Source organism: Bufo gargarizans, chromosome 1 (genome assembly GCF_014858855.1).
Source record: "Bufo gargarizans isolate SCDJY-AF-19 chromosome 1, ASM1485885v1, whole genome shotgun sequence".
In the NCBI taxonomy this organism is placed as follows: Eukaryota; Metazoa; Chordata; class Amphibia; order Anura; family Bufonidae; genus Bufo; species Bufo gargarizans.
The window spans coordinates 554,939,602-555,011,690 of NC_058080.1; positions in this window are offsets into that span (position 1 = coordinate 554,939,602).

Here is a 72,089-nt window from a genome sequence, read left to right on the forward strand (position 1 = left end):
TTTCACACATAGCCCCGACCACAAATAGGGCAATCGTACTCCCTGTGCGGGGGCAAATCCTGAACTCCACTCTCAGAGAAGACATCCGAAAACTCGGAGAGAAAAGGTGGTACAGTCTTAGTAGAAACCTCAGAAACAGATGTCGTGAGGCAGTTCTCTCTGCAAAAGTCACTCCAACCATTTATTTGCCTCGCTTGCCAATCAATGGTGGGGTTATGTTTAGTGAGCCAGGGTAGCCCCAACACAAGAGGAGTACGTAATCCGCTAAGGACGAAACATGACACATCCTCAACATGAGCATCACTCACAATTAAACGAATATTGTGAACTATGCCCTTTAATGATTTCTGAGAAAGTGGAGCGGAATCCGTAGCAAAAACAGGAATATCCTTTCCCAAAGTGCATACCTGGAAACAATGAGTTATCGCAAAATGATTATCAATGAGATTGACAGCTGCTCCACTATCTACAAAAATCTCACAAAAAATGTTCTTGCTCTCTAGCGCCACCCTGGCAGGCAGGACAAAACGGGAACTACAAGCAAACGGTAAACCTTAAATTTCCGCCTCAACCCTGCCAATAGTAACAGATGGAACTTTTTAAAAAGATTTTTTCCTTTTTGTTTCTTTATTACTCCCAGAAGACTGCCTGAATCTCCTAGAGGGACAAACATTTGCCAAATGATTTATACCTCCACAACAAAAACAAACATTTCCATGTGGGCTGAATCTTCTATTGTCAGAGGCAATCAACCCCAGCTGCATGGGCTCCTGCTCAGAAGGGGCTGACAGCGACTGAGACCCCTGCACACAGAATGAGACCGCTGCACTGTCCTGGGACTGAGTATGACAGGAAGGAGAGATCTCTCCTCTCTCTCTAAGACGCCTGTCAATACGAACGGCCTGAGACATAGCAGCGTCCAAGGAGATAGGCCTCTCATGAAAGGCAAATGCATCTTTCAATCCCTCTGAAAGACCATGGCAAAATTGACTTCGGAGTGCAGCATCATTTCAACCAGTATCAGCTGCCCACCTCCGAAATTCTGAGCAGTATATCTCTGCGGATTGTTTACCCTGGCATAACAGACGTAGTCTAGACTCAGCCAAAGCAACACGATCCGGATCATCATATATCTGACCCAGGGCTAAAAAGAATTCATCCACTGAATGGAGGGGCCGTGCCCCCGCCGGCAGCGAAAAGGCCCACGACTGAGCGGCACCCCTGAGCAGCGATATAATGATCCCCACCCTCCGTTCCTCATCACCAGAGGAATCGGGAAGAAGGCGAAAATGGAGTTTGCAAGCCTCTCTGAAACGCACAAAATTCTCACTACCCCCAGAGAACGTATCCGGGAGCGAGATCTTAGGCTCAGAGCAAACTCCATGAGCATAAGCTGAACCGGTCACTAGAAACTGAGAAAGAGTCTTACGGAGATCAGCTACCTCCAATGAAAGACCCTGAAAGCGCTCAGTCAAAAGTGAAACCTGATCCATGCTTGAGACGGTTTTGGCGGTTTATAATGTCACGGAAGGTGTACAGGAAACAAGACAATGCAAAATGAATATATGACTCACTGGATCCAAAACTAAGGAACAAAAGGGAGACCCCTGCATAAGACCTGGCACTCTCCCTGACTCTGCTCAGCCTATGCGAACACCCCAATGGTGGATGATCGCATATCCACGTACCTCGACTATATAACACCTGAACACCCTACAATAGTGAGGGGACACGACCACCGGCTCCCTACACTAGACACGGAGGGAGTCAGGGTCACCTGGGATCCAGCAAACATAAAATCACAAATGAATGTACAACACTTATCTTGTAGAAGACTGAGAAATAGGATTAGCATGCACACACACTCCAGGAAGTTGTATAAACCGCACACTAATGCATTATGGGGAGGAATTTAAAGGGATGCAATCAGTCCAACTACAAGACAGCTGAGAGAGACTAACGAGATAAGGAACTGAAAACCAAAACAAAGAAAAGCTCAAGGAGGAGGTTCTGAAAGGCATCTGTCAGAGCTTCTCAGATGTCTGGTTGTGACATTCCCATATTATTAGATTAAGGACTCACAAAAGAATGAGGACCCTTGACGTGGACTTGCGAGCTAAGTTTTTTTTTTTAAGAACATTAAAAACTATTTTAATGTTTTTGAAAAAACTAATACCTCGTTGAAAAGAGTCTGTTATTCACCAGAGCCACTGCCTTACAAGATAGTGAAGAACACAAAACGATTTCATGACCCCGCAATTCACTATCCAAAATATCTCTCCTCTTCAAACTTCAAGACAGCATTCAGGGGCTCAGTAATAATATATTGACAGTGGCCACTCAACTACAAGGAGAATGGCGTATACGAAATTAATAAAGCATTTATGTTGTCTGCCTTCTTAATTTTGTCACTTTCGTTTTTTTTAAATAGCGTTTTTATGTAGTGGGACCAGAACAGATCAGACAATGGTGACATGTTTTTGACTGAGATTGTGTAACATTGTTTAGTTTTTTAGGTGCAAGAGCAATACTTTTTATACATGCGGTATTAATAACTGAATGTTTGGTACTCTGACGAATGGCGGACTGACAGGGGTGGTCCAACGGGTTTGGACCCCCCTAGAACCATTCATAGATTTATTTATTTTTATCTCTCAGGGCTGCACTGCTGATCACCACAGGCCGTTCTAATTGCGGGCGGCGGTGGGAAGGCAGTAAGAGATGTGCACTTCCATTGTGGAAGCGCTCATCTTCATATTCATCTGTATCACTGTCCTCAGGACAGTCATACAGATGGCTGTGCTGCGGTGGGGCAGGGGAGCGAGAGGTGTCTCCCTTCCCCGTTCTTGTGATAGGCTGCAGGCACTATTGCCTGAAGCCTATCAGAGGCTGGTTTAGGCGGTGCGATGATGTCATTAGAGTCTCTGACCCAAAAACGTACTTCATCACAGAAGTTTGGTTTTTGGTTATAGTTTGTGCAGATTGTAATAATTTCCACTATTATATGTTTATTGCATTCTTAAGACTGAATAATAAGTGAAAAGTCCATAGAGGGATTCAAAATCAATAGTTAATTAAAATCAACTCATCCACATGATTGCCCATTTGGTCTCATATTTTTTAATCTTATTTGAGGACCTGGCAAAGGTACTGCTTAATGAATATAGACGTATCTTCTATATTCATGCTGCCGGATTTGCGCTGATGTAATCTCGCTAACCACTTTATGACAGTGATTACTTTAGCGAAGATCTTTTGCCAACTCCTCTAACAAGAAGAAAGTAGAGTAGTCTGACTGTGCATTCAAGTGGAAGAGTTTAATAAAAATTATCTTAAATTATTAATCCCTCTAATCAATTTTTTTATAGTAATCTGTATTAAGAATTATATTATTTTCTATTATAACCATGTTATAATTGTAAATAATAAAGTATAAGAAGTCCCCGGTCTCTCATCCCTTCTCTCTTTAGCAACCATCCATTAAAATCACATTGCTTCCACACTTACTTGCGGATACAATGCGATTATCGCCTCTTTCACACTCGCCACAACGTCACCAAAGGTCCTTTTTCTCCCAGGTCCTCAAAGAGGAAGAAAGAAGATGAGCCGGGCTGCGCAAAAAAGTGGATGAAGTGATTTTAATTTAAAAAAAAAATCTTTTTTAACCCCTCCATCGCTAATTTACTTAAGAATGCTATTATTTTCCCTTATAACCATGTTATAATGGAAAATAATAAAGATCGGGTCCCCATCCCGATCGTCTCCTAGCACTTGCTTGTGGATGCTTGCGATTTTCACGCAGTTCCATTCACATCTATGGGGCCTGGGTTGCGTGAAAAACGCAGAATATAGAACATGCTGCGATTTTTACGCAACGCACAAGTGATGCATGAAATTCAACACTCATTTACACAGCCCTATTGAAGTGAATGGGTCCGGATTCATTGCGGATGTAATGCATTCACCTCATGCATTTCACCCATGTGGAATTTTCGCCCATGTGAAAGGGATAAAGGCATAATGCCCCTATAGGTGTGAATCACTGATGTAAACGCCTAACCAAAAATGCAGTGTATAAGGTCTGTACTACATCTGTAATGACTGACCTCTGACAGCTGTGGTGAAAATAAATTTCCCAAAATTACATTTTGTATACTGTTTACGCTGGGTTCAGACCTGAGCGTTCTGAAAGGAGCGCTCTGTTTGCGCGATTGTACCGGCGTTTGCAATCGCGCATACAGAGACAAGCGAACGCTATTGTCGCGCGTTCCCGAAAGTCTATGTACGGGAACGCGCGACAAGACGCCCCAAAGAAGCTCATGTACTTCTTGGGGCGTCGGGCGTTTTACGCCCAGGTGAGAACCATTCCCATAGGGAATCATTGGTTTCTCCTTGTTGAGCGTTTTACAGCGCGTAGGAACGCGATGTAAAACGTTCAGGTGTGAACCCAGCCTTACAGAACTCCCCAAAAATGAAATTAGTATGCTGGGAGTCATAGTATCACCACAGATGGAGTGCCAGATCTCGCATACCCCTGCACTATCTATTATTTCAATTTTTTTATATTTTTTAATTTAAGAAAAAAAAGACAAAGAAACACTATATGTGTTTGAGTAACAATTTTTTTTAGTTAACATAATATCATTAAAACTTCATAAGTCATACAGATCTCTGCTAAAAGAATAAGCCTCTGTTGAGGAGGTAGAGGCCTCAGGGTAGACCCTTGTAGCCCTTGTAGGTTGAAATATTGCAGGCTATAACTGCTGCTGCGGTTAGGTCAGAGTAGCAGCAGGGACATGAAGCGGTTTGCGAGCATCATTTAAATAATTGTATACATCCATTGGCATACAGGCATATAGCTGTTATTGACGCAACACACATTTGTTGCCGTGTCTTTGGAACCCTTTGTAAAAAGGGCCCCATACCCAACATAATTGAGTCCTCTTGACACTCAGGCCTGTTTTGGGATAAATACTCAAGGACATGGCAGTCTACCATGTCTTGAGTATTTGATCCCGAAACAGGCTGAGGAGGAGTTGATCTGCTCCTTTTACTGTCTGTCGCCAATATTCGGTGGAGTTGTCTGAATCTGTGGCGGAGGTGTAGTCGGCAATGGAGGAGTTTGTGCTGGGGAGGATCGATCTTGAGGGGACATACACAAAAAGCTTTCCGCTGACTGGTGACTGTCAGCTGTGTCTTTAACAAGACTGTCAACAGTTCTTAAAAAAAAAAAAAGATTACATTTAATTATTATGATATTTGTATTTTTTTTTATTAAACATTCAATATTAAAATTTGAAATACTTACGGCCTTTTTTCAAATATAGGTTTTAGGAACTGTAATTGCTTTGTATATAAATACGTTTTTTTTGTTTTGCCACCAATGTCCTCACTTTGCCCTTTCCGGACGTTCTCCTCGCGTCTGAATTGATCACTGGTTAGAATGCCATCTTGTCTTAAGGTTTTTAACCGTGAAATCAAATTGAAATCAAATTAATTAATCTAGAAAATAAAATAAAAATTCCTTAAATAGGGCGTACCTATACATCCTATGTATTTCCGATTGGAACTGGGTGCCTGCTCAAATCATTGAGCAGGCACCCGGGGACAATGCGCGGGAGGGTCCCGTGACCCCCCGTGTCGGTGATCGCGGCTTTTACAGGTTGCGGCGGGGGCGTCGGTGCCATCGGGTCACTGCTGCTGTGACGGGGACCCGATAGAAGGGAAGGCTACTCACACAGCCAATGCATTTCAATACAGAAGTACTGGAATGCATTGTAAAGGGGATCAGACCCCAAAAGTTGAAATCCCAAAGTGGGACAAAAAATAAATTGAAAAAAAAAAGTTGAAAAAAATAAATTTGTCCCCCCAAAAATTAAAAGTTTCAAGTAAAAAAAAAAAACTAAGATGTCATTTCCCCCAAATAAAGTAAAAAAAAAAAAAAATAGGAAAAAAAAGTCCGTATTGACCGACTTTCTAAACATATCACATGAACTAAGCCCTCAGATGAACACCGTAAAAAATAAAAAACAGGAACTGTGGTAAATAAACCATTTTTTTGTCACCTTACATCACAAAAAGTACAACAGTAAGCGATCAAAAAGGCGTATTCCCACCAATATAGTACCAATCTAACCGTCACCTCATACCGCAAAAAATGAGCCCCTACCTGAGACAATCGTCCAAAAAATAAAAAAAACTATGGCTCAGAATATGGAGACACTAAAACATCATTTTATTGTTTTAAAAAGCTGTTATTGTGTAAAACTTAAGTAAATTAAAAAAAGTATTCATATTAGGAACCACTGCGTCTGTAATAACCTGATCTATAAAAATATCACATGATCTAACCCCTCAGGTGTTTAAAAAGCCATTTTTTGTCACCTTACATCACAAAAAGTGCAATAGCAAGCAATCAAAAAGTCATACACACCCCAAAATAGTGCCAAAAAAAGTCATCTCATCCCGCAAAAATCATACCCTACCCAAGATAATTGCCCAAAAACTGAAAAAACTATGGCTCTCAGACTATGGAAACACTAAAACATGATTTTTTTTTTGTTTCAAAAATGAAATCATTGTGTAAAACTTACATAAATAAAAAAATAGTATACATATTAGGTATCACCGCGTCTGTGACAACCTGCTCTATAAAAATACCACATGATCTAACCTGTCCGATGAATGTTGTAAATAAAAAAAATAAAATAGTGCCAAACCCTATCCCATAGTTTATAAAATGGGGGCACCTTTTTGGAGTTTCTACTCTGGGGGGGGGGGGGGGGGGGGCTACTGCCGTGTGCCCGTATAGTAGTTTACAACCACATATGGGGTGTTTCTGTAAACTACAGAATCAGGGCCATAAATATTGAGTTTTGTTTGGCTCTTAACCCTTGCTTTGTGACTGGAAAAAAAATATTAAAATGGAAAATCTGCCCAAAAAGTTAAATTTTGAAATTGTATCTCTATTTCCATTAATTCTTGTGGAACACCACAAAGGGACTTCAGACCTGAACTGGTCCTTCAAAAGTGGCTAAGCCTTGTAACAACCCCAAAAAATAAGATATTATTACCAAAATGATCCAAACATGAAGTAGACATATGGGGAATGTAAAGTAATAACTATTTTTGGAGGTATTACTATGTATTATACAAGTAGAGCTATAAATTTGGTATTTTTTTATAAATACAAATGAAATTTTTTTGTTCCATTTTACCAGTGTCATGAAGTACAATATGTGACGAATAAACAATCTCAGAATGGCCTGGATCACTATATAAAGCGACACTGGTCAGATTTGCAAAGAATGGCCTGGTCCTTAAGGTGAAAATAAGCCCGGTCCCTAAGGGGTTACATTTATATTCCTCCTTTCTATCTAATGCTCCGTCACATTCACTGACCTGCGATCCCTGTGATAATAATTCATGAATCATCCGCCGGAAGTAGAAGCACTGTGCGCAATGAGCTGCTACATGAATTATTATCACAGGGATCGCAGGTCAGTGAATGTTACGAGCATTAGATTGCATAGAAAGGGGGAATATAAATGTAATTTTAACTCCTAAGACTCCTGTGCCCAGCCTTCTGTTTCCCAAGAAAGCACGAGTCAGAAGCACAGCCCGTCTTTTCTAATGGACGGATGGCCCTCTTTTGAAGAGTGCTGCTAAGGGTCATTTCAGTCCCAGTTTTCTACCAAAAATAAACATTTTGGCTAAAAAAGTCTATTGCAAAATTGTTACCTATCACTTGCCCTACACTTTAGCAAAACAAAATAAAAATATGACAGTTATCCTTTAAAATATAAGTGCAGGGTGCTCTGAGAAGTTTGCAAACTTCTCAGAGCATGCTGCACAAGCACATAGTAAATTCATGTACACTAGATTACAATAACATCCTGCTCGTGCACTTAGAATATAAGTGCAGGATACTCTGAGAAGTTTGCAAACTTCTCAGAGCATGCTGCACATGTTAGACAACTTTAACCCAATTTAAAAATAATAGTCTTGAAATATTAAAGTTTACATCTGTAAAGAATAAATCAAGGCAACTGGACTTACTGTAGATTTCTTACTGTCCAGTTGCCTTGATTTATTCTTTACAGATATACCATGACCTGGATAAATGAGAACCTTCACAGACATATTAAAGGTTACGTTTACTTACCAATCCTTTTATGAACTTTGCTATCTCCCTTGGCCCACTGGTTTGGCATAAGACTTTCCGCTATGTCGCACCACGACCTATCCATCCTTGTGGACACAGTTGTGGTACAATTCTGAGCGAGTGTTCCATAACCAGGGCCGTCTTTACTATTGATTGGACCCTGGGCAAAAATTTACTTGGGCCCCCTGGATCCCACTTTCCCACACCTTAGCAGGCAATCACAGCCTTCACCACAACACACACACAAAAAATCCACACATCTGGTAGAGTACAGTGAATGACTGTAAATACTTCCAGTTCTGAAGACTCCAGCAGCTCAGGATCAGTGCTCTGGGCAGCTGGGCTCAGGCTGGAAGTGGGCACCGCTCTGCAGGAAGGAGACCAGGGCTCGGCTCACCCTAGTGTTACAGTGCACCCCAGCACCCCACAGTATGCAGTATAGCACCCTATAGTATACAGCACCACACAGTATGCAGTATAGCACCCCACACTATACAGTACCCCACAGTATATAGTAGAGCAGTATAGCAGCCCACAGTATACAGCACCCCACAGTATACAGCACCCCAAACTATACACGATACAGTATCCCACAGTATATAGTAGAGCAGTATAGCAGCCCACAGTATACAGCACCCCACAGTATACAACACAACACCTCACTGTATGCAGCACCCCAAACTATACACTATACAGGCCCCCCCACACACACACAGTATACAGGCCCCCCCACACACACACAGTATACAGGCCCCCCCACACACACACAGTATACAGGCCCCCCCACACACACACAGTATACAGGCCCCCCCACACACACACAGTATACAGGCCCCCCCACACACACACAGTATACAGGCCCCCCCCACACACACACAGTATACAGGCCCCCCCCACACACACACAGTATACAGGCCCCCCCCCACACACACAGTATACAGGCCCCCCCCCCACACACACAGTATACAGGCCCCCCCCCACACACACAGTATACAGGCCCCCCCCCACACACACAGTATACAGGCCCCCCCCCACACACACAGTATACAGGCCCCCCCCCACACACACAGTATACAGGCCCCCCCCCACACACACAGTATACAGGCCCCCCCCCACACACACAGTATACAGGCCCCCCCCCACACACACAGTATACAGGCCCCCCCCCCACACACACAGTATACAGGCCCCCCCCCACACACACAGTATACAGGCCCCCCCCCACACACACAGTATACAGGCCCCCCCCCACACACACAGTATACAGGCCCCCCCCACACACACAGTATACAGGCCCCCCCCACACACACAGTATACAGGCCCCCCCCCACACAGTATACAGGCCCCCCCCCACACAGTATACAGGCCCCCCCCCACACAGTATACAGGCCCCCCCCACACAGTATACAGGCCCCCCCCACACAGTATACAGGCCCCCCCCACACAGTATACAGGCCCCCCCCACACAGTATACAGGCCCCCCACACACAGTATACAGGCCCCCCCACACACAGTATACAGGCCCCCCCCACACACAGTATACAGGCCCCCCCCACACACAGTATACAGGCCCCCCCCCACACAGTATACAGGCCCCCCACACAGTATACAGGCCCCCCACACACAGTATACAGGCCCCCCACACAGTATACAGGCCCCCCACAGTATACAGTCCCACAGAATATACAGCCCCCCAGAGTATACAGGCCCCCACACAATATACAGCACCCCACTATACAGTAGTTTACAGTATATTAACATAACAGCCCTGTCACCTTTTTCTGATGTAATCTTCACACAAAAAAGCTCCACAGTTAACTTCTGAAACACTCCTGCTAGGACCTGTGATGACCTCATAGCCATGTGACCAGTAATTGCTAGGTTACTGGTCACATGGTGATGATGTCATCTAAGGTCCTAGATCACAACGTTAAAGTACACAGACAGCTTGACACCCGGGGCAGTAGCTAGCAGGGCTCAAGAGGCAGCTGCCTTGGGCCCCCCAGGAGCAACTGGGCCCGGGGCAGCTGCCCCTTTTGCCCCTTAGTAAAGACGGCCCTGCCCAGAACTCCACTCTCTCCTGGACCAGAACAATCATTTTCTCCACAGAGAAGCCATTTCAAGGTAATCAGAATTTCACTGCCAACTCCAAAGATTGATTTTCTCTGTCTGATTCAGTTCAGACATATCTGTCTGATAATGTATCAATTTTAATTTGGGGCTGGGTTAATAAATATGCGGACATCGATCAGCATTAATGCGGATTACATATGGAAACATTTCCATTGTAATCAGCATATTTGCGGACCCATAGACTTGTATGGGTCCACGGGACGTTTTCTGTGGACAAGTATAGGACATTAAAGTTTATTTTTGCGGAGCCGGGATACGGAATAATGGATACGGACAGCACACGGTATGCTTTCCGCATCTTTTGAGGGCCCATAGAAATTAATGGGTCTGCATACCTTCCACAAAATTGCAGAACGGGTGCAGATCCGTTCATACCGTCGTGTGAATGGGCCCTAAATATACACACATAAGTTAAGATTCACTTTAGTTAAGCTTCATTTAGTACAATATACCACCCTCCCTAAGTTATAGTAAAGGGGTATTCTGGTTATATAAAGTTATTCCCTATCTACAGGATAAGGGTGTAAGGTACCTGTAAAAGGTAGTGTCCGAAGTGGAAATAGTGTGCTTGAGATCCAGGCAAAGCGTCGTCAGGCGAATAGTTCAGAATCAAAATCCGGAGAAGAGTCAGGCAGGCTAAGGTCATTCACGATCTGGCGGCAAGGTACAAAATCAGCAGGCTGTAGAATAGTCGGGATATCAGGCAGGAGTTCAATACAAGGAAGATCACTGAAGTCAAAACACCCAGGGAAGAAATCCAAATAAACAGGCACTGAGTGATGACCTCACTTCCTATTTAAAGGCTGTCCAGATTGAGAATTGTCCACAGCTGGCAGCAGGTGGAGCTAGAGAGTATGATGTAGTGTTGAACACAGTAAGGACATTCCCTAAGTCTAGATCTCTTCTGTAGCACAACAGGTAAGGCTATGGTTTAAGAGACCAGGAAGATCCCGGTTCGAATACAACCCGGGTCATGACAAAGGGATAATTATTATTGTTGGGCGACCTACCACCGGGACCTCTACAAATCACAATAAGGCCTATTGCACACAAACGTGTGCTCTCAGTGGCTGTTGTGGGGGATTAGCTCTTTTCCAGGGGTTGCAAACACACGCTTCTTCACAGACACCAGGATTTAGGGGCCAAACTGTGCTTTATTGTGGCACACGGCATAAAGAAAAACACACAAAGCCAAAATAAAATACCTTGCCCGTCAGGGTCCTATCTAAACACATAGGTTTCCCTGACTCACCTAAAGCGTAACACAGTTCACACGCGTGATGAGATGCAGCTTTCCCAGACCAACCTCCAGCAGCCTCCAGGCTGCTCCCACAACAATGTCTCCTTGGGGATAGTGGTCTCTGAGCCCTCCTGGCTCAGACCACACAGAGCCACTCCAGCCTTCTGTGTGCAAGTCCCCACCCCCTCTCACTCTGAGGATTCCTTTATCCCCAGGTGATTACTGCACCTGGTCTTTCTTCAGACCTGGTGATTCTGGGGGAAGACACAGCAAATCCTGCCATATATCTCACCTAACAACCATGAGGCATGTCACTGCCTCACATACCTCCCCCCTTTGTTCAAGCCCGTAGGGGTGAACACTAGCATCAAATCCAGATGCTCGTGAACGGGCATTAACCTGGCCTACAGTCTTCCCCTTATTCTGCCAGACCCAGGACAACAGCGCTTGGTTTGTCACCCTCATGAGTTTATTACAATGCTGACAAGGCCTCTGGGTATTTCTTGTCCATCTCATGAGCAGGTACTGTCTTTTTGGCTTCTGCACAGGCTCCTCACGTCCTTTCTTGGACTGCGGCAACTCTTGACTGAACTGGTCCCAGTCATGGTCATGTCCCAACCCTTTCTCTTTTGCCTTGCGGGGCTCCTTCAGCAGAGCAGGTTTCTTATGTCTTGCTCCTTTTCCACGCATCTGGACTCCTTTACCATTATTCTCAGCAGGTGTTTCTTCGGGTTTGGAGCCAGCTTCAGAGTCTTCTCCGTCTTCAGTGGCTTTTCCCACTTCAGCAGTCGCTCTTCCCGCCCTCACCTTGGTCTCTGGGACATCCAGGGTTTTCTCCCATTTCAAGAGCTCGGCCTTAGCTTCCTTGGCCTCTGTCTCTTTGGCCTTTACTTTATTAGCCTTCTCACCATTCAGGGACATGGTGTAATGACCGGCAACACGCACAGGGAGGAAAACAGGGAAAGCCCTGCCCAAGGGAGAGGGAAAGGTGGTGACCCCTAACTCACCTTGCAGCTGGCACCTGCCTGCCCTGACGTCCCTAGACGGGTTCCTCACCTGTGCGGCGATCACGTGCCTAAACCCTGGCTTTCCCTGAAATGAGCCCTAGATAATGAACGGGCCGGTGGGATCGCTAGTCCTCACCACTGCACTAAGAGGGAAACACCAGGGAGAGGACAGACAAACACAGACAAACACAAACACCCAGGTGGACGGAAACAATTGTCCACAAAGGTCCAACAGGGATCCGGAGGGTAGCGTTCTAAGGCAACACTCAGAGAACGCAGCAACACAGCTCCAGTGGGTCAGAATAGATGTCCAGGCAGGAAGCTCTATATCTGGCAACCAGAGAAGTGTGAGAGGGGAATATAAGGAGGATTGGGAGTGCTGGACAAGGAACAGCTGAGAGAAGGAGCTACGGATCCCTGAGTGAGCCAAAAGGGTTTGTAAAGCAAACCCAGAAAGCTACAATAAGGAAACTTCCCTATCTGACATAGAGCGTGCAGCCAACCGCTGCGACCTCCTGACCCCGGGTACAACGGAGTCAGGTGTGGCTCTTGACACCCTCGTGACAGTACCCCCCTCTCTACGAGGGGCCTCCGGACACTCAGGACCAGGTCTCTCAGGATGAGAGGCATGAAAAATCCGGACTAGCCTGTCAGCGTTTACCTCAGACGCAGGAACCCACATTCTTTCCTCGGGACCGTAACCTCTCCAGTGCACCAGATATTGGAGAGAGCGGCGGACCCGACGAGAATTAACAATTTTGGATATCTGAAATTCCAAACTACCATCCACGACAACAGGAGGGGGTGGCAGCGGTGACGGTTCTAGAGGTGGAACATATTTTTTGAGTAACGACTTATGAAAGACATTATGGATTTTAAAAGTCTGAGGTAACTCCAGGCGAAAAGCCACGGGGTTGATGATGGCTACAATCTTGTAAGGACCAATAAACCTAGGACCCAGTTTCCAAGAGGGAACCTTCAACTTGATATTCCTAGTAGACAACCACACATAGTCATTCACTCCTAGGTCCGGACCTGGCGACCGTCTCTTATCAGCCATGCATTTGTATTTACCTCCCATATTTTTCAAGTTAGCTTGCACCTTCTGCCATACTGATGAAAGAGATGACGAAAACCGTTCCTCTTCGGGAACCCCAGAAGACCCCCCCTCTTTGAAAGTACAGAATTGGGGATGAAAACCATATGCACCAAGAAAAGGTGACTTGCCAGTGGATTCCTGACGGCGATTATTTATGGCAAACTCAGCTAACGGTAAATATGACGACCACAACTCTTGGTTTTCAGACACAAAACATCTTAGATATGTCTCCAGGTTTTGGTTGGTACGCTCAGTCTGTCCATTCGACTGAGGATGGAAAGCTGAGGAAAAGGACAAGTGAACCCCCAAACGGGAACAAAAAGCTTTCCAAAATTTAGAAATAAACTGGGTTCCCCGATCCGAAACAACATCGGAGGGGACCCCGTGAAGCTTCACGATCTCACTGACGAATACCTGAGCAAGAGTTTTAGCATTAGGTAGTGCGGGTAACGCAATAAAGTGTGCCATTTTGCTAAACCTGTCCACTACTACCAAAATCACTGTTTTACCCGCAGACAAAGGTAAGTCAGTGATAAAATCCATAGACAGATGTGTCCATGGTCTATTGGGAATGACGAGTGGTAATAGAGACCCTGCAGGACGTGTATGTGAAACTTTTGCGCGCGCACAGGTAGAACAAGAAGACACAAAATCCAATACATCCTGACGCAACCTTGGCCACCAAAAACGACGAGACAATAGCTCTAAGGTTGCTTTACTACCCGGGTGCCCAGCAAGTGCCGAATTATGATGTTCCTTTAATAATTCGAGACGTAGGTTCAACGGTACAAACAATTTCTCTGAGGGGCAAGAGACCGGGGCGTCCCCCTGGGCCTCTAACACCTTCCCCTCCAAAGCAGAGTGTACCGCAGAGACAACCACTCCTCTTTGTAGAATGGGTACCGGATCACTCACATTACCCCCTCCAGGGAAACAACGAGATAGTGCATCAGCCTTGGTATTCTTTACCCCAGGACGATAGGTAATCACAAAGTTAAACCTGGTAAAAAATAGCGACCACCTAGCCTGTCTAGGGGTGAGACGCTTAGCTGATTCGAGGTACAGCAGATTTTTGTGGTCCGTAAACACAGTGACGGGGTGGACTGCTCCCTCTAAAAAGTGACGCCACTCCTCAAACGCAAGTTTAATAGCTAACAGTTCCCTATTGCCAATATCGTAGTTCTGTTCTGTTGCAGATAGTTTTTTAGAAAAGAAAGCACAAGGACGCCATTTGCCAGGAGACGGACCCTGAGACAGCACAGCCCCCACTCCCACCTCTGATGCATCGACTTCAACAATAAAAGGCTGAGAGACATCAGGTTGGACTAGTACAGGTGCTGAGGTAAACCTCTCTTTTAGAGAGGAAAAAGCAACTTTAGCGGCGTCAGACCATTTAGAAAAATCAGTCCCCTTCCTAGTCATGTCAGTAAGGGGTTTTACGATCACCGAATAATTTTTAATGAATTTCCTATAGAAATTCGCTGAAGCCCAAGAACCGTTGTAGTGCTTTGAGGTTCTCAGGAAGATCCCAATCCAAAATTGCCTGGACCTTCCTAGGATCCATACGGAAACCTGACGCAGATAAATAATAACCTAGGAATTGTATCTCCTGAACGGCAAAAACACATTTTTCAATTTTAGCATATAATTCATTCGTCCGTAGGACCTGTAGTACTTGTCTGACATGCTCCTCATGTGTTTTCAGATCAGACGAATAAATTAAGATATCATCTAGGTATATTACCACAAACCTGCCGATTAGATGACTAAAAATGTCATTAACGAAATGTTGAAAGACGGCAGGAGCATTGGTCAGGCCGAAAGGCATAACTAGATTTTCATAATGCCCCTCAGGGGTGTTAAAAGCTGTTTTCCACTCATCCCCCTCTTTAATACGAATCAGATTGTAGGCCCCCCTAAGATCGAGTTTGGAGAACCACCTAGCACCCGCAATCTGGTTAAACAGGTCAGGAATGAGAGGAAGAGGGTATGGGTCTCGGATGGTTATCCGATTTAATTCACGAAAATCTAGGCAAGGACGCAGGCCCCCATCTTTCTTTTTAACAAAGAAAAACCCTGCAGCCACGGGTGAAGAAGAGGGTCTGATGTGTCCCTTAGCCAAACTCTCGGAGATATAATCCTTCATGGCTTGTCTCTCTGGACCTGAAAGATTATATAACCTGGTCTTGGGTAATTTTGCGCCGGGAATAAGGTTAACCGGGCAATCATAATGACGATGAGGTGGTAACTTCTGACAACCCTTTTCAGAAAAAACGTCCTCAAAGTCCGAAACAAATGTAGGTAGGGTAGTTATGGAGGCGAACTAAGCAATTGCTATTTAAGCAATTTTCTCTGCACGGCTCACTCCACTCCAATATCTCCCTGGCCTGCCAATCCACCACTGGATTGTGCGCTACCAACCAGGGAAGGCCCAGCACCACCGGAGTGGGAAGCCCCTCCAGAACATAACATGAGAGCATCTCGTTATGGTGGTCCCCTACCCGAAGGTGTAAATTATGAACGATGTGGGTGAGGTTTCTCTGAGACAGAGGAGCAGAATCTATAGCAAATATGGGAATAGGTCTCTGTAACGTACAGAGAGACAAACCCATAGTGCGGGCAAAATGGGCATCTATCAAATTTACCCCTGCTCCACTGTCTAGAAAGAAAGAAACAGTCTCTGTCTTATCACCAAAAACAATAACCGCTGGCAACACAAATTGCGATGTACGTATGGAGGAAACGTATACCCCCCGGCTGACATCCTCCACACAGCCTGGGGTTAGTAGTTTTCCGACGTTTTTTTTGTTTCTGAGGAAAGAAGGACAGACGTTAATGAAATGACCCCTCTCCCCACAAAAAAAAAGAACCCCCACGCCTACGGCGAACCTCAGGAGGACGGACCTGACGAGTAGTTCCTCCTAGCTGCATAGGCTCGTCTAAGTCCGTACGGACTAACTGCTGCTTGGGAGGGGTTACCAATGGCTCCGGTTTTTTCAACCTGTCCCTAAGGCGTCTATCTATACGGATAGAAAGGGACATAACTGCATCAAGGGAAAAGGGGGTCTCATACAATGCAAGCGCATCCTTAACCCTTTCGGATAACCCAGAGCAGAACTGACTCCTGAGAGCCGGGTCGTTCCATTGGGTATCCGTAGCCCACCTACGGAAGTCAGAGCAATACTCCTCTACCGGCCGCTCTCCTTGTAGGAGTCTCCGTAATTTTGATTCAGCCAGTGCGACTCGGTCAGGGTCGTCATATATGAGACCCAAGGCCCCGAAAAACTCATCCACTGACCGAAGAGCCTGGGAATCAGTAGGTAAAGAGAACGCCCAGGACTGCGGGTCCCCCTGCAGCAGGGAAATAACAACACCCACCCGCTGTTCTTCATTACCAGAGGAGTAAGGACGCAGTTTAAAGTATAGTTTACAGGCCTCACGGAACGTCAAAAACTTGTCCCTTCCCCCAGAAAATCTGTCAGGGAGAGGGACCTTGGGTTCCGCAACAACCTGGTTACCAGTAGCAACCGCTGGGCTTGCGGTCTGTTGTAATTGCTGCTGTTGCTGGAGGACCGACGCCTTCAATCCTGCCACCTCCAAAGACAGGCCATGAAATTGTTCGGACAGAGCAGCAATTGGATCCATACTGGATTCAAAGTAGGTAAAAAAAAATTTTTTTTTTTTTACCTACACAAAAATAAGGGCCAGATATAATGTAATGACCGGCAACACGCACAGGGAGGAAAACAGGGAAAGCCCTGCCCAAGGGAGAGGGAAAGGTGGTGACCCCTAACTCACCTTGCAGCTGGCACCTGCCTGCCCTGACGTCCCTAGACGGGTTCCTCACCCGTGCGGCGATCACGTGCCTAAACCCTGGCTTTCCCTGAAATGAGCCCTAGATAATGAACGGGCCGGTGGGATCGCTAGTCCTCACCACTGCACTAAGAGGGAAACACCAGGGAGAGGACAGACAAACACAGACAAACACAAACACCCAGGTGGACGGAAACAATTGTCCACAAAGGTCCAACAGGGATCCGGAGGGTAGCGTTCTAAGGCAACACTCAGAGAACGCAGCAACACAGCTCCAGTGGGTCAGAATAGATGTCCAGGCAGGAAGCTCTATATCTGGCAACCAGAGAAGTGTGAGAGGGGAATATAAGGAGGATTGGGAGTGCTGGACAAGGAACAGCTGAGAGAAGGAGCTACGGATCCCTGAGTGAGCCAAAAGGGTTTGTAAAGCAAACCCAGAAAGCTACAATAAGGAAACTTCCCTATCTGACAACCGCTGCGACCTCCTGACCCCGGGTACAACGGAGTCAGGCGTGGCTCTTGACACCCTCGTGACACATGGCATCATATCCTTGCTTTCTTAATTCCTCCTTCCCTTTCGCATCAAGGTTGGAGGCACTGGGGTCTTCAGCATTCTTCTTGTCTTCTGGCGTTTTCTCCAGAGGCTCACCCAGGACACTGGTCTCCTTTTGGGGAGGAGTCAGGAGAGACAGCCCATCGTAATAGCCCGGATCTGCATACTGGTCGTCCATCTCCTCATATTTCTTCCCCAGCAGGCAGCTGGCTACTTGGAAGGCCTTGTAGGCGGAGGGGACGTCTTTTGCGACTTGGTCCTGGTTACACACTGTCATGAGACTCTTGGCCTCTGCATCGACATCAGCCCCATCAACTGGTTCAGCCGATACCTTTTTCACCTTCTCTGCCTGGCACCACCATCTCCAGACCCACTCTTACCAGGCTCTGACTTCTTGGCACCTTCCAGAGGATCTTCCTCTTCCGGTTTCTCACTTTCTTCCACCTGCTGTGCAGGAGCACGCTTAGGCTTCTCCACCTCATAGATGGCATCTTTTGAGCTCATGAGAGCTTCCATCTCTGCTCTGAGTTGCTTGTTCAGCCTCTCTAATTCATTTTGCTCCTCAAGCACTTCTTCAAGGGCTCTAGCCAAGGAGAGGGTCTTGGACTCTTTCTCCCAAGCATCAGCCTCCGCTCGGTCACGTTCTTCGGCATATCGAGCCGATATGCATTTCTCTTCAACCAAGAGCTGGTCAAACTTATTTTGTTTCTTCTCCAATCTAGATACAGTTTGTCTCTGGTGGTCCAGGTCCACCATGCGATCACATAACTCTTGATCAAGTTGAGCCATCCTGGCTTCCAAATGTCTTTTCTCCTCCAAGAGAGCAGATTTTTCTGAGGCGCTGTTTAGAACCTCATCAGCCAGCTCATCTCTTTCCTGCTCTGCATGAAGTCTGGATCGCTCAGAAGCTGCAAGTTCCTCTTGAAGTTGGAGAATTTCCGCTTCTATTAGTGACTCTAGTTCCTTCAGTTCATTCATCTCTTTCTGTGACTCCTCTGGAGATTCCTGCAGTTGCTCTGCGAGAACCGCTAGCCCCATCTCTAGTGTATCTAGGGACTGTTCAGAGCGAGTGAAAACATCTTCAAGTTTGTAGCTGTACTGTCCTGTCAGGTCATCTACAACTGTCAGGATATGAGCTTCAGACACTAGGCTGTCACCCGACTGAACTCTCGTCTGGTCAGATATAACTGTCATCTGGTCGCTAGACTCGCTACTAGTAACCACTTTAGTTTTGCTGGGTCTTGACATGGTAGCCTCACTCTCGGAATTGCTAACTGTCACGGCACATAGGCCACTTATACTGCTCGTGTCATTATTAACCCTGGCCTCTAGGGGCACCCCTGAGTCAATCCCCACCTGGGACATTTTATTAATCATAGAAACCTGTGGAGACTGCACATCCACCTCTGGTCTGTGTGGTACACCCTCTAGCCCCGCCACATTGTCTACAATGGGGTCTCCTAGCGGTGTTTCTTCAACCTTTATCAACACTTTTATATCAGACACATGTTTACCAACAGGGGGAGCTTTTTCCCCAATCACAGCCTGCAAAGGAAAAGGCATGTCATTATTATCACATATATCACATGACTTCACATTTACATTATGCATTTTGGCAAACATGGTATCATCACTGTTTTCAATGGTCCTTTCCCTTACACGTTCACTTAAAGGTACAGGTACAAGTTCTGCAGGAGTTTTTGCACTCTCTGCAGAAGTGCCCGCATTCTCCACCAATTGTGGGGGATTAGCTCTTTTCCAGGGGTTGCAAACATCCTGACACCAGGATTTAGGGGCCAAACTGTGCTTTATTGTGGCACACGGCATAAAGAAAAACACACAAAGCCAAAATAAAATACCTTGCCCGTCAGGGCCCTATCTAAACACATAGGTTTCCCTGACTCACCTAAAGCGTAACACAGTTCACACGCGTGATGAGATGCGGCTTTCCCAGACCAACCTCCAGCAGCCGACAGGCTGCTCCCACAACAATGTCTCCTTGGGGATAGTGGTCTCTGAGCCCTCCTGGCTCAGACCACACAGAGCCACTCCAGCCTTCTGTGTGCAAGTCCCCACCCCCTCTCACTCTGAGGATTCCTTTATCCCCAGGTGATTACTGCACCTGGTCTTTCTTCAGACCTGGTGATTCTGGGGGAAGACACAGCAAATCCTGCCATATATCTCTCCTAACAACCATGAGGCATGTCACTGCCTCACACCGTATTGCGAACCGCATTTGCGGATCCGCAATACACGGGCACCATTCACTTCAATGGGTCTGCAAATCCGGAGATGTGGAATGGTGCAGAACGGAAGCACGGGAAGGAACCCTACGGAAGCACTACGGAGTGCTTCCATGGAGATTTGTCCCGTACTTCCGTTCTGCCAAAAGATAGAACTAGTCCTATCTTTTTGCGGAACGGCCAGATTGCAGACCCATTAAAGTGAATGGGTCCGCGATCCACTGCAGCTGCCCCACGGTGGGTGTTCGTGCATTGCAGCCTGCAAAGGCCACGGGATGCACACCATGTAGCCCATGAAGCCCGTCAAAATGAACAGAACGCCAGTTGGGCATGCGCGCGGCCACTCCATTTATTTCTATAGGATTTCTGTAGATAGTCGAATACAGCGCTCAGCTATCTGTGGAACAGGGAAGTTTCCCGGTGGGTCCATGCCTCAGGAGGCCACCAGAGCCCTCCTCACTTCTCTGGCCAGGTACATAATGATCTGATGCGCTCAATGTAACCAATGTAATGTAATTTTCAACTTCTTTGTGGCTACTTAGTGGTTGAAAATTAGTTTTACGACATAGATCAAAATCACAGACACATACTACCATGGCCCACTGCCTCTTCAGGTTGGCCTTCTTGGTTTCTACACATCAGTGGGCTGAACCACTTAAAGGGTTGTCTCACTGGTTATATATCCCACTTCCCCTCATTCTTTACATGCATGTCACAACAATGTACCACCAGGCATTCCCATGAGCTCGCCCACCTCACACGTCAGAAAGAGGACACGCGATTGACTAAGTGAAAAGGAATACTCCCTTGCGCTGATAAGTGCACGCACAGTCCCTCTCTCTATGTGTGGTGGACATGCGTTCCTGTTTCTCCCCACCTCAATAGGTACACAATAAGTGCTGTCCAGCAAAATATTGTATAGACACTATTGGAATACACATTTCTTATGCAAATCTATATGTGTTTATCCTATATATATATATATTGGATGGTTTCTCTATATGTTTAATTAGAGGGGTGTCTTTGCATATCTAATGAAATGGGTGTTTTCACTGTATGGGCCCACCCCCTTATGGGGGATATTTAAGTAACACTCTTTGCACATTCACATCGCTTGAAATGTCGCCTTGTTTTGATGCCTGTTGGTGAATAAAAACCACTATACTTCATCTGGAGTAGTGCTGCAGTTATTTTAAGTACTCGTTTTCCTGCCCGATCAGCACACTGTACATGTAAGGCACATGTCAGAAACCTATTTCCTGCAGTGCCATAAATGTGAGGTACGTGTCGGGAAGAGATGGGGTTGTCCCATCTGGGACATTTATGTCATATTGATAGGATATGCCATAAATGTCCAATAAGTGCAGGTCTCACCTGTGGGGCCAAATATAATTTCAAGAATGGGGCTGTACCACGAATAGAGAGCACACAGCACATGTGCAACGTCCTCTCCATTCGCTGTTATGGAATTTCCAAAATTAGTCCATAGGTGCCTGGAAAGTACTTTGACCTCCATCTTTCTCGGACACGTCACAAGGGTATCTCAATGCCCACTCTTCTCCAGCTGGACTTCCATGTGCCTTCCAACTACTTATGGACTATATGGACTACTTGATTACTGAACAAGTGATTATTGCTTGATACCATCGCCGATTGTATACTAAACGTTGACGGTGGATCGTGTATTTATTCTGCTGCAGGATATATATAAAGTATTCTGTGCCCAGGATCTTATTTACTATTGTTTGGACATCATTGAGGGATGAAAGATTTTTTATTTAATAGGACTATGGTCGTTGGATGTATTGGCCTTATTTTATTTTTACTATTGCTATGCTACAGACTTCCGTTCAACCATCACTGTTCTTCTCAGTCTGCAGCTTTTCAATTTTGGGAGTGAAACATACTTACTGTACCACATCCACAGGATATGTGCAATGGAGTAGAAAGTCATCTAAAAGTCGTATGTATTCTACAATGGCACTATTAAAAAGTTCAGCTTGTCCTGCAAAAACTAGGTCTCAGACAGCTTCACCAAAAGAAAAAACAGTTATGGCTCTTAGTATATAAATCACTTACAAAAAGTTAGGAATATTTGGCTTTTGGTGAAATTTATGGAAAACGTAAATAGTTCACTCTACAGTGATATATCTTGAAAGTAGGGCATTTAACTAGAATCATACAATGGTGATTTCCTCATCTCAAACAATTAATTGAAACAATACCCTACAACAGTGGTGGGTATAACCCCCGCAAAAAATGTCAATATCTCACTAATTTGTCATATGACCTTGAGCATCAATTACAGCTTCACAACGAAGTCTCATGCTGTTCACAAGTTGACTTATTGTCTGCTGAGGCATGGCATTCTACTCTTCTTGAAGGGTGGCGCTCAGGTCATTGAGGTTCTGGGGTACATTCTTTTCATGCATGTCACAACAACGTACCACCAGGCATTCCCATGAGCTCGCCCACCTCACACATCAGAAACAGGACACGCGATTGAGTAAGTGAATAGGAATACTGATAAGCGCAGGCACAGTCCCTCTGACACGACGCTGCACGTGGCACCAGACCCCTCTCTATGTGTGGTGGACATGAGTTCCTGTTTCTCCCCACCTCAATAGGTCACAATAAGTGCTGTCCAGCAAAATATTGTATAGACACTATTGGAATACGCATTTGCTATGCAAATGTATATGCGTTTATCCTATATACAGTATATTGGATGGTTTCTCTATATGTTTAGAGGGGTGTCTTTGCATATCTAATGAAATGGGTGTTTTCACTGTATGGGCAAAGCCCTTTATGAGGGCTATTTAAGTAACACTCTTTGCACATTCACATTGCTTGAAAAAGCCTCAGGAGTTTAAATTCACAAGTTGACTTATTGTCTGCTGAGGCATGGCATCCCACTCTTCTTGAAGGGTGGCGCTCAGGTCATTGAGGTTTTGGGGTACAGAGTTACGAGCCTCTACACGGTGATCCCATAGGTTTTGAATGGGATTCAGGTCTGGAGAAAGTGCAGGGCACTCCATTTGAGGTACCCCAGTCTCCAGCAGCCGTTCCCTAATGATGCAACTTCGATGAGCTGGCACATTGTCGTCTATGAAGATGAAATTAGGCCTGTGTTGTTCATGCAGAGGCATAATGAATGTATTAATTATGTTATTCAAGTAGTATGGGTTTGTCAATGTACCATTTAAAGTGTACCGCAGTTATGTATTGACTAGCTACACCTGCCCACACTGTAACACCACCACCACCAAAGGCTCGTCTGGTGACAACAGTGGCTGATACATAGTGCTCTCCTTGATGTCTCCAACATCATTGGTGGCCATAATTTCTCCTCAGCGCGAATTGGCTTTTATCAGTGAACAGCACTGAGGCCCACTGGTCCATCATCCAGCATAGATGCTCCCTGGACCATGCAATATGTCACCTGTGCCTGGTGGTGTGATCAAGTCGTCTAGCATGCAGACCATGGTGATGTAAATAGTTTCAAATGGTCTGATGTGACACTTGGGTGCCTCTCACTTCCCTTAAATGTGCTTGGAGTTGTGTGGCATTCATCATCCGGTTCCTCCGGACATTGTTCACCATTAAGTGGTCATCAGTGTGGGATCTGCTTGAGTGCTAGTTCCCCTTTGTCGTCTGATCCATGTCCTGTGTTTGTTTGAGTCCCAGTCCTATTGTTTGTGGTTCTTTGCAGGTAGTGGCCAAGTGTAACGGGACCTTCCTGGAGGTGCGACAAGTAAGCCCTCAGCCAAGTTCATCCCCAACACCAGGGTCTCTGTGAAGAACGTGGCTCGCTGGTTCTCCACCCTCTGGGTTTGGCCTCCTGCCTTGCCGGAGCACTTGGTTCTGTGGTAGTGCTACCACTATAAAGAAAAAAAGGGGGTCAGTCAGCACATCCCAATGCGCAGGGGCACGTTGCTATGGCTAAAAACACAACATAGAACAAAACATACACTGCAACAGCTCTCTGCAAACCAAATAAAGTACAAACATGCATTATAATTGCTAATGCTAGGCTTATAAATTAGAGATGCTTGGCAAATAATTTTGTACAAAATTATTGAATTATTTGAGCCCGTCTGCCACACGTCAAGGCAATCTCTGTAAGACGGGAACCTAACACTAAATTCTACCTGTTATGTGCCATGACGGCTACCATACAACTCAGGGAGTGTAGGTTCCGCATGCATGCTGGGCCCACTTTAATTTTAACAGATGATACAATTATTATAAGGTTATAGGTTATAAGCATAGCATTAGCAATTATAATGCATTTTTGTACTTTATTTGGTTTGCAGAGAGCTGTTGCATTGTATGTTTTGTTCTATGCTACCACTATACCCTTACCTGCTGTCCCTGTTACTGTCATGTTCATTTATTACATGTATAATAAAGTACTCTGTTGGTCCCTGGTCTGTTTCTGCCTGTGCCCTGTTTGCAGAACGTCCTAGAGGTCCGCCCGGGCTCCCAGAACGTGACACTAACTTGTTACACAAAAGTAAAATTTACTTTTACTAAACGATTAGTAGTTTCTAGATAGCAAATTGTGAAAAATAGCGGCCTACTTTCGATGTATGATGTTATGTAAATGTCATTTGATTCTGTATACTGCAATGTCTGTACATTGCCGCTCAGTCTGAGCCTGGGTGTGAAATTGCACCTGATTGCTAGATACTCACCCTTTGGAACTGGTAATGAGAGGTTTCCTGGATTTTACCCACAATCTACATGGAAATGCATATACCCTAGACATGACAGCACCTCCCACAACAGGGATACTGGAGCTTTTCAACTAGAATACCAGAGGAAATAAAATATATCATAAACTAGAACTCATCCCTTGTATAACTCACATATATTATTAATCACTGTAATAATTGCATTCAGTATAATGTGGGCATCACAAGGAGCCTAAACATCCCAAACCTGACAGCCAGCATTCCCACATAATGAGCACCTGACATTCTGGGAATCTAGCTAGGGAGCCCAATCAAGACTATCACTGGCACTGGTGTATGGCCAGGAAGGGATTTAAATATAGCACCAAGTCCCTGGATTAGCACCTAATAGGCGCTCCATTATTTAGAAACACTAGCATGCCGGAGTAGAGCAGCCGAGCAATCAGCCCACTGCCAGCCCACACCCACTGCAAGGAGAAACAGAGCATTGCATCCTGTTGCTAGGGATGCTGTTGCGTCACCAGGGGGCGTGACATAGAAGCGCATGTCGGGCCTTCGATATCTATTAGAAATGACAAGAATACATGTTTTATTGATATTTCATGTTTGCCAGCTGAGTGAGAGAGGTGGAGCATGCACAGGTAATGAAGGCCTTCCCAGAAGGTTGGGCCAAGAATGGGAGGCAGACTCCTCTTAACTCCACCCTATGCCAAATGTGGATAAAAAAGAGGGATTTTGAACCTTTTGTTGACACAATTTGGGGATCTGATCGACATTGGTGTCGTGTTCCACGATTTTATACCAGAAACCAAACTCTCTTTTTATCCTTTAACTTTTATAACTATTTCTGCATATCTCTCTGTCTGTTATTCATTTTCATTTTTTGTACCTTAAAGGGGTTGTCTCACCTTGTCGTTACTCCTTTGGTACATGCTTGGTTGCTAAGGGCAACTAAGCCAGTTCTACTTTACAACAGTTTGATGAATCTCCCCCAAAGTATACATGAGATTTGTCTAGTCTCATACACATAGAGGGTAATTTATTATGCTGAAATACGCCTATATTAGATGTATTTCAGGCACAGATGGCGGCTCAACAGTTAGTTGCGCCACAGTCTGCAACTTTTCCCTGCTCATGCCGGGTCTAAAAAAGTGGGCTTGGAATGGGCAGGGAAGGGGATGGGCAACAGGTCTCATTTATTGTTACCTCATCAACAGAGTGTTGATTCCCACAGACCACGGACCTGAGAAGGCAGTCGTGGAGTGATGAAAAAGTTTAAAGTTCGATAACCCCTTTAAAGTCACATCGGTAGAATCACATGCCGTTTTACTGTAATTTGCTTTGGTTTTGCAATGTGATAATTGGCTGTGCAATTTTGAAGGTGAAACGTAAAATAAATGCTCTTCACCTTTTTAAAAGCATGTGGCTGATTCCTGCCTCACCAAACTATGACAAGACCACATGTTCTTTTTAATTCTTTAATTTAATTATTTTTAATTTAGTTCTACATACACATCAACTGCTAAGTGTGATTATACCTTTAGATGACACGGTGCAGCTGTGCAGTACAGTATAAATTGTCGAGGGGACACACCTGGGACCTGTACCTAATTTGAGAATGAGGCCATGTCTTGAAGCTGCAGGGAATGGAGAGATGTCCATGTATTTGTAGCTCTGTCCATTCACTTCTATCACTTCAAATTATTAGAGAGAGACATGCATATGCATCCATCTCTCCATTCACTGTGGCCACAAGATGTGACCTTGTTCTTGAAAATGGTGTGGGTCTCAGTGGTGGGACCTGCACCTATTAGGTCCCTTTCACACGGGCGAGATTTCCGCGTGGGTGCAATGTGTGAGTTGAACGCATTGCACCCGCACTGAATCCGGACCCATTAATTTCTATGGGGCTGTGCACATGAGCGGTGATTTTCACGCATAACTTGTGCGTTGCGTGAAAATCGCAGCATGCTCCTCTTTGTGCATTTTTCACGTAACACAGGCCCCATAGAAATGAATAGGGTTGCGTGAAAATCGCAAGCAAGTGCGGATGCGGTGCGATTTTCACGCACGGTTGCTAGGAGACGATCGGGATGGGTACACGGTCATTATTATTTTCCCTTCTAACATGGTTATAAGGGAAAATAATAGCATTCTGAATACAGAATGCATAGTAAAATAGGGCTGGAGGGGATTAAAAAAAAATATATATTTTAACTCACCTTAATCCACTTGTTCGCGCAGCCGGCATCTCTTCTATCTTCTTTCTTCAGGACCTGGGTAAAGGACCTGTGGTGATGTCACTACGCTCATCACATGATCCATCACCATGGTGATCGATCATGTGAATGACCATGTGATGAGCGTATGTCACGAATGGTGTTGCAGAAAACTAGAAGACACAAATGAAGATCCGACTGATTTGATCCAAAACTAAAGAACAAGGCGGTAAGCCCTGTAACAGCCCTAGCACTCTCCCTTACTGCTCAGCCTATGCAAAAATCTCTATGGTAGATAATTGCATACCCTCGTTCCTCGACTGTATGACACCTGAACACCCTATAATAGTGAGGGGACACGACCACCAGCTCCCTACACTAAATACGGAGGGAGTCAGGGTCACCTAGGATCAAGACCACAGGAAAGCAGAAATAAAGGAACAGACTTATCTTGTGGATGCAGCAGTAGCAGCTTCTAGCATCAGCACAGTCCAGGAAGTTGTATAAACCGCAAGGTGAGGCAGTATGGGGAGGAGATATATAGGGAGGCAATCACTGCTAATAGATGACAGCTGGGAGAGGGAGGAGAGATGTCAAAACAAAAGCAAAACAAAAGAAGATCATGCAGGAAGTACTGAAGAACGTCTATCAGAACTTCTCAAAGATCTGGTGGTGACAGTACCCCTCCCTCTACGAGTAGATTCCGGACACTCAGAGCCCACCTTCTCAGGATGGCACCTATGGAATGCCCTGAGAACACGAGTGGCCTTAATGTCCGCCACTGGAACCCACATCCTCTCCTCAGGACCATAACCCTCCCAATGAACGAGGTACTGAAGAGAACCGCGGACAATACGAGAGTCCACAATCCTAGAGACCTGAAATTCAAGATTACCATCAACCACAATCGGAGGAGGAGGCAAAGAGGAGGGTACAGTGCGTTGGACATAAGGTTTTAATAGGGACTTGTGAAAAACATTATGGATCTTTCAAGTCTGAGGAAGATCAAGGCGGTAGGCAACGGGATTGATGACGGAGAAGATTTTGTAAGGCCCAATAAACTTAGGACCCAACTTCCAGGAGGGAACCTTCAATTTGATATTCTTAGTAGACAACCATACCAGATCACCAACATTCGGGTCCGGACCAGGCACACGTCTCTTATCCGCCACACGCTTATATCTCTCACTCATGCTCTTTAGATTATCCTGAATCTTTTGCCAAATAGATGACAAAGACGAGGAGAATCTCTCCTCATCAGGTAAACCAGAAGCCCCCTCTCCAGAGAATGTCCCAAACTGCGGATGAAACCCATATGCACCAAAAAATGGTGACTTATCAGAGGACTCCTGACAACGGTTATTTAAAGCAAACTCAGCAAGGGAGAGAAAAGAACACCAATCCTCCTGATTCTCCGCCACAAAACAACGTAGCCATTCGACTGCGGGTGGAAAGCAGAAGAGAATGACAACCGAACCCCCAAGCGAGAACAGAAGGCTTTCCAGAATCTGGAAACAAACTGTGTGCCCCTATCAGAGACTATGTCTGAAGGGATACTATGCAGTTTGACAATGTGATCAATAAATGCCTGCGCCAGCGTCTTAGCATTGGGCAAACCAGGAAAAGGAACAAAGTGCGCCATTTTGCTAAAACGGTCCACCACCACCAGAATCACAGTCTTCCTCGAGGAACGAGGCAGGTCCGTGATGAAATCCATGGACAGATGTGTCCAAGGACGGGAAGGAATGGGTAACGAAAGGAGAGGACCCGATGGCCGTGAATGAGGGACTTTGGCACGAGCGCAGGTCTCGCAGGCTGCCACAAAACCCTCAACCGACTTACGAAGAGCCAGCCACCAGAATCTCCGAGCAATGAGATCCACTGTGGCTCTACCCCCCGGGTGCCCAGCAAGGACAGTATCGTGGTGCTCCTTAAAAACCTTGTGTCGCAAAGCGAGAGGCACAAACAACCTCCCAGGAGGACAAAGATCAGGAGCCTCTGCCTGGGCTGCCTGAACCTCTGCCTCCAATTCAGGATAAAGAGCAGACACAACCACCCCTTCAGCCAAAATGGGACCTGGGTCTTCAAAGTTCCCCCCTCCCGGAAAACAACGTGACAAGGCATCCGCCTTCACATTCTTAACCCCAGGGCGGAAAGTGACAACAAAATTAAACCTTGAAAAGAACAAAGACCATCTGGCCTGTCTCGGGTTCAGACGCTTGGCTGACTCCAATTAGGCCAGATTCTTATGGTCGGTAAACACGGTAATAGGGTGTCTGGCTCCCTCTAGCCAATGGCGCCATTCCTCAAAAGCTAACTTGATGGCCAACAATTCCCTATCTCCCACATCGTAATTTCTCTCTGCGGAGGAGAGTTTTTTCGAGAAAAAGGCACACGGTCGCCATTTGGCAGGAGAGGGACCCTGAGACAAGACCGCACCCACACCCACCTCAGAAGCGTCAACCTCAACTATGTAGGGTAGAGAGACATCAGGTTGTTACAAGATGGGAGCGGAAGCAAAACTCTCCTTGAACCCAGAAAAGGCCTTACACGCCTCTACCGACCAGGAGGAAAAATCTACCCCCTTTCTAGTCATATCAGTGAATGGTTTAACAACAGAGAAATAATTCAAAATGAGCTTCCTGTAATAATTGGCAAAACCCAAAAAGCACATCAGTGCCTTCTGATCCTCAGAAAGCTCCCACTCAAGCACAGCGCGGACCTTCTCGGGGTCCATGCGAAAACCAGAAGCAGAGAGAAGAAACCCCAGAAATAGAATTTCTGGAACCGCAAACACACATTTTTCCAGTTTAGCGTACAATTTATTCTCCCGCAGAATGAGCAAGACCTGATGTAGGTGGTCCTGATGAGTTTTGAAATCAGGAGAAATAATCTAAATGTCATCTAGATACACTAGTACAAATTTCCCCATTAAATGATAAAAAATGCTGTTCACAAAATGCTGGAAGACGGCTGGAGCATTCATCAAACCAAAAGGCATAACCAAATTCTCAAAATGGCCCTCAGGGGTATTTAAGGCCGTCTTCCATTCGTCTCCTTCTCTGATCCTGACCAGGTTATATGCCCCTCTTAAATCCAACTTGGAAAAAACTTTAGCCCCAACAATCTGGTTAAACAGGTCCGGGATCAGAGGAAGCGGATAAGGGTCACGAATTGTGATACTGTTCAGCTCCCTGAAATCCAGACATGGTCTTAAAGAACCATCTTTTTTCTTAACAAAGAAAAAACCAGCGGCAACAGGTGACTTCGAGGGTCGTATGTGTCCCTTTCTCAGGCTCTCAGAGATATAAGCACGCATAGCGACCCTTTCAGGTTGGGAGAGATTGTATAAACGAGATTTAAGCAGCTTGGCATCTTGGATGAGATTAATAGAGCAATTGTACTCCCTGTGAGGGGGCAGCTCCTGAACACCACTCGCAGAAAACACATCCGAAAATTCTGAGAGAAAAGATGGTACAGTCTTAGTAGAAACCTCTGAAACAGATGTTGAGAGGCAATTCTCTCTGAAAAAGTCACTCCAACCATTTATTTGCCTCGCTTGCCAATCAATGGTGGGGTTATGTTTAGTGAGCCAGGGTAGTCCCAATACTAGAGGAGTAGGTAACCCGCTTAGGACAAAACATGACACATCGTCAACATGAGTATCACTCACAATCAAATGGATATTGTGAACTATGCCTTTTAACGATTTTTGAGAAAGTGGAGCGGAATCAATAGCAAAAACAGGTATGTCCTTTCCCAAAGTGCATACCTGGAAACCATGATTATCAATTAGATTGACAGCTGCTCCACTATCTACAAAAATCTCACAAAGAATGTTCTTGCTCTCTAGCGCCACCCTGGCAGGTAGGACAAAATGGGAACTACAAGCAAAGGGAAAACCTTCAATTTCCGCATCAACCTTGCCAATAGAAACAGATGGAACGTTTTTAGAGGACTTTTTTCTTTTTGTTACTTTATTACTCTAAAAAAACTGCCTTAATCTCCTAGAGGGACAAACATTTGCCAAATGATTTATACCTCCACAACAGAAACAATCCTTCTTATGAGAGCTGAATCCTCTGTTGTTAGAGGCAAGCAAACCCAGCTGCATGGGCTCCTGCTCAGAGGGGAATGAGAGAGACTGAGACCCCTGTGCACTGAATGAGACCGCCGCACTGTCCTTGGACTGAGTATGACAGGAAGGAGTGATCTCTCCTCTCTCTCTAAGACGCCTGTCAATATGAACGGCCCGAGACATGGCACACTCCAAGGAGGTAGGTCTCTCATGAAAGAAATGCATCTTTCAATCCCTCTGAAAGACCATGGCAAAATTGACTTCGGAGTGCAGCATCATTCCAACCAGTATCAGCTGCCCATCTCCGAAATTCTGAACAGTATATCTCTGCAGACTGTTTACCCTGGCATAAAAGACGTAGTCTAGATTCAGCCAAAGCAATACAATCCGGATCATCATATATCTGACCCAGGGCTAAAAAAAATTAATCCACTGAATGGAGGGGCCGTGCCCCCACTGGCGGCGAAAAGGCCCAAGACTGAGCGTTATCCCTGAGCAGCGAGATGATGATCCCCACCCTCTGCTCCTCTCACCAGAGGAATGGGGAAGTAGGCGAAAATGGAGTTTTCAAGCCTTTCAAAAACGAACTAAATTCTCACTACCCCCGGAGAACGTATCCGGGAGCGAGATCTTAGGCTCAGAACAAACTCCTTGAATGCAAGCTGAACCTGTCACCTGAAACTGATCTACAGTTTTACGGAGATCTGCTACCTCCAATGAAAGACCCTGCATGCGTTCAGTCAAAAGTGAAACCGGATCCATGCTTAAGACGGTTTAGGCGGTTTATAATGTCACGAATGGTGTTGCAGGAAACTAGAAGACACAAATGAAGATCCGACTGACTTGATCTAAAACTAAGGAACAAGAGGGTAAGCCCTGTAACATCCCTAGCACTCTCCCTTACTGCTCAGCCTATGCAAAAATTTCTATGGTAGATAATTGCATACCCTCGTTCCTCGACTGTATGACACCTGAACACCCTATAATAGTGAGGGGACACGACCACCAGCTCCCTACACTAAATACGGAGGGAGTCAGGGTCACCTAGGATCAAGACCACAGGAAAGCAGAAATAAAGGAACAGACTTATCTTGTGGATGCAGCAGTAGCAGCTTCTAGCATCAGCACAGTCCAGGAAGTTGTATAAACCGCAAGGTGAGGCAGTATGGGGAGGAGATATATAGGGAGGCAATCACTGCTAATAGATGACAGCTGGGAGAGGGAGGAGAGATGTCAAAACAAAAGCAAAACAAAAGAAGATCATGCAGGAAGTACTGAAGAACGTCTATCAGAACTTCTCAAAGATCTGGTGGTGACAGTACCCCTCCCTCTCACAAAAAATGGAAAAACAACATTCCATTTAGCCAGTTTAAGCGCATACGCAGAAATTGTACTAAGGATGAAGATTTCAGAAACCAAAGCCAAGTCATCAAAAGAAGATTCCAAAAGAAAGGGTACCCTAGGGAAATTATAGATGCAGCATTTCAGCGAGCTGAGGGATACACCCAAACAGAATGTCTTACTTCATGCACAACCAAACCAGGTGACTCAAAAACTACAGAAAAGTTTAAATCCGCCTTCATTACGACATATAATACCAATCATAATACCTTGCGGAATACCCTCACTAAACACTGGCATATCTTACAGGCGGATCCTTTTCTAAAGAAACATATCCAACAAAAACCACAACTAACATTCAGGAGGGCCCAAACGCTTAAAAATATTATTGCTCCAAGCCGACTACGGGACTGCAAAAAGAATACAATAAATACCATCACTTTCTTTCCCCAACTGCTCGGAAGTTATAAATGTGGACACTGCCGCTGCAAATGCTGCTTGAACATTTCCTCTCGAATTTCAAAATTCTCAAGCAACTCTACAGGAGAGCAATTTGAGATAAAAACTTTCTTAAATTGCTCCTCAAGCTATGTCATCTATCTATTAGAATGCCCATGCGGACTACAATACGTAGGCCGCACCACCCAAGCACTGAGAGAAAGGATCAACAACCACCGCTGGAATATATCAAATGGTTACACCAAACATGGTGTATCCAGGCATTTCCTTCAGGTCCACAACAAAGACCCAACAAACCTTTCCATAACTCCGATTGAACAAATTCCGGTTACCTACTCAAACAGATTTCAGAAATTGAGACGGAAAGAAATGTTTTGGATTTTTAAAATGCAAACCATAGAACCCTATGGTTTAAACGAATCACTAGAGAGCAACTGCTTCTGACCAGTCCTCTCCCAACTAACAGCTCTGGGCCATGCACTTTTCCTCACTAGCCCACTGTCCCATCAGCTATCACTTCAACCATTTCACACTTTCCACAGTCCCTACTATCGCAACACGTCCCACATCACCAATTTCCCAGCTGTCACCTGCCACCCACCCAGTATATTTGGTCGGCATACCTTTTACATAGGTATTTGTCCCTTCAGTACACAGCCCTCCCGCCACCAGCCTACCCCTAATCACCCATATTGACCCACATACCCGTACACCTGCTCCATCCCACCGTTAGAACCCCTTACCAGTCCCTCTATTTCCCCCCAAATAATTTTTCAAGCCACCCCTACACCAGTTATCCATATATCAGGCCAACAATGTTCCCCCAATTCAATTGTGCTCACACCATCAGTATTTATATATATATATTCATCTAATACTTATTTCCCATATCATCCAGTCCACTACTGCCCAAATCCTCAACCATATCACCCCACTAGCCTTTTAGCCTCCAATACACCCCACACCACTCCCTTCCATTCATTTACTCCATTTAGTCATCACCCCTCTTGGAATCTCCCCTATTAGCGATCCCGTCCCTGCGGCTCAGTAAGCCAGCATCTCATACAGCGCTCGGCGCATGCGCTGTTCACAATGACAGCTCCGGTCCGACGGACCGAATAGCTGTCAATCTCAGACTCCGCCCCCTCTCTCCTGCTCTTCTGAGCACTCCTTCTAGCAGGCGTGCAAGGCCGCGCTCCAAGCCCCAGTACGGACCTTACAGGTAAGATCAGCAGCCATGTGCTCCACATCTCCCCATGCCTCCCTTGCTAATCCCAATCATTTTGGGCCCACTTCCCAGTTGTGTCACCTCTTTCAGCATTGTCTGCATCCAACAGCAGTTTATATTATATTATATTAATTGAACATCCATCGCTGCATGTTTCTCATCCATTCAGGCCCCTATATTACGATCAATTTATCTATTTATTTAATGTTCATTTCCTTTCTGTTTGAATCAATGTGGGACTAGTAATCCCAGACTCATTTGGTTGCCCTATGCATGCTTATTATTGTTATTACGTACATGTAGTTTATGATGACCATCGATATCCAGCCTACTATATAATATATTATATATTTATGTATATTTAATTCCAACAGTGGCTCCAGTCCTATATGTAACTATACATGCGGCCACGCATGCGCAAGCATACGTGTTTGCATGCATCCCCCCTTATGCAGTTTATTCTATAATAGATTACATTATGGTCAATTTATTTTACCATTAATTCTTTACCCGTCCTTATTTGTGATATCTTCCATGTGTGCACATTTTTAATCCCTCCCAACGACATAATCTAGTACTTTCGCCCTTTGTTTTATTTCATTTTATTTTATTTGATTTGCATATGTGCGCAGATTTCTACGTGCACATTCACTTCTAAATTCATTTTAACACGATTACGTGCACACATTCTTTTCATTTTATAATATTTTAAATCATTCGACAAAAAATGTTTTTATTCTGTACCGAAAAAAACCTTTAAACCTGTGATCTCCTAGACTTGAAAAAGGAGTGTACCAACTGCGAAACGCGTTGTCTACCACCAATAAAAGACCCCTTTATCTATCCACTGAGGTCGTGATTTTGCGCCAGAAGGTATCAATTGGTGCACTACACCAGTGCACCAACAATCTTTTTCCTTTTGCAACACATATCACTCCTCTGGAGCTTTGGCTACTCCACTTACGAGGACTGAGAAGATACCGGCTGCACCGACCCCCTGTCCTCGCGAGTGTTGTGCCTACGTACGCACAACACCAGAAGGTGAGCATAACTTTCGATGTTTTGATTACATATATCTTTAACTGAATCTACTACCCTATGAGCGCCTCCCATCTTTTTTTCGCCACTATCGCTGTGTGTGATGTTGTATGTTATGTTGGGACCTTCCTATGTGTTTTGGTGCAGCTTACGGTTCTGGATTCCTGTTTGCGCAGGGATCCAGTCAGCAAGGCTGTGACAGGTTGGTGGAACTATAGTTCGCCTGTCATTCCCGTAAGGCTGTATGAGTTCCCCTTTTCCCATCAGCTTGGCCATGGAGACTCCTGCTCCTCCGTGCCTAGGAGGAGTAGGTCGTCTTACCCAGCTCCTAGCTCAGGGATCTGCGGAGGGTAAGTCAGGGCTCCGAGGTTCCTGCGCATGGGTCCTCCTACCTTAATGGTTGGCCCATGCAGGTAGGAGTGTAGTGTCCCACTAGGTATGGGTGGGCACTACACAAGGGTCAATTGGTGTGCGCATTACTCTTACTCACAAGGAACAGAAATGTCATATTTTATTCTGCATTTAATGTATGTTTTACTGTGTTGTTAGATGCAATGTACCCCTGTCTAATGCAGCAGCAGGCCTAGTTGGGTGTAGTTAGACATCCCAGACACTAGAGGGAGATAGGGAGCCCCTAGTATAAATGTCCAGGCCCAGACAGGGAGAGGGAGTGCAGAGTCAGGAGTCTGAGAAGACAGAGGCCAGTAAGCCTGCTCCTGACATGCAGCTGGATAGCCCTGGCTGCTAGTGATGTCCAGGAGGCTGTTGAGAAGCTCCAGCCTGCCTGAAGAACAAGAGAGCCTAAGTTAGCTCTGAAGAAATACCCCAGTTGCAGGATTCAACCTCCTGGGAGAAACCGACAGTTATCCACCTGATAGGAGGAGGCGTCCCAGGGTAAGCCAAGTGCCCCTGATAGGCAGAGGAACCTAGGAACCATTGCAAGCAGTATAATACCTGAGGAAGGAAGTAACCAAGGATATAAGCCACCCTTTTAGGCATCCGGGCCTTGGGAATTATCAAGCCAGAGTAGGAGTTCTAGAAAGGACAGTGTAAAAGTGCAACCTGCTGCTGAGTGCTTGTGGAATTTACCCTCAGTGTAACTTGCATGTCTATTGCCTGCCATACTTGTGAATAAGCCCCTTTTTGTGGAACTGTAATACTGAAGACTATACTACTCCCTGCTGTACAAAGTTGGATTGTCCAGTAAAGTTTACGTTTGGTTCACTGCATACTTGTGTACCTTCATCATTCCAACCACCCACCGGCGTGCCACCGTCCAAAGGCACTGGCGTCACGAATACCACAGGGACCTTGCCCCAGGCACACAAAATACCTGTAACATCCAGGGCACCTCAACTACCATCCGGCCTGGTCCCTATCTACAGAGCGTGCCCCAGAGGAACTGTGTCCACCTCTCCTTCACTGCCACGCGCCTGCCCAGGGCTCTTCAAATATAGTGAGTACCCTCGATTGCCCATAACTGTGACCTCACTTCGTCATACCCTGCAGGTCTGGCGTGTTGCAGGAGTTAGGGTCAGGTTAGGGATGCTTGAGGAGGTGACCTGCTCCCTATCCTGTTCTCCTGGCCGAGCAGCTATGACATTATCTGGCATCACACGGCTGAGGGTTTCCCCCATCCTCAGCCGTGACACTGGGAGAGGGAGGAGAGATGTCAAAACGAAAGCAAAACAAAAGAAGATCATGCAGGAAGTACTGAAGAACGTCTATCAGAACTTCTTAAAGATCTGGTGGTGACAGCGTAGTGACATCACAAAAGGTCCTTTTCCTCACAGAAGAAGACAGAAGAGATGCCGGCTGCGCGAACAAGTGGATTAAGGTAAGTTAAAATATATATATATATATATTTTTTTTTTTAACCCCTCCAGCCCTATTTTACTATGCATTCTGTATTCAGAATGCTATTATTTTCCCTTATAACCATGTTATAAGGGAAAATAATACAATCTACACAACCTTGAACACAAACCTTAACTTCTGTGAAGAAGTTCGGGTCTGGGTACCACAGTCGTTTTTTTATCACGCGCGTGCAAATCACATTGCACCCGCGCGATAAAAACTCAACAACGGAATGCAATCGCAGTCAAAACTGACTGCAATTGCATACCTACTCGCGCGGGTTTGCCGCAATCCACCGGGACGCATCCGGACAGGGGCCTTAGACATTTATAGCATATTGGATAGATATGCAATGGATGTCCAGATAGGAATACTCCTTTAATGCATACCAATAAACCAAGACCCATAGACAGATCGTTCACTTGATGGATACCACCGGCATCTGACAGACATAATTGACTTAGGGAGCCAATCAAGTTCCACTGTGTCCCGTAGACAGGACTATTTTTTTCCGTCATGTCTAGAGAACCGTTATGTGTCTTCATAGTGTGGGGATTCGCTTTGGTAGGCAGGGTAAGCGGACGCAGTACAGAGGCAAAAAACAAGGTTTAAATCAAAGTTCAGTGTTTATTCACACATAGCCAGAAAACAAGCCAAAAGAAAGTGTTCAGTCTTGGTGTCTGTTCACACCACACAAAGTTCACAGTGCAAAAAGACGTCACCTGGTCAGCAGATGATTTTCACCCAGAGTCCGCAGCAGTCTTTAGTGGCCTGTTTCCCCAGCCTATGGCTCACACAAACAGATCCCTCAGTGTCTCAAACCACAGACTCCTCAGCTCCTCTGTCATGGAGGATAATCCACACCACCTGAACATGCTGGCTGGGTTTTTATATTCCAGCCAAAACCCGGCCTGGAACCGTGGGGAACAGCCACCCACCCTGCTCTTTGGCTGCTCCCAATAAGAACCGGCCCGGATTGACTTTACAGCCATTCTGACAGCTGAAGTGTCAGACTGCACTACAGAACTGACACTTCAGGAAGAAAAACCGGGTCTTACCTCACCGAGGCCAGGAACCTCGGTGACACGTATCTTCCGTCAATGACGGCTCCTTGTTCCTTCTTACAATAGATATGTATTAGGACGGAGCAAAAGGCTTACACTTTGCATTCCATCCTAAAACTCCATCATATTCTGTTATTACTCTGTTATAATGGAACTTATAGTGGAATGCCATAACGCCATTGCAAAACCGCCCTTATATGTACATAGGAGGCAGCATTTATGGAGTATGCTTATGTTTTATAATATTATACCATTTGTCTAATAAAGGTAAATAAGAAATAGAGCAAACTTATGATTTCAGTGAATTCTTCAGTCAGTGCACCTTAGGACAAGAGAGTTAAATTAATTAACATCCTAATAGCAATGTTAAAATTGGAAAAACACTCCCAAAAAGTCACTTTTTTATTGTAGATTTTTAATATGTGGCTGCAGTAAATCTTGTTGGCACACATCTCTATTTTCCCCTTTTGTCATATTAAAAAATTTTCTTTCAATTTTTATTTTTATTTTGCAAGATTAGTTTTAGGTTCTTTAGGAACCATTTTTGGGCATATATAGTTTATGAAATCAATTTACGGCGTTCACTGAGTGTTAAAAATAACATTATTATGTGGGTCACTACAGTGATGATAATGTCATATTTCTATATATTTTTACTATTTTCCTTTCCTCCTGCAGCCTGTCAGGTCTTCAACTGCTCCCTCGTTCTCCTCCAGAAAGGGAGGGGTGCTTTAGATACTCATATCTCTGGTTTGATACCAGCTAGAGATATGGGCTTTATATTGTTTGAATGACAATAATGACAGCAATAACATCAGCACATAGGATGATATCACTATTAGAAATCAGGATGCAGTGAATACAGCTGAAAGTGAAAGTAAAAGCTGGTTTTACCCGCAATGATTCCTAATAGTGATATCTCCTGTTTAGCTTGGACTAATGCTAACATTAGTCAGCTCAGGCAGAACAGTAAGGTGGTTAAAGGCTGTATGAACAGGTTACAAACATTGCAAATATTTGTGCACACAACATATTTCTGATACTCTCACCACATTTTAAAATTAAATAATCTGTATTTATATCATACCAACATATTCTAAGCAATTTACAAATCAGAGGGTACATGTACAGAAAAAACAAGACATCGCACAATAGGGCTGGTTAAAGAGGCTGCAGCACTCCAGTAAGCACTGTGGCCTCCTCACAGTGCAGTGGCTGGGTTTGGGGTAGCCCCAACGCTATGCTGGGTCCTCCAGACACCGTCGAGGTGTCACCACGTGTTGCCTCTCTCCAGAAGTATGGTAAGACTGGAGGAATTCAGGTACAGCACTGTGCACTAGATGATTTTTAATGTTCGGCGCTTTTTTAAAAATAAAGTTTCCGATTTCCTTCCCTATGACCGGATCATTTTTTAACACTGTCCAATTTTATCTAATAGCATTCTTTATTAATCTTTTTTATACCCGTCCCTCATCTCCCTTCTTTCTCCTTCTTCTACCTCTCAACTACAGGCAGATATTTCCTCTTTTCTATATCATTCTCCATAAATCTTTCTTGAATCACCAAGCTCTGTTCCTTAAATGTAGCATCATCAGTGCAGTTACGGCGAATCCTCCCGATCTGGCCCCTGGGAATATTTTTAAGCCAAGGGCCATATTGGAAACTGCTGGTATCAATATAGTCATTTACATCAGTTTAAAAAAAATATATGTTTTGGTCTTAAATTTGCCCTCCTCCACAAAAATCGTAAGATCCAGAAAATTCACCTCCCTGTCACTGATGCTATTAGTAAAATTCTAATTCCAGTTGTTATCATTAAGCTGAGCAATAAACTGTTCAAAGCCTTGTCTTTCTCCTTCCCACACTAAAATCTATGAATCTCCGCCATAAATTTAGTTTGCCAAATTGCGTTTTTTTACCTAAAAGGGGGTTAATCCTCTCTCTCTCCCAGGGTGTCATAAAGATATTAGCAACACTGGGGGCAAATTTCACCCCCATCCCGACTCTCTGTAAATATTACTTGTCCTTGAACCAAAAGTAGTTATGTACCAAACAAAACTCCCTACATTCTACAATTAACGATTTGATATATATGCAAATTACCCTGAGATGAGTCCTGTACGTGAGATGAGTCAGGGACAGGACTCATCTCAGGGTAATTAGCATATGTATCAAATCTTTTTTTTTTACTCAATAAAAGCACACAGAGCTATGGGGACTGAGTATTGCGGATATGCTAGCGGCCATCTAGCAACCCATGTCCTGAGCTCTCTCCACAAAATCCCGGTGACAGGTTCCCTTTAAGTCTCCTTGTTTCTGGGACATTGTTACATCACCATTTAATTCTTCCCTTATAGCTCCTAAACCCAGGTGCTTTGGAATAATTGTCTACAGCGAAGTCACATCGACTGTCAACAACCATATATTTTCTCCACATAGACCTAGATTTTTGATAAGATCAATCACACTCCCTGTATCTTTTAGATACGATAGGGCTTTAATGACATATTTCTGTAGGAATTGGTCTATGTACTCCGTCAGCCTACTCGTTTGCGTTCAAGTCATCGGGAGGTTGAGCGAAGTGCCGGCGCATGCGCACTTCGCTCAATGAAGCTGAACGGAGAAGTCCGCATGGGCGCATCAGGCACAGGCCTGTGCGCACGTGCAGGATCTTAGAGAAGAAGGAGGGGGGAGTGAGGGAGAGCCGGAGGCGTTGCAAAGAATTCTCAGGCGGCGCTGATGACAGCAAAGGAGGAGCTGGGCACATCGCTGATGAAAGCAAAGGAGGAGCTGGGCACATCGCTGATGACAGCAAAGGAGGAGCTGGGCACTAACGGCGGCGGCGGGCGGCATCTTGGAGACATGAGCATCCTCCTGGGCACCCTAATCTGATGAATGACAGGTTAGATAAAACGTTTTTTACACTAAATGAGCCTACAGATTTAGCTTATAAGACCACATTAGGAATCACAAGGGCTCCATGCACATAACCATATTTTTGAATGTGGGGGTCAAAAACTGGTGACAGAATCCCTTTAATAGAACAGGTTTTGTAGGCATCTATGTGGAATCAACTGACGACCGTGTAAAAAGAGTGCACTTCTTCTTGCTGCTAAAATCGACCTGTAAGGCGGAGTTCATACTTGAGTTATTTGGTCAGTTTTGGCCCTGTGACTGCCCAAATAAGTGAAGTGTGCAGTGATTCTAAGAGCGACGCCTGTCATTTGAATGTCATACTGAGTCACAGTATTATTTCACAACCAAAGCAGACTCCCTATGTGTGTTACTGCAAGGCACAGTGTTCTACACCACTATAAAGGCTCTCTGAAGCCAGGAAATAGCCTTTTTTTTTTAACAAAATTTGACACAAATATATTTGGATCGAATCGAATTTATGAAAAATTTGCTTATCTCTAGCTATAATGCTTTATGGATGGACAAAAGGGCTACAATTAACTGTATAAGCCAAGTTCAAATAAAGGTTGGCACTACACACACTCCTCCACTAAGATCCCAGTGAAACATCTATGCCATGCTTTACAATTTAAGGGTTCATTTATAAATAAAATAATACATAGAAATAAATAAGCCAATAATTAAAATAAGAGGAATTATAGCACTGCTTGCAAGACCTTGCAATCTATGAGGAGATGGGATGATGCAAGCTAAAAAGTTCTTGTTAAGTATAATGGTCAAGTACAATAGGGGAGTATATACAAAACTGCATCAGCCAGTTATCATCCAATATTTGTACTGCTTTTGAGTGTATGGAGTGTTGTGAAAACAGTTGGATGATTGATCCGGTTCGGAAGAAAGATGCTGGAGGGGGTTAATGGAGAAGAGTTAGATTAGGGGACGTGATAGGCCACCCTAAAAATATGTGTTTTTAGGGAACACCTAAAACTTTGGATGTTGTAAATTAACCTAATTGCTTGGGGTAGGGCATTCCAGAGAACTGATGCAGCTCAGGAGAAGTCTTGAAGATGGGAGTGAGAAGTTTGGATTATGGTGGATGTTAGTCATAAGAATTTTCAGAATGAGGAGAATGGGTATGCTGTTAGGCAGAAATGAGGGAGGTGTGTGTGCGGGTGGGGCAGCACTGTGAAGAGCTTTGTGGGTGAGAATGAACAGTTTAAATTGAATCCTATATTCTATGGGCAACCATTGAATTGACTGGCCCAGGCTGGAAGCATCAAAGTAGCAGTTAGACATAGAGATGCTCCTGACTGCTGTATTTTGTAACAACCCAATATTTCTGGCAAGCTATAACACCAACTCTTTCAAGTCAAAATCAATATTATAGTCACGTTGCTTAAAATTAGGCTCTCCAAGTTCACATTTTTTGTTTTGACACAAAAGCACAGTTATAATGTGGATTTGGATTAGTGCCCAGTACCTTTATAGCAAACTCTTTACAGTTCAGAAATGGCATATAAGGGTGTTGTAAAGTAAGAACTCTCAACTGGGTTTTTACAGCATGGATCCACGTGGATCCAGGTGCTGGATGGCATGCAGAGCTTCCTGGAAACATGGAGCAAAATCTTGTAAGTTTTCACTCACCTTTGGTTTTCGACCAAGGAAAGGTGCCCCGGAAGAAGCTGATTGTGAAACTCAAATCGGACTGTTACTCCAGCTGCCGTTTGTGCGTTTTTTATTCTATGGATTTGCACTTTGAACCCATTTGTTTGTGAGAATAATTAATTCCTTCTTGGTGATTATTACCTGCTACACTATTTTCTGTTGAGGTTACTTGGATGAAATACGGAACGTGGATGGCAGCAGTGAATGATGATATCTCTTTGTGAACAGAAGTCTAAAGGAGCAATGTGGGTATGGAGCATCACCCTTCATCTGATAAGTTATTAGATCACGTTTAGCAGTGTGGATCTGACTTTTTCTTGTGTTTTATGTTTGAGACTTGACCATCCTCATACAGACCCGGCAGCGCTTAGTGTTGATAGTCAACAGAATTTGTTTATTTATTTACTGTATTTTTACCTCTGATAACATGTGAGTGTCAAACATGCTGGTAAGCCTGTCTAAAATTCAGTTGACAGCACACTTTTCAGAGCTGGCACTTGACTTAACCTGCCTGAGCGATGCTCCCTCCTATTGACCAAACAACATCGCAACTTTCTGTTGATCATTAAAGGAAATTATCTTGTGAATGGCACTCATTTGATCCCTAAAGTCTTTGAGACCTGTAGGCTCTCCTCAAAATGTCACACTAAATATCCCGGACTTGCAGGATATCACACAATCAAGCTGGTAAGTCAACGGAAGCAGGGATTCCCACCCAGTTTCCCAAGCTGGTATGGTATAAATCACAAGTCTCTGTCTACTGAAATGGTAACAAAAGACAGTAGCACAATCAGGCAGTAACACAGTTACTCACTAGCAATTCTCTAGCTAGTAATGCAGGATAAAGTCTCACTAGCACAGTCGCTTGTGGCAAACCCAACAAGGGGACCACTTACAGTTGCAGATGCTCTTAAATGGCTGTTTCAACTCAGCTGCAGGTTGGGGTGTTCCACTAGTTGCCACTGGTTTACCTTGATATGGTGTGGCTGGATCCATGATGACTTGCCCTGCTGGCTCCGAACCCATATCCTGTTTAAGACACCAAATTGCAGTGACCATGTTTGAATTGGCCTCAACACTATGCTAAAGTATGCAGGGTTTGCAGTTTTTTCTTTACTTGAGGAACTCAAGTGCAAAGCAATACAGACAATGCACTGAGCTTCTTCTCCAATCTCCTCTCTGGCAGAAGAATATATTGTGTCTGGGGAAACGCCTGGGCAAGCTTTCTTCTCTCTCTCAGGGCTGGTCCCTATCTGCAGACATCTATGGGCTCTGACTGCTTTACATTTACACAGTTTCTAACAGAGCCAGAACCTTTTAGTGGGAGGGATGAAGCACAGAAACGATGTTGCAGTTCATGGCTGCCATACACTTGTACTGTGCCTTTGTACTTTCAAACTAGCATTTTTGCTGGATCTGGCAGGGCTCAGCCAAACGCTTTTGTTAGTGATAATACAACTGCCTGCATCCGTTTTGAACAGATATGGTTCTATTATCTTTAACATAGCCAAGACGGATCTGTCATGAACTCCACTGAAAGTCAATGGGGGATGGATCCATTTTCTATTGTGTCAGATAGTGTCAGAGTTAAACCATTGACTTGCCTGGTGAGACGCGCTGCTGAGACTTGCCCCCCAGTGATGCTACCACTTCCTTATTTACAGAGCGCAGCCACAGCATGTGTGCACTAGGCAGCAGACTGAATGACAACCCATCTGTCCTGTGGTTGACCTATGGAGAGTCAGGTCATCGGACAAATCAGGTTCTGGTCTTGGGACCTGGCTCTCTATTTAAATCCCCTATTGAAATGGAACCACTGCCAGTGATAGTCTTTGGACTCACTAGCTTGTTCTTGGTTTCTGTTTCTGGTTGCCGTTTGATATCTCGTGCTTCTGAGCCCAGCTTGCCTCTTGACCATCCTTTGTCTCTTGCTTTTGGTACTTCGTTACCCATCTGGTTCTGACCTGTGTTCATATGATGCCTCTATTGTGTTTGTTTGTCTGTTTCTGTTTGTCCGTCTTTGCACTGTAATTAGAGTAGGAACCGTCGTCCATTTGCGGTTCTGCCATTTAGGGCTTATACTTAAAGTGGGTAGGGAAAGAGGGCTGGGTTCTAAATTAGGACTCACTGTCCTTGTCTGTCCCTAACCTAAAGGCATAACACTTTCAAAGAAAACTCTTTCGTTCAAGGACGATCTTTCTTTGAAATTAAGATATTTTGTCTGACGAAAATATTAAACACGGCCAACTTGATTTCAAGTGATAATGGTCTGTCATTTGTCTGTTAAATTATTGTTCGTTATTAAATTTCAAATGACAGCATAGTTTTTGGTTTAAATTATCCTTTTTATCAACTGTAGACTAATGTGTATGGCCGCCTTAAGATGATGGTGGATGTGCAGTTTTAAATCTTTGTCTTTGATGCCTAAGCACCTTATCCAGTCAACGGTGTTGTTATGTGCCCTGTTAATTGCCTTTCCCGCTTTATCTAGTCAATCTTGTCTTTGCAAAAATGTAAAATGTATCCTCTGGGTTCAAAGAATAGAGGCTAATGTGCCATGCTAGTTTAATGCATGTTACTCTCATAAACTGTCAACATAAAATAAGTGCAACATCGATAAAAGAGCATTACATCTTTCTGCTATGCTAATGCTCCAACTATGCAAATCATTTCCTCACCATTTATAGTCAACATTTTGTTGCCTACTTCTGGCTTTGAATAGTTAAAGACCACAAAGAGCTCAGCTCAAGTGCTATTTAAATTTTATTTTTAAAATGAAGCATACAGAACTATTAATTGCTTGTCAACACAGCTGGGAAGGTTTTGAGACGTGAAAAGCATGTCACTAATGCACAAACTAATTAAGGGAGATTGCAATATCCCTAGTGTTAACTACTCAAGATCAAGTTTATTGTTTTGCTGTTATGTTTAAAATGATTTTTTCAGAACATACACAAAACACTCCTGCTTGCTTTTCTGGCCGCACATCACAACTGTGTTTTATAAAAGAGCCAAAATTACAATTGCCTGGTTGACAAAACAGTTCTGTTTAAAGAAAAATCTTAATTGTGACACTTGGCACATTACTTAAAGTAAAATTCCAATTTGGAGCCACTGTAAAAACAAATGCAGTTGTGAATTCAAAACCGAACACTTACCTTAACCATTTAAGGAGGAATGTAGCATTTAGGTTGTTTTCAGTGTAAATTTTAAGTCTGTCTTTGTTTTGTGAGGTTGTGCCAAATTTATGAAATGGTGCACAGTGATACTATTTTTTGCGCAAGTGCAAAGTGGTTTACGTCTGTGTCTGTAAAGCTTTGCCTGGTGTGGAAATATGACTTATACACAATTTTTCTTTTTAAGTCACACATCATAAATGAGACCTAAAAGTGTTCTAATCTGAAATCCTGACCTACTTTAAACTCTACTTTGAAAAATTGCAATAAACACTATATAATGAATAGAGGAAGCATTAAAGAGGTTGTTGGAGCTAGGATATGCCACCAATGTCAGATAAGTGCTAATCCCACCCATCTATCCGACCCACTCCTGTCTCTAGAATGGAACCCCTGCATGCATGGCCACCCTCCATTCGTTTCTAAAGGGAGTTATGAAAATAGCCTTGTGCTGGCTTGACTATTTCTTTTATGAGCTCTTAGAGGACATACTGTGTGCAAATATTATATACATACACAACAAAAAAATATAAGCAAAATAAAGTAAAAAATAAAATCACCTATGCCAACTCAAACCGTAACCTTAGATACCCTGTTCACCCAAGATTATATATGTTGGTTATCAAAGTTACCCAAAAAAATAAGGGAACTCATTTTAGTAATTTATTTGTGTCAAATTTCAATAAAACATGTATCATTTTGAAAAAACTGTTTTTGTGCAGTTTACTCCAAATAAAAAAGAAAATAATAATAAAAAAACTGCGCCAATAAGCTACACTGTGTGTTAAAGGGGTTTTCCGGGATTTCATATAGATGACCTATCCTCCGAATAGGTCACCAGTATCTGATCAGTGGGGTTCTGACACCTGAGACCTCCGGCAATCAGCTGGTCTCACCAAGCACAGTGCTGTACATTTGTAACGCACCTAGTTGATCAGTTAGGATCTCAACTGCGGAAGCAATGGACATCCACTATTATCCCACCACCCTTGTGTTTGGCTGTGGGATTCGCGGTTACTCAGTATGTACCCCAGGCGTCACTCTCAGTCTTAGGCGGAGAGTTTGGGGTAACAAAATCATTTACCGCTATCCATCTAATTAGTTTTACTGATGGTAAGGAGGGACTCTCAGAATTACAGGCGTCACGAGTTAGTATAAGCTTGTGCACAGTTTAGTATATAGTATGCCATAGGTTCAAGGTTAGTATATAGCATGTCCTCAGTTTAGTATATAGTATGCCATAGGTTCAGAGTTAATATAGCATGTCCATAGTTTAGTATACACTATGCAGTAGGTTCAGAGTTAGTATAGCATGTCCACAGTTTGATATATACTATGCAGTAGGTTCAGAGTTAGTATAGCATGTCCACAGTTTGATATATACTATGCAGTAGGTTCAGAGTTAGTATAACATGTCCACAGTTTGATATATACTATGCAGTAGGTTCAGAGTTAGTATAGCATGTCCACAGTTTGATATATACTATGCAGTAGGTTCAGAGTTAGTATAGCATGTCCACAGTTTGATATATACTATGCAGTAGGTTCAGAGTTAGTATAGCATGTCCACAGTTTAGTATACACTATGCAGTAGGTTCAGAGTTAGTATAGCATGTCCACAGTTTAGTATACACTATGCAGTAGGTTCAGAGTTAGTATAGCATGTCCACAGTTTAGTATATAGTATGCCATAGGTTCAGAGTTTATATAGCATGTCCACAGTTTGGTATACACTATGCAGTAGGTTCAGAGTTTGTATAGCATGTCCACAGTTTGGCATATACTATGCAGTAGGTTCAGAGTTAGTATAGCATGTCCACAGTTTAGTATACACTATGCAGTAGGTTCAGAGTTAGTATAGCATGTCCACAGTTTGGTATACACTATGCAGTAGGTTCAGAGTTAGTATAGCATGTCCACAGTTTGGTATACACTATGCAGTAGGTTCAGAGTTAGTATAGCATGTCCACAGTTTAGTATACACTATGCAGTAGGTTCAGAGTTAGTATAGCATGTCCACAGTTTGGTATATAGTATGCAGTAGGTTCAGAGTTAGTATAGCATGTCCACAGTTTGGTATATACTATGCAGTAGGTTCAGAGTTAGTATAGCATGTCCACAGTTTGGTATATACTATGCAGTAGGTTCAGAGTTTGTATAGCATGTCCACAGTTTGGTATATACTATGCAGTAGGTTCAGAGTTAGTATAGCATGTCCACAGTTTGGTATATACTATGCAGTAGGTTCAGAGTTAGTATAGCATGTCCACAGTTTGGTATATACTATGCAGTAGGTTCAGAGTTAGTATAGCATGTCCACAGTTTGGTATATACCATGCAGTAGGTTCAGAGTTAGTATAGCATGTCCACAGTTTGGTATACACTATGCAGTAGGTTCAGAGTTAGTATAGCATGTCCACAGTTTAGTATACACTATGCAGTAGGTTCACTCTGAGTTCCAGGACATTAATCAGAGCAGGTAACAGGCATATACTTGCGGTTAGTTGGTCCTGGCTAGAAGGCCAGTGGCAAGAAGGTAGACAGTCCTTCACGATGTAGTTAGGCATCCAGGTTTGGATATGTGGACAGAGTCTTCAGATACCATGGAGCTAGCAGGGTGCGCACTCCATTAGTGGAACACCCTGCTTAGCACCTGTCTTCAATTTAAGGGCTGAATGGTAAGTGGGCGGAGTCACAGAAGGCCCGGCGGCCACTGCGTTCCACGCTGGAGTGCAAGCCAGCGTAACAACACAGGCGGTCGCTGCGTTCCACGCTGGAACGCAAGCCAGCGTATCATCGCAGACGGCCGGTGCGTTCCACGCTGGAGCGCAAGCCAGCGTATCGTCACAGGGAGCCGCTGCGGTCCAGGCTGTATTGTTACAACATTATAGCGGCTGTGCTTGGTATCGCGCTCAGCATTATTCCCTTCTATGGAGCTGAGCACAATACAATGCACAATGCTATACAACGTACAGGGCTGTGCTTGGTAAGCGCGGAGAAGGCCACGGCGCTCTAGGATACAAAGCTCGCTTCGCTCAAGCCTAATCCTGAGGATAGGTCATTAGTATCGAAATACTGGAAAACCCCTTTTAGAAAAAACACTACAAAAAAAAAGAGTTGCCACTACTACAGCTATTTTAGCTTTAAATGGTCAGTCTTCAGCTGGCAGTACTATGAGAGCAGTTTCAGGAATTGTTTAACCTAATAGGTTAAACAATTCACTTGCTTTTTCTCTCTGCACTGTGGATATTGACTTAATGTGCTCAGTAAAAAAAAAACATGAAGAGTACAACTGTATGTGTGTTATTAGTTTAGGATTTGGCCTTGCTTATAATTTGAAGCCAATAAAAAGTGCATAACGTATGGTTGCTGTGTTGTACTTTCCATCTTCTGCAGAGGATAATCCTAAAAACCAACAGCACCTGCTACTCCACCATATGAAAAATACATATAACACTGGTTGTCACTAGGGATGAGCGAACTCGAACTGTATAGTTCGGGTTCGTACCGAATTTTGGGGTGTCCGTGACACGGACCCGAACCCGGACATTTTCGTAAAAGTCCGGGTTCGGGTTCGGTGTTCGTCGCTTTCTTCGCGCTTTTGTGACGCTTTCTTGGCGCTTTTTGAAAGGCTGCAAAGCAGCCAATCAACAAGCGTCATACTACTTGCCCCAAGAGGCCATCACAGCCATGCCTACTATTGGCATGGCTGTGATTGGCCAGAGCACCATGTGACCCAGCCTCTATTTAAGCTGGAGTCACATAGCGCCGCCCGTCACTCTGCTCTGATTAGCGTAGGGAGAGGTTGCGGCTGCGACAGTAGGGCGAGATTAGGCAGATTAACTCCTCCAAAGGACTTGATTAACTGATCGATCTGCAGCTGTGGATCATTGAGCTGCTGATCCTCAATTGCTCACTGTTTTTAGGCTGCACAGACCGTTTGTCAGTCTCATTTTTCTGGGGTGATCGGCGGCCATTTTGTGTCTTGTGGTGCGCCAGCACAAGCTGCGACCAAGTGCATTTAACCCTCAATGGTGTGGTTGTTTTTTGGCTAAAGCCTACATCAGGGTGAAGCTGTCACACCAAGTGCATTTAACCAGCAATAGTCTGTTCATTTTTTGGCCATATACAAAATCAGGGGCAAGCTGCGCCTGTCACCAAGTGCATTTAACCCTCAATGGTGTGGTTGTTTTTTGGCTAAAGCCTACATCAGGGTGAAGCTGTCACACCAAGTGCATTTAACCAGCAATAGTCTGTTCATTTTTTGGCCATATACAAAATCAGGGGCAAGCTGCGCCTGTCACCAAGTGCATTTAACCCTCAATGGTGTGGTTGTTTTTTGGCTAAAGCCTACATCAGGGTGAAGCTGTCACACCAAGTGCATTTAACCAGCAATAGTCTGTTCATTTTTTGGCCATATACAAAATCAGGGGCAAGCTGCGCCTGTCACCAAGTGCATTTAACCCTCAATGGTGTGGTTGTTTTTTGGCTAAAGCCTACATCAGGGTGAAGCTGTCACACCAAGTGCATTTAACCAGCAATAGTCTGTTCATTTTTTGGCCATATCCCAGTCTAATTCTGTCACTAAATCCATACCGGTCACCCAGCGCCTAAATACTAGGCCTCAAATTTATATCCAGCTAAATCTGTCCCTAGTGCTGTAGCTGGGCGAGTTATTTAGTGTCCGTTCAAGCACATTTCTTGTTCTGGGTTGAAATACAATTCTCAATTTAGCAATTTCATAATTTAGTGGTTCCTGCTATATCAGAGCTCTTTGAAATCTATCCCAAAAAGGGTATATAATATTGAAGGTGCACATAGGGTCATTCAGAGTAACTTCACACACACCCGCTACTGTGTATTTCCAAGTCTAATTCTGTCACTAAATCCATACCGGTGACCCAGCGCCTAAATACTAGGCCTCAAATTTAATTCCCTCTAAATCTCTCGTTACCCACCGCTGTACTGTTGTTGCTGGGCAAGATATTTAGTGTCCGTCAAAGCACATTTTTTGTTCTGGGTTGAAGTACAATTCCCAATTTAGCAATTTCATAATTTAGTGGTTTCTGCTATATCAGAGCTATTTGAAATCTATCCCAAAAAGGGTATATAATATTGAAGGTGCACATAGGGTCATTCAGAATAACTTCACACACACCCGCTACTGTGTATTTCCAAGTCTAATTCTGTCACTAAACCCATACCTGTCACCCAGCGCCTAAATACTAGGCCTCAAATTTAAATCCCTCTAAATCTCTCGTTACCGTTGTCCTGTTGTAGCTGGGAAAGTTATTTAGTGCCCGTCAAAGCACATTTTTTGTTCTGGGTTGAAGTACAATTCCCAATTTAGCAATTTCATAATTTAGTGGTTCCTGCTATATCAGAGCTATTTGAAATCTATCCCAAAAAGGGTATATAATATTGAAGGTGCACATAGGGTCATTCAGAATAACTTCACACACACCCGCTACTGTGTATTTCCAAGTCTAATTCTGTCACTAAATCCATACCGGTGACCCAGCGCCTAAATACTAGGCCTCAAATTTAATTCCCTCTAAATCTCTCGTTACCCACCGGTGTACTGTTGTTGCTGGGCAAGATATTTAGTGTCCGTCAAAGCACATTTTTTGTTCTGGGTTGAAGTACAATTCCCAATTTAGCAATTTCATAATTTAGTGGTTTCTGCTATATCAGAGCTATTTGAAATCTATCCCTAAAAGGGTATATAATATTGAAGGTGCACATAGGGTCATTCAGAATAACTTCACACACACGCTTCTGTGCATTTCCAAGTCTAATTCTGTCACTAAATCCATACCGGTGACCCAGCGCCTAAATACTAGGCCTCAAATTTAAATCCCTCTAAATCTCTCGTTACCCACCACTGTACTGTTGTTGCTGGGCAAGATATTTAGTGTCCGTCAAAGCACATTTTTTGTTCTGGGTTGAAGTACAATTCCCAATTTAGCAATTTCATAATTTAGTGGTTTCTGCTATATCAGAGCTATTTGAAATCTATCCCTAAAAGGGTATATAATATTGAAGGTGCACATAGGGTCATTCAGAATAACTTCACACACACGCTTCTGTGCATTTCCAAGTCTAATTCTGTCACTAAATCCATACCGGTGACCCAGCGCCTAAATACTAGGCCTCAAATTTAAATCCCTCTAAATCTCTCGTTACCCACCACTGTACTGTTGTTGCTGGGCAAGATATTTAGTGTCCGTCAAAGCACATTTTTTGTTCTGGGTTGAAGTACAATTCCCAATTTAGCAATTTCATAATTTAGTGGTTTCTGCTATATCAGAGCTATTTGAAATCTATCCCTAAAAGGGTATATAATATTGAAGGTGCACATAGGGTCATTCAGAATAACTTCACACACACGCTTCTGTGCATTTCCAAGTCTAATTCTGTCACTAAATCCATACCGGTGACCCAGCGCCTAAATACTAGGCCTCAAATTTAAATCCCTCTAAATCTCTCGTTACCCACCGCTGTACTGTTGTTGCTGGGCAAGATATTTAGTGTCCGTCAAAGCACATTTTTTGTTCTGGGTTGAAGTACAATTCCCAATTTAGCAATTTCATAATTTAGTGGTTTCTGCTATATCAGAGCTATTTGAAATCTATCCCTAAAAGGGTATATAATATTGAAGGTGCACATAGGGTCATTCAGAATAACTTCACACACACGCTTCTGTGCATTTCCAAGTCTAATTCTGTCACTAAATCCATACCGGTGACCCAGCGCCTAAATACTAGGCCTCAAATTTAAATCCCTCTAAATCTCTCGTTACCCACCGCTGTACTGTTGTTGCTGGGCAAGATATTTAGTGTCCGTCAAAGCACATTTTTTGTTCTGGGTTGAAGTACAATTCCCAATTTAGCAATTTCATAATTTAGTGGTTCCTGCTATATCAGAGCTATTTGAAATCTATCCCAAAAAGGGTATATAATATTGAAGGTGCACATTGGGTCATTCAGAATAACTTCACACACACCCGCTACTGTGTATTTTCAAGTCTAATTCTGTCACTAAACCCATACCTGTCACCCAGCGCCTAAATACTAGGCCTCAAATTTAAATCCCTCTAAATCTCTCGTTACCCACCGCTGTACTGTTGTTGCTGGGCAAGATATTTAGTGTCCGTCAAAGCACATTTTTTGTTCTGGGTTGAAGTACAATTCCCAATTTAGCAATTTCATAATTTAGTGGTTTCTGCTATATCAGAGCTATTTGAAATCTATCCCTAAAAGGGTATATAATATTGAAGGTGCACATAGGGTCATTCAGAATAACTTCACACACACGCTTCTGTGCATTTCCAAGTCTAATTCTGTCACTAAATCCATACCGGTGACCCAGCGCCTAAATACTAGGCCTCAAATTTAAATCCCTCTAAATCTCTCGTTACCCACCGCTGTACTGTTGTTGCTGGGCAAGATATTTAGTGTCCGTCAAAGCACATTTTTTGTTCTGGGTTGAAGTACAATTCCCAATTTAGCAATTTCATAATTTAGTGGTTTCTGCTATATCAGAGCTATTTGAAATCTATCCCTAAAAGGGTATATAATATTGAAGGTGCACATAGGGTCATTCAGAATAACTTCACACACACGCTTCTGTGCATTTCCAAGTCTAATTCTGTCACTAAATCCATACCGGTCACCCAGCGCCTAAATACTAGGCCTCAAATTTATATCCCGCTGAATTTGAATACAATACATTGGGCCAAATAATATATTTGTTGTTGTGGTGAACCATAACAATGAGAAAAACATCTAGTAAGGGACGCGGACGTGGACATGGTCGTGGTGGTGTTAGTGGACCCTCTGGTGCTGGGAGAGGACGTGGCCGTTCTGCCACATCCACACGTCCTAGTGTACCAACTACCTCAGGTCCCAGTAGCCGCCAGAATTTACAGCGATATATGGTGGGGCCCAATGCCGTTCTAAGGATGGTAAGGCCTGAGCAGGTACAGGCATTAGTCAATTGGGTGGCCGACAGTGGATCCAGCACGTTCACATTATCTCCCACCCAGTCTTCTGCAGAAAGCGCACAGATGGCGCCTGAAAACCAACCCCATCAGTCTGTCACATCACCCCCATGCATACCAGGGAAACTGTCTCAGCCTCAAGTTATGCAGCAGTCTCTTATGCTGTTTGAAGACTCCGCTGGCAGGGTTTCCCAAGGGCATCCACCTAGCCCTTCCCCAGCGGTGAAAGACATAGAATGCACTGACGCACAACCACTTATGTTTCCTGATGATGAGGACATGGGAATACCACCTCAGCATGTCTCTGATGATGACGAAACACAGGTGCCAACTGCTGCGTCTTTCTGCAGTGTGCAGACTGAACAGGAGGTCAGGGATCAAGACTGGGTGGAAGACGATGCAGGGGACGATGAGGTCCTAGACCCCACATGGAATGAAGGTCGTGCCACTGACTTTCACAGTTCGGAGGAAGAGGCAGTGGTGAGACCGAGCCAACAGCGTAGCAAAAGAGGGAGCAGTGGGCAAAAGCAGAACACCCGCCGCCAAGAGACTCCGCCTGCTACTGACCGCCGCCATCTGGGACCGAGCACCCCAAAGGCAGCTTCAAGGAGTTCCCTGGCATGGCACTTCTTCAAACAATGTGCTGACGACAAGACCCGAGTGGTTTGCACGCTGTGCCATCAGAGCCTGAAGCGAGGCATTAACGTTCTGAACCTGAGCACAACCTGCATGACCAGGCACCTGCATGCAAAGCATGAACTGCAGTGGAGTAAACACCTTAAAACCAAGGAAGTCACTCAGGCTCCCCCTGCTACCTCTTCTGCTGCTGCCGCCTCGGCCTATTCTGCTGCTGCCGCCTCGGCCTCTTCCTCCGCCTCTGGAGGAACGTTGGCACCTGCCGCCCAGCAAACAGGGGATGTACCACCAACACCACCACCACCACCTCCGTCACCAAGCGTCTCAACCATGTCACACGCCAGCGTTCAGCTCTCCATCTCACAAACATTTGATAGAAAGCGTAAATTCCCACCTAGCCACCCTCGATCCCTGGCCCTGAATGCCAGCATTTCTAAACTACTGGCCTATGAAATGCTGTCATTTAGGCTGGTGGACACAGACAGCTTCAAACAGCTCATGTCGCTTGCTGTCCCACAGTATGTTGTTCCCAGCCGGCACTACTTCTCCAAGAGAGCCGTGCCTTCCCTGCACAACCAAGTATCCGATAAAATCAAGTGTGCACTGCGCAACGCCATCTGTAGCAAGGTCCACCTAACCACAGATACGTGGACCAGTAAGCACGGCCAGGGACGCTATATCTCCCTAACTGCACACTGGGTAAATGTAGTGGCAGCTGGGCCCCAGGCGGAGAGCTGTTTGGCGCACGTCCTGCCGCCGCCAAGGATCGCAGGGCAACATTCTTTGCCTCCTGTTGCCACCTCCTCCTTCTCGGCTTCCTCCTCCTCTTCTTCCACCTGCTCATCCAGTCAGCCACACACCTTCACCACCAACTTCAGCACAGCCCGGGGTAAACGTCAGCAGGCCATTCTGAAACTCATATGTTTGGGGGACAGGCCCCACACCGCACAGGAGTTGTGGCGGGGTATTGAACAACAGACCGACGAGTGGTTGCTGCCGGTGAGCCTCAAGCCCGGCCTGGTGGTGTGTGATAATGGGCGAAATCTCGTTGCAGCTCTGGGACTAGCCAATTTGACGCACATCCCTTGCTTGGCGCATGTGCTGAATTTGGTGGTGCAGAAGTTCATTCACAACTACCCCGACATGTCAGAGCTGCTGCATAAAGTGCGGGCCGTCTGTTCGCGCTTCCGGCGTTCACATCCTGCCGCTGCTCGCCTGTCTGCGCTACAGCGTAACTTCGGCCTTCCCGCTCACCGCCTCATATGCGACGTGCCCACCAGGTGGAACTCCACCTTGCACATGCTGGACAGACTGTGCGAGCAGCAGCAGGCCATAGTGGAGTTTCAGCTGCAGCACGCACGGGTCAGTCGCACTACAGAACAGCACCACTTCACCACCAATGACTGGGCCTCCATGCGAGACCTGTGTGCCCTGTTGCGCTGTTTCGAGTACTCCACCAACATGGCCAGTGGCGATGACACCGTTATCAGCGTTACAATACCACTTCTATGTCTCCTTGAGAAAACACTTAGGGCGATGATGGAACAGGAGGTGGCCCAGGAGGAGGAGGAGGAGGATGAGGAAGAGGGGTCATTTTTAGCACTTTCAGGCCAGTCTCTTCGAAGTGACTCAGAGGGAGGTTTTTTGCAACAGCAGAGGCCAGGTACAAATGTGGCCAGCCAGGGCCCACTACTGGAGGACGAGGAGGACGAGGATGAGGAGGAGGTGGAGGAGGATGAGGATGAAGCATGGTCACAGCGGGGTGGCACCCAACGCAGCTCGGGTCCATCACTGGTGCGTGGCTGGGGGGAAAGGCAGGACGATGACGATACGCCTCCCACAGAGGACAGCTTGTCCTTACCCCTGGGCAGCCTGGCACACATGAGCGACTACATGCTGCAGTGCCTGCGCAACGACAGCAGAGTTGCCCACATTTTAACCTGTGCGGACTACTGGGTTGCCACCCTGCTGGATCCACGCTACAAAGACAATGTGCCCACCTTACTTCCTGCACTGGAGCGTGATAGGAAGATGCGCGAGTACAAGCGCACGTTGGTAGACGCGCTACTGAGAGCATTCCCAAATGTCACAGGGGAACAAGTGGAAGCCCAAGGCCAAGGCAGAGGAGGAGCAAGAGGTCGCCAAGGCAGCTGTGTCACGGCCAGCTCCTCTGAGGGCAGGGTTAGCATGGCAGAGATGTGGAAAACTTTTGTCAACACGCCACAGCTAACTGCACCACCACCTGATACGCAACGTGTTAGCAGGAGGCAACATTTCACTAACATGGTGGAACAGTACGTGTGCACACCCCTCCACGTACTGACTGATGGTTCGGCCCCATTCAACTTCTGGGTCTCTAAATTGTCCACGTGGCCAGAGCTAGCCTTTTATGCCTTGGAGGTGCTGGCCTGCCCGGCAGCCAGCGTTTTGTCTGAACGTGTATTCAGCACGGCAGGGGGCGTCATTACAGACAAACGCAGCCGCCTGTCTACAGCCAATGTGGACAAGCTGACGTTCATAAAAATGAACCAGGCATGGATCCCACAGGACCTGTCCGTCCCTTGTCCAGATTAGACATTAACTACCTCCCCATAACCATATATTATTGGACTCCAGGGCACTTCCTCATTCAATCCTATTTTTATTTTCATTTTACCATTATATTGCGATGCTACCCAAAGTTGAATGAACCTCTCCTCTGCCTGTGTGCTAGGCCTAAATATATGCAAATGGACTGTTGCAGTGGTGGCTGACATGAAGCCTGATTCTCTGCTATGACATGCAGACTAATTCTCTGCTGACATGAAGCCAGATTGTCTGTTACGGGACCTCTCTCCTCTGCCTGGGTGCTGGGCCTAAATTTATGACAATGGACTGTTGCAGTGGTGGCTGACGTGAAGCCTGATTCTCTGCTATGACATGCAGACTGATTCTCTGCTGTCATGAAGCCAGATTGTCTGTTACGGGACCTTTCTCCTCTACCTGGGTTCTGGGCCTAAATTTATGAAAATTGACTCTTACAGTGGTGGGTGACGTGAAGCCTGATTCTCTGCTATGATATGAAGACTGATTCTCTGCTGACATGAAGCCAGATTGTCTGTTACGGGACCTTTCTCCTCTGCCTGGGTTCTGGGCCTAAATTTATGAAAATTGACTCTTACAGTGGTGGGTGACGTGAAGCCTGATTCTCTGCTATGATATGAAGACTGATTCTCTGCTGACATGAAGCCAGATTGTCTGTTACGGGACCTTTCTCCTCTGCCTGGGTTCTGGGCCTAAATTTATGAAAATTGACTCTTACAGTGGTGGGTGACGTGAAGCCTGATTCTCTGCTATGATATGAAGACTGATTCTCTGCTGACATGAAGCCAGATTGTCTGTTACGGGACCTTTCTCCTCTGCCTGGGTTCTGGGCCTAAATTTATGAAAATTGACTCTTACAGTGGTGGGTGACGTGAAGCCTGATTCTCTGCTATGATATGAAGACTGATTCTCTGCTGACATGAAGCCAGATTCTCTGTTACGGGACCTCTCTCCTCTGCCTGGGTGCTGGGCCTAAATTTATGACAATGGACTGTTGCAGTGGTGGCTGACGTGAAGCCTGATTCTCTGCTATGACATGCAGACTGATTCTCTGCTGACATGAAGCCAGATTCTCTGTTACGGGACCTCTCTCCTCTGCCTGTGTGTGTGCTGGGCCTAAATATATGCCAATGGACTGTTGCAGTGGTGGCTGACGTGAAGCCTCATTCTCTGCTATGACATGCAGACTAATTCTCTGCTGACATGAAGACAGATTCTCTGTTACGGGACCTCTCTCCTCTGCCTGGGTGCCGGGGCCTAAATATCTGAGAATGGACTGTTCCAGTGGTGGGTGACGGGAAGCCAGATTCTCTGCTATGGAACCTCTCTCCAATTGATTTTGGTTAATTTTTATTTATTTAATTTTTATTTTAATTCATTTCCCTATCCACATTTGTTTGCAGGGGATTTACCTACATGTTGCTGCCTTTTGCAGCCCTCTAGCTCTTTCCTGGGCTGTTTTACAGCCTTTTTAGTGCCGAAAAGTTCGGGTCCCCATTGACTTCAATGGGGTTCGGGTTCGGGACGAAGTTCGGATCGGGTTCGGATCCCGAACCCGAACATTTCCGGGATGTTCGGCCGAACTTCTCGAACCCGAACATCCAGGTGTTCGCTCAACTCTAGTTGTCACCTGATTTTCTTAAACACATGTGTAATTGTTAATCATAGATATGTATTGTATTTACAAAGAGGATAATGTCAGATAATATATTTACTGGATTTTTTTTATTTCAGTGGAAGCTCTATGCAGAGACAAGCTGAGCAGTAAATACATGTAGCAAAAGACTTAGGCTAGTTTCACACCATGGGTGTGAATTCTGTCAGGCTGTTCCGGCAGACAATGCATATGGATTTCCGCCAGGCGCCATTATACTTAATGGGACCGACGGGCATACTGTCGGCATCCAGCAGCGTTGCAAACTAGCCTTAGCTTATGGTGGAAGCCTGGCACATGAATAATACTAAATGGCAAAGCATTTGGATTTAGCATAAACCAGGTTTGATTCATGTCCGCATACTGTAGATCTACTAAGAATACACCTCTTGTATGTAACCACCAATAATTCTTCAGTAGAAGAATTAATGCATTCCTTTTCTTGCAAAGATGTACAAAGAAGCCACTATCATGAAAATGTAGTTTTAAATGGGTTGTTCATGCCCTAGAGTGTTTTAAATGTGAGTGTTTTACACTTCTGATGTCCTTTTAAAAAGTTATGTTGTAGTGCTTGAGGAGAATAGCAAATGGCAGCAAAATGAGGTTAAGAACAAACAAATGGATAGGGAAATAACTTAAAATAACATAAAATACTTAAAAATACTAATCTTGATCTAGAAGGACCCGGTCCATATGGAGTAGGAGGTTGAGGAGGCGATGGATGTGGCGGTGTAGGTGGAAGCGGCGGTGGAGGAGGAGGTAGCCAACACTGATTTTTGGTTTTAATATATATTTTTTTGTTTAAATTAGGGTACACCCCAAAACATTGGAAACTATAACCTGTAATAACCCCCTCCAGCCAGGGCAAGCTCAGGCCATGTGCCCAATTTGAAGACCAAGAAGTTGAAGGGAGCAGACCCATCAGTCAGTACGTGTAAAGCTACTTTCACACTAGCGTTCGGGGCTCTGCTTGTGAGTTCCGTTTGAAGGCTCTTACAAGCGGCCCCGAACTGATCCGTCCAGCCCTAATGCATTCTTAGTGGATGCGGATCTGCTCAGAATGCATCAGTCTGGCACCGTCTGTCCTCCACTTCGCTCAGCAGGTGGACACCTGAACGCTGCTTGCAGTGTTCGGGTGTCCGTCTGGCCGTGCGGAGGCAAACGGATCTGTCCAGAGTTACAATGGAAGTCAATGGGCGCGGATCCGTTCGAAGGTGACACAATATGGTGCATTTTTCAAACAGATCCGCCCCCCATTGACTTTCAATGTAAAGTCTGGACGGATCCGTCTGAATACAAATTATTGTACTTAGACTTTTCTAGTGAAATATAATGCAAACGGTTCCGTCTGAACGGATACCATAGTTTGCATTATAGGAGCGGATCCGTCTGTACAAATACCAGACGGATCCGCTCCGAACGCAAGTGTGAAAGTAGCCTAAGCGTGTGCACACATACTGCTCCACCATGTCGCACGTCCCCTTGAAGTCCACGATCCAATTGGATATCTTCTTTATCAACTTTCAATGTTCTTTTCTGCGGCTACCATGGTGATCATGGTTAGCGGCGAATCAGGGTTCCACGCCGGAGAGAGAGCCTGAGAAAGGGAGACCTCATCCAAGGGAGGTCAATGGATGAAATTAAATGTAATCGAGCCAAAATGTGGGACAAATTATTGAAGCAGAAGCTTCCAAGTAAAGGAGGGGGCGCGCAGCAATTACCCACTCCCGACTCGGGGAGGTAGTGACGATAAATAACAATACAGGACTCTTAAGATGCCCTGGTATTTGAATGATTAATAAAAGATTACAGGGAATGTCACTGTGGTATCTTGGATTAGGAAACATTAGAGAGGAGAGGCCCTGCTGCCGCTTTGTTGACTCTAGATAACTTCTGCCTGATCGCACGTCCCCGTGACGTCCACGATCCAATTGGATATCTTCTCTATCAACTTTCAATGTTCTTTTCTGCGCCTACCATGTTGATCACGGTTAGCAGCGAATCAGGATTCCACGCTGGAGAGGGAGTGTGAGAAAGGGAGACCTCATCCAGAGGAGGTCAATGGCTGCAATGTGATCGAGCTGTGACAAGCTATTAAAGCGGAAGGATCAAATTAAAGGAGGGGGTGCGCGTCAATTAAAGATGAATTTTAGAAATTTAAGTCCCTGTCACCTATGCAGAGCAGGGTTTTTTCATCAGCAAAAATGGGTTAATGTCACCTACCAATGGAACAGACGGTTTTTAAAATTTCGGGCCCTGTCAACTATGCAGAGCAGGGGTTTATTCAAGGCAAAACTGTGTTCATGTCACCCACCAATTGAACAGACGATTTTACAAAAATTAGGTCCCTGTCACCTATGCAGAGCAGGGGTTTGTATATGGCAATATTGGTAAAATGTCACCTGACAATGTAACAGACGATTTTTTTTAAATTTATGTCCCTGTCACCTATGCAGAGCAGGGGTTTATTCACGGCAAAAATTGTAAAATGTCACCCAAGAATGTAACAGACGCTTTTGCACCCTGCTCCCTCTTTTGCTTTGCTGGTGCCTCTGTGCGACCACTGCCTCTTCCTGTGAACTACACAGGTCACTTGCATGACCTTGATTCCATGTGGGGTCATCATCCTCCACATCATCTTCCACCCCTGCCCTCCTTGTCAGTCTGCACACTGCAGAAAGCCGCAGCAGTTGGCACCTGTGTTTTGTCATCATCAGAGACGTGCTGCGGTGGTCTTCCAATGTCCTCATCCTGAAAAATAAGTGGTTGGGCATCAGTGCACTCAATCACTTCCACTTCTGGTGCAGGGCTATGTGGATGGCCCTGGGAAACCCTGCTAGCAGAGTCATCAAAAAGCATAAGTGACTGCTGCATGTCTTGGGGCTCAGACTGCTTGGCTGATTTGCAAGGGGGTGAGGTGAAAGACTGATGGACATAGGCTCTAGGTGCCAACTCTGATCTTTCAGCAGGAGACTGGGTGGGAGACAATGTGAAGGAATTGGAGGCACTGTCAACCACCCAATCTACTATCGCCTGTACTTGTTCTGGCCTCACCATTCATAGAGCCGCATTCGCCCCGACCAAATACCGCTGAAGGTTCTGTCGCCTACTCGCACCTGAGGAAGATGTTTCACTTGTGCGTGTAGCTGGCACAGATCAACCACGTCCTGTCCCTGCAACAGGAGGTCCACCAGCAGCACCACGACCTGGGCCACGTCCCTTATTTGACGCTCTCCTCATTCTTTGCGTTCACCCACCAAACTAACAGATGGCTTATGTCAGGCGACAATGTAACCGCCAATAGTCAACAATTAAGTTCACTGAGAGTAGGGCAGTGCAGGTGTCATAAGGAGGAAAAATTTTTAGAGGTCACACAACAGTGTGACAGGCGAATTTTATACAATTGCTTCACGGTCACAATTTTTTTTTATTTGTCAACCAACAATGTAACTGCAGTATTGACTGGTTGTATTTGATTGTGAAAAATCCAGCAAAGGCCCGAGATGTAGGGTCTTGCAAAAAAATTGGTGTTTAAAAAAAAAACCTGAATATAATTGCAGTATTTAAAGCTTGTATTTCACTGTGACAAATACAGTAAAGGCCCCAGATGTAGGGTCTTGCAAAAAATGTGTGTTTTTTTTTAAAACCAGAATATAACAGGAGGATATAAACGCTTGTATTTGACTGTCAGAAATGCAGCAAAGGCCATAAATGTATTATCTTGCCCAAAATGGGTGTTTTTTTTAATACCAGAATATAACAGCACTATCTAACGCTTCTATTTCACTGTTACAAATGCAGCAAGGGCCCCAGATATAGGGTGTTGAAAAAATTTGTGTTTTTTTAAACCCAGAATATAATTGCAGTATTTCGAGCTTGTATTTCACTGTGACAAATGCAGCAAAGGCACCAGATGTAGGGTATTGCAAAAAATTGGTCTTTTTTTGCAAATGCAACAAAGGCTGCAAATGTATTATCTTGCCCAAAATGGGTGTTTTTTAAAATCCAGTATATAATTGCAGTATTTAAAGCTTGTATTTCACTGTGACAAATGCAACAAAGATACCAGATGTAGGGTATTGTAAAAAATGGGTGTTTTTTTTAAACCCAGAATATAACTGCAGTATTTAAAGTTTGTATTTGACTCTCACAAATTCAGCAAATGACCCAAAATGTATTATCTTGTAAAAAAATTGTGTTTTTTTAAACCCTGAATATAACTGCAGTATTTGACTGTCACAAATGCACATATGCTGTGCTAGTACACTGAACTTGCACAAAATGGCTGCCGATGCCCACCTAACTAATAGATGGATAAAAGTTTTTTTTCTGTGTCACTGGGCTTAGGGCAGCGTAAACAAATGTTGCACTGCACCCACAAAACAAAATCTAGGTAGATTGCTGAGTTAACAAGCACTTCTGATAACAGATTCTTTCCTATTCTCTCCCTCACAGCAGCAGCATCCTATCCCTACACTAATCAGGTCAGCGTGACGTGCAGCGCTACGTGACTCCAGCTTTTATAGAGGCTGGGTCACATGCTGCACTGGCCAATCACAGCTATGCCATTAGTAGGCATGGCTGTGATGGCTTCTAAGGGCAACCAAGTTAAATGCTTGTTGATTGGCTGCTCTGCAGCCTTTCAAAAAGCGGCATTAAGGCCTTTCACACAAGCGACTTTTCCGCGCGGGTGCAATGCATGGCGTGAACGCATTGCACCCGCACTGAATCTGGACCCATTCATTTCTATGGTGTTGTTTTTCACGCATCACTTCTGCGTTGCGTGAAAATCGCAGCATGTTCTATATTCTGCGTTTTTCACGCAATGCAGGCCCCATAGAAGTGAATGGGGCTGTGTGAAACACGCAGTGCATGCGGATGTAATGTGTTGCGTTGCGTTTCAATTTAAAAGGATGTAACTTAGCAACTGGGCTGTCACATGACCCAGGAAGTTGGCTGTTTGCAAGGGTTTGCACTGCTGAGCGTTTTTAAAGTCTAGAGTAGATCCAAACATTTATCCCAGCCCCTGCAGTTCTATTTCGTCTACCATGCCTAAAATCCCCAGACCACTTGATGTGGAGAGAATGATTATCCTGGTGCAGGAGAGGCCCTGCATTTGGGCCACACGTTCCGCGGAGTACTACGACAGCTAGAAAAAGGAAGCTGCCTGGCAGGAGGTTACACAGGAGCTTTTTTCAAATGTGTGGGGCAAGACGTCGGAAAAGAATCATCATGCTTTATGTCAGTTCAAATTGTAATCTAATGTTGTATCCTGTAGTATGTGTCCTAGTACATGTCGTATCCTGTAGTATGTGTTCTAGTACATGTCGTGTCCTGTAGTATGTGTCCTAGTACATGTCGTGTCCTGTAGTATGTGTCCTAATACATGTCATGTCCTGTAGTATGTGTCCTAGTACATGTCGTATCCTGTAGTATGTGTCCTAGTACATGTCGTGTCCTGTAGTATGTGGCCTAGTACATGTCGTATCCTGTAGTATGTGTCCTAGTACATGTCGTATCCTGTAGTATGTGTCCTAGTACATGTCGTATCCTGTAGTATGTGTCCTAGTACATGTCGTATACTGTAGTATGTGTCATAGTACGTCGTGTGCTGTAGTATGTGTCCTAGTACATGTCGTGTCCTGTAGTATGTGTCCTAGTACATGTCGTGTCCTGTAGTATGTGTCCTAGTACATTTCGTATCCTGTAGTATGTGGCCTAGTACATGTCGTATCCTGTAGTATGTGGCCTAGTACATGTCGTATCCTGTAGTATGTGTCCTAGTACATGTCGTATCCTGTAGTATGTGTCCTAGTACATGTCGTATCCTGTAGTATGTGTCCTAGTACATGTCGTATCCTGTAGTATGTGTCCTAGTACATGTCGTATCCTGTAGAATGTGGCCTAGTACATGTCGTATGCTGTAGTATGTGGCCTAGTACATGTCGTATCCTGTAGTATGTGGCCTAGTACATGTCGTATCCTGTAGTATGTGGCCTAGTACATGTTGTATACTGTAGTATGTGTCATAGTACGTCGTGTCCTGTAGTATGTGTCCTAGTACATGTCGTGTCCTGTAGTATGTGTCCTAGTACATGTCGTGTCCTGTAGTATGTGTCCTAGTACATTTCGTATCCTGTAGTATGTGGCCTAGTACATGTCGTATCCTGTAGTATGTGGCCTAGTACATGTCGTATCCTGTAGTATGTGTCCTAGTACATGTCGTATCCTGTAGTATGTGTCCTAGTACATGTCGTATCCTGTAGTATGTGTCCTAGTACATGTCGTATCCTGTAGTATGTGTCCTAGTACATGTCGTATCCTGTAGAATGTGGCCTAGTACATGTCGTATGCTGTAGTATGTGGCCTAGTACATGTCGTATCCTGTAGTATGTGGCCTAGTACATGTCGTATCCTGTAGTATGTGGCCTAGTACATGTTGTATCCTGTAGTATGTGTCCTAGTACATGTCGTATCCTGTAGTATGTGGCCTAGTACATGTCGTGTCCTGTAGTATGTGGCCTAGTACATGTCGTATCCTGTAGTATGTGGCCTAGTACATGTCGTATCCTGTAGTATGTGGCCTAGTACATGTGGTATCCTGTAGTATGTGGCCTAGTACATGTCGTATCCTGTAGTATGTGGCCTAGTACATGTCGTATCCTGTAGTATGTGGCCTAGTACATATCGTATGCTGTAGTATGTGTCCTAGTACATGTCGTATCCTGTAGTATGTGGCCTAGTACATGTCGTGTCCTGTAGTATGTGGCCTAGTACATGTCATATCCTGTAGTATGTGGCCTAGTACATGTCGTATCCTGTAGTATGTGACCTAGTACATGTCGTATCCTGTAGTATGTGGCCTAGTACATGTCGTATCCTGTAGTATGTGGCCTAGTACATGTCATATCCTGTAGTATGTGGCCTAGTACATGTCGTATCCTGTAGTATGTGGCCTAGTACATGTGGTATCCTGTAGTATGTGTCCTAGTACACGTGGTATCCTGTAGTATGTGTCCTAGTACATGTGGTATCCTGTAGTATGTGGCCTAGTACATGTCGTATCCTGTAGTATGTGGCCTAGTACATGTGGTATCCTGTAGTATGTGGCCTAGTACATGTCGTATCCTGTAGTATGTGTCCTAGTACATGTCGTATCCTGTAGTATGTGGCCTAGTACATGTGGTATCCTGTAGTATGTGGCCTAGTACATGTGGTATCCTGTAGTATGTGGCCTAGTACATGTTGTATCCTGTAGTATGTGTCCTAGTACATGTGGCATCCTGTAGTATGTGGCCTAGTACATGTGGTATCCTGTAGTATGTGTTAAGGATAGTACATGTCAAATAGTACAGAGAATGTTAATATTTTTTTCTTATATTTTCAAATTTTAGTTGAAAAGGTGAAAAACCGATGGCGGAGCTGCAGAGACCAGTTCCGCAAGGAAATGGTACATAGCCACAGTGGGTCTGGCCTCTCAAAGAAGCGGCCATATATGTATAAGGAGCAGCTTATGTTCCTGCGTGCCATAATGGATTTGCGTCCGTAAGTAATATTTTCATAATCTACAAATTATGTTATAGTAATGTGAATAATATGATGTTACGTATATATAAGCTAACTATATTTGAGCCTTCAATGCAATTTTGATGTGGGCTTGGTGTATAAGAAATATTAGTAATAATATCCCGTCTGTCATGTGTATGCGCCTTTATATTTTTTGTGCACATTGTATCCAAAAGTGCTAAATGTATTTTTCATATAATGGTGTGGATTCTTTCAAATTGTGTCAAGTATAGCTGGCCTTAAGTTGCCAATAGCAACCAGTATCATTCTTTTATTTTGTTATTTTTGTATTTTGGATAAATTAACGGAGCAATGTCCGAGAAACACATGACACCCATTTGATAACTGTTCACTAATGTTTTTCCACCTTTTTTAATAGAACGGAGGACAACCTTGAGGAGGACTTCTAGGAGCCTTTGGAGCAGCACTCCAGTGCCTGTGAGGCAGAAGGGCCATCCTCGCCACCTCCTACTGATGTTGAAGAAGGGAGAGCATCCAGTGCGTCCCAAGTGACTGCTCCCCATCCTGTGGAAGTTGAGGCAGCATTGGCAGGCCACACACGCCGAAAGAGACCAGCCCAGCCTGTGGACACCTCAGTAAACCTGATGGTGCTTGAGTACCTCAATCGTGCTGGCCATGAGGAAACTTTTGACCTCTACGCAAGGAGTCTGGCCACCAACTTTCGGAATCTGCCTCCAGAACGATACTTTCGTATCCAATCCGTAATCAGTATTGCTCTGGAGGCAGCCACTCCTCCTAATGATCCTTCAGATCTTTTTAGGGCCTGTGAGTACTGGCGGATATATGGCAACACCAGTGGGCCTGTGCCAAGGCCACCTCCGCAAATATACCCACAGCCATCCCAATACCCTCCTCCAGGGCAACACTTTGGCCCCCCACCTCAGCATTATGGGCCTACATACAGTGGAGAGGCCGCTTACCGGCAACCGGGCCCCTCATCTTCATAGAGTATGCCAGCGCCACAGCCAGGTCCCTCCTCACGTGCCACTTACCATGGCCCACAGTATGAGGCAGGCGCATACTTAATAAAAGGAATTAACAAGAAGTTCCAGTTGAAGGACTGCCGTTTATTTCCTGACTATCTAGAAGCGAGCCAGGCGCAGGAGGAAGGGTTTGGGGGTGTTTTGAGTTTATCCCCCATCTCTCCTCCTAGGTGAAGTGAGTATAAACCAAGTTTTTTTATATAGATTTGGTTTACATACTACTGGCTAAATATCTAGTATATATCTTATTTGTAGTCTGATAAAGTCATTTTATGAATACTATTTTTTATGAACATATAATTGCTGCAGACTACTACCTTAAGAGTGGCGCCTTCTTATGGGATAAAAATCTTTTTTCCTCAAACCCTCCTCACATGCCACTTACCATGGCCCACAGTATGAGGTCAGTTATAATTTTTTGGGGGGTATTTTATTTAGTTATGTTGGCCAGGACAGGAGGTCCTATCAGCAAAAAATATAAAGGTGAAACAGATAATCTTTATTAAACACGTTTATTTTGGTTATTTACTTGTCTGTTTTTTCTTAATGAACACTTTTTTTATTTAACGTTATTGTTTACAGACTCATTCCACATCTTCCATGGGATACTTTTTATTATCATACATTACACACACAATGTTCACTATGGATGTATTGGAATGTGTTTTACAGTATTTAAATAACTATACCCTTTATTTCAAGTGCAAAAGGCCAAATACGTTCTGTATTCCACATCTTCAGAATACATGTCCGTCATTAAAATATCATGTACTACAATGTACACACTTTTATTTCAAAATTACATTAATAATATGTAGTAAAGTAGCCACAATACTCCTACTCCTGGGACATCGCAGAGAATATCAGATAGCAGTGAGCAGGGATGGGCAAAGTGCGGCTCTCCAGCTGTTGCAGAACTCCAACTCCCAGCCTGCCAAGACTGCCTACAGCTCTCAGCCTACAGCAGGGAATGGTTGGAACTGGACTTTAGACACAGCTGTAGAGCCACACTTTTTCCAACACTGGACTAGAGACACGTGAGTGAATCTGACAGGTGTTTCAGTGTTTATTTTCTGGTGGTTGTGGGGCGGATCACACCTCTACACAGATGGTGCTTGGGGTCTGTGAAGAGGCCAACTTTCCTTTCGCCTTTCAGGGTGTATTTAGCTCAGCATATTTACCTTATCGCCAGTCCAATGATGGTTGTTTGGGTATCCTGTGCGCCCCGCTCATCTCAAGCTAAGTTCTCCTGATTTTCCTAGTTGTGTGTTTTGCCTCGGTCTCAGGGAGACGAGGGGCCCTTCACGGTGAAAGGTAAGGGATATTTCATCCCCTGCTCTCTATATTTGGCCTTGGGACAGTATGAGCAGGGAATAGGTTCCAGCATATGAGTTTGCATACCATGAGGACTTGCTCATACTGTCACCTGTCATGGCAAGGCCCCGTCTGGATTGGAGGTCACCTTTCACTCTTCACAAGATTTGAAGCATAGTGTGTGTACTTAGTCAAGTTTGTTTATTTGTTGTTCCCCTTAACCACAATTGCCGTTATTGATGATTTCACAAATATAACACATCACATTGCTCGGTTCCTATTAATGAGGTATTAGTCCATATTTCACAGACATTTATAATAAACATATTGTGGAGAAATATCAATAGAATATCAGCTATTGGTATATTTTGCACATTCTGATAAATCTCCCCCGGATGTCTGCCAAATATGTAAGCTCGCAACCTACGTCAAGGGTCCTCATTGTATTGCGAGTCCCTAACTACAAAAATATGAACAAACTAACTAAAAAAAATATCCATCCAGGATGTATCCACTCTATATAGTCATCTTGAGTGAAATTCAAAATAAATTTAGGTATCACTGCGGGAAGATTGCCGGGAAGTAAAAGGAAAAGAACCAGCTGGAGAAGAAAAATAATCTGCAAATAATTCCCTTACCCTCAGTCCTGCTGAACCAGCTCTTCCTAGTTGAGAGGGCTCTCCATGGTCTGGTGCTGTAAAGGCTTGGGTATCTTCATCCTGAGTAGCCTCATATATACGACTGTAATTATGGAGGACTACACATGCTTTGATGACTGTGTTTACATTTTCCGGGGCCATCTGGATGGCAGAAAGAAAGATACGCCATTTGCTGGCTAAGATCCCGAAGGCACACTCCACATATCTTCGGCCACGGGTTAGGCGATAATTGAAGGTTTGCCTTTTCGCGTCCAATCCTCGCCTAGGAAAAGGACGCATGAGGTTTGGAGAGAGCGCAAACCCCTCATCGCCAACTACAACAAAGGGTGCAGGTGGTCCAGAGGATCCAGGCAGAGGAGCTGGCTGGGGAATGTCCAGTTGGTTGGTCTAAAGCCACCGACTCATTCTGGAAGCCCGGAAGATGCGAGCATCTGCCGAACTTCCATAGGCCCTGATATCTACAATTATAAACCTGTAGTTTGTGTCAACCAAGGCAAACAAAACTACAGAGAAAAACTGCTTATAATTATAGAATCGGGACCCTGAGTTCGGTGGCTTCTTCACGCGTATGTGCTTCCCATCAAGGGCACCAATACAGTTGGGAAATTGTGCCCTCTCCAGGAAGCCCTGGGCAATATTTAGCCACTGCTGCCTTGTTGGTTGTGGCAGCATGGCAGCTCGCAGCCGCAACCAAATAATGGCACAGGTTCCCCTTACTATGCCAGCTATGGTTGAGGTCCCCATGCGAAACTCGAAGTGGAGTGACGAAAAAGAATTCCCCGTGGCCAAAAATCTGTAGGGAAACAAAAAAAATAACATAAGTATGAAAACACTGTAACCATACTCTCTTTTAGGGCTCAGGCACACAAACTTGTGCTGGCCGTTATGTGCATTGGGGACTGCTATTTGCGGCCCTAAATGCATGGCAGCATCCGTGCGCATGCCGCAGACAGATCCAGACCCATTGAACTTGAAGGGGTATGTGATCTGTGTTACGCCCCCAAAAAGTGGTGCATGCACTAGTTTTTGCCGGGGCTGAGGCACGTACTGAAAACATCATCTATAAATCCACAATAATTGACTTTTATGTCTTTATAACTACACAGTATTTTACCTACTGGAGAGTTATTATGAGCCGTTCCTTTGCAGAAACACAACGTTGCATGTTGGTGTCCATGAAGGTCAACCCAGGCCTCAACTCCGCCAAAAGCCGATCAAAGGTGGAAATGGACATTCGGCAGTAAGCAAAAAATGTTGCAGGGTGCGCACGAAGGTCAGAATACAGGCTGGCAAACTGACCTTTACTAGCCCTCTGCGCCATAATCGGATGAACCCACATTCTCTTCCTCTGCGGTTCCTCCTCAATACTTTTTCTCTGCTCCCCAAAGCAACGGGAAACCAGCCAGTGCAAAAGCACATGGTCAGTATACGATACGGAGAAAGCAGACATCCTGATAAGGAACAAAATCAAACACACAACAGCTTCTATCCACGCAAAATGGAGCTTTCCCAAAAAGAAGAGCATGCTGGGGGTATTTATATGTCTGGATAATGAACATGTGACTCAAAAGGAAGGTTGCAGTTTTTTTCACGCGCGGAAAAAACGCAGGCAATCCGCATGTCACCCATGCGGAAAAAACGTGGAACGCAAACATGGAACGCAATCGCAGTGAAAACTGACTTGTTTTAGTGTCAAAATCGCACCATTTTCCCTGAACGCATCCGGCCCCAATCCGCAACGCCCGTGTGAAAGGGGCCTAACTCGCTGAACACGGAACTTGAACCCAAACTTTTACTGAAAGGTTCGGGTCAGGGGTACAAAAATCTTAAAGTTCGGAACGAACCAGAACTTTACAGTTTAGGTTCACTGAACCCTAGTTTTTAGTTAATTCAAGTAAATCACTCTGCTAATAAGGTGCTTTATTCATCTACTGAGCCTGCATGATTTTAGCTGTCTTCCAGGGAATATTCACCTAGAAGCTAACATAATCAATATAAATGACGTGGTTGTATCTACAAAGGACAAGTCAGGGTAGCCTTTAATTGAATGAGGCAAGTGGAAAGCTATTGTGTTCAATGCCAGCTTCAAACCCTAATAGTCTTTTTTTAGAAGAAAATGTGGTTTTGTTTGAGCCTTCTTATACCAATTCTACAGTCAATGTTCTGCCTGAGCTTTTGTAAATAGTAAGCAGGGCAACTGGAACTTGGGCATCTTCCTTGTAAGTCATGCAGTCTAAAACAGTATAAAATTAGTTTTGCCATATGGTATTCGAATAATTGGTAAAGATGAACGAATTTATAAAAATTAGTTTGGGGTTCAATTCTAATGAATTGATCAAAAAATTTGATTTGGGTCAGAATCGATTCTACCTCAATCAAAAGTGTTCCAATTTGCCTGAAAATTGAAACTGTATATGACACTGTAAGGTCAGATAGGGCTTATATGTTTCTCTCCTGTCTTTATCTCTTGTTTTTAAATACCTTTTAAGCTCTTTAATATTGATAGACTTGCGGTTCGCCCGGCGGTCAGTTCACCGCAAACTTTGCGCGTTCGCGATTCACCGAACATATGGCGATATCCGCATGCGCCATATTCTTTTGCATTGCTTTGACCTATGACACATTCATTAGGTGGGACAGGACAGCCAATTGAGAAATTTCAGCACATGAACACCCCCAAC